The following is a 72,089-nucleotide window of genomic DNA, read 5'->3' as shown; positions in this document are numbered from 1 at the left end:
CAACTGCTTACAGCCTTGACAACTGCAAAACAAAGATGTTCTGTGCTGGCCTAAGCTTGCGAGAATGAGAGAAGGGCTGGAGCCAACCACATACTTTGGGACTATTCCAACTCTGTCAGAAAAACCTTTTTTTTTCTTTTATGGTAACAAATGGCACTAATGAGAACAATGAATTTCACTAATTAGGTTAAGAGGCTTAAACAAACAACCTAACTAGAACAATGCAAGATGGAGATGGGAATATAGATTATTGTAAGCTTATTGTCATTGTAGAATGATAATGGTTTAGTGGGCTATCTGGCATTACTATAATTAAATTCATCACAAGCTTCATTCCAGAGCTGCCTATTTCTCTATCTGCTGTTCAGATTTAGAAGCAAATAAGCTGTATGACAGAACTGGAAGAAAGTAAATCTGAGAGCTGCTAGGGGGTGAATTGACTGCACAGGAAGTAAATTCCTTGTTCAGTCAAAGAACAGCTGTAGTTTTTGCAGAAAGGGAGCTCAGTCCAGGAGTTCATGTCACTAAGCTTTTGGAGAACAGTGTTCAAATCCCTGCTCTGCTGCACATTTTGTGTATGATCTTGAACAATTCACTTGAACCTCAGTTTTCTCTGAGCTAAAAACTACAGTAAAAGACAGAAAAATTCTGTCTTTCAGGAGTGTTGTGTAGCTTATAACATGCTCAGATAAGAGATAATGAGTTAATTTAAGTGTCATATGCACCACTGTAATATTTTGCAAATTACGCTACTAATTTGCTTCGGCTGGCACCTGAAGGATGCTCAGTGGAAATCTTGCTTTTGCATGCAGGCTGGTGTTTTCAATGAGGAATCAGGAGTTTCTTTCTCTGTTAATACTCATTCAATGGTTCTTTACATGTGAAGTTGCTATACATTTTCCAAATTGGCCCATTTTTCGCTGTGTAGTAAGTCAGATCAAACATGTTTGCAAAGAGATTTCATTTTTAGAGCAGTTAGTAGCGAAAATAAGAGGGACATTTCCATTAAAGTGGGTACAACTTCATCATATTCTTCAGGACAAAGATTACCGTGATCATAAAAGTCAGTTTTGCTGATAAATTTCTTCAGGACCAAGTGAAGGAAGATGCTTTCAAGCTTCCACAGCAGCATGACAGGATGGATTAAGTGATGGATAAAAGCAAGAGTGGCATTGGACTGGAAATGTGCTCCTTGAAGACTATTGATTGTAATTTGTCTGTATTTAAGGTGAGAAAGCAGAAGGTATATCTCAAATATTAATTATTTTGCATTTATTAATCACCTCCAAGTGTCTTGAAAAGGGTTCAATTTACTAAAGCAAAAACAGTTTGGAGACCTTAATGGAGAGAAGGGGTTGGGCTTGAAATATAGGCTGATAATGGGTTTTGCTTTGATGTATATTTGCTACATAGCTAAGCCTTCCAGTGATTCACATGCAAGTCTCTAGATTGTTTATAAAAAAAGTCTGGTTAAATTAAGAAGTGAGGTAACAGGAAAAAAACCCACAATGATGTACATTATGTAGAAATACCTATGATGTAACTTAGAGGTAAAAAACAACAAACAAACAAACACCCCACAAAACCAAACCAAAACAACAAAAAAGAGGATGTGAGAAGCTAAAAATCTTGATGGAAATGCTGGCATGATAAAATGTAGTTTTTAAATACACATTGGAAGAAAATTATGTCTTAACATAGATACATCCTGATGTTGGCAACAAATCATCAAATTCTTATTAGGAGACATGGAGTAGTTAAAATTCATAAAACAACTGGCTTTCTAGAAACAAAATACAGATGAAATACTTCTACCATATAAGAACAGCAAATTTCTTTCTGGTTCGTCATGGTCTGAAGGAAATACAGAGCAACTGTAACTAAAATTAAACACAATCCAGTGGACACAGATGGTTTGCACACAAATTTCTCTAGGAAATCTTTAATGCTAATTTTTAACAAATTCTGGAATACCAAAAAAATTCCAGAAGACTGAAAGTGAGCTAACAGTATGCCAATTTTCCAAAAAGTCTGACAAGATGATTGGAGTAAGTATAGGTCAATTAGTCTGACATCTGTTCCAGAAAATAAAGCAGAAAAGCTGGGAAGGGAATCAGCTGAGGAATAATTAAAGGATAGAAATAAAATAAATTCCAGACAACATGGTTCTATGAAAAACAGATCATGTCAAAGAAATCTCACTTTATTCTTTGATGAAATGGCAAGCTTGTTTGAGTAATCTGATTTTTGTAAAATATTTGAATTTAGCAGCACAGAATGTTCTGATTTAAACATTGGCATCCTATACTATTAATAAAGCAAATGTTTTATGAATTAAGAACTGGTTAAGTGATAGATCTTAAAAAGAGATTGTCTCCAGGAAATTATCAACAGCTGAATATACTTATAATGGAGTTTCATGGGGATCAGTAGCGGACCTGATACCATTCAATGGCTTCACTGATTACTTTTGAAAGTAAATAATAAATAACTTACGATAACATTTGTAATTAAAAGGGGGGGTGGGGGAGGTTGGGGAAAGACTGTGGTAAAATAGTAAATAAGGATAAGGCAATGAGGCAGGATGATCTGGATCTCTTCGTAAACAGGACTCTGAAAAGGACCAAGGGATCAAAGTGAAGGAGCAGACTGATGTGAGGTCTCAGCATGGTAAAAGTGCTGATAATTAGCTCTAATTGCAGCCTGCCTACAAGTACAACTATGCTGTTCTCTGGATTCAGGCTCTTCAGAGTGCAATCAGCTCTGGTGCCTCTGTACTGCACTTCTCTTTCTCTTCTGCTGGTTAGTATAAACCGAGACAGCTCAGATGCCTTGGATGCCTCTGCCAGCAGGATGTAGTTTTGCCCTTGATCACAGTCATAGTACTTTCACAGGGAGAACGTAATGGGTATTAAATAACCCTTCAATCTAGGAGGAAGGAAGTAACAAAAACCGATGTCTGGAAGTTTAAGGAGTGCACGTTTGAGTTAAAATATATTGTAGTTAGTATATGCACATTACTGGAAGAAATTGTCAAGGGAACTTTCATTTTTAGTCATCTCTGTGCCTTTGGAAGGATATAGTTTTGTGAAAGGGAATGTCAATTGCTTTCCAGGACACCAAGGTTAAAAAGCACCATATAACTGTCTCATTATTGCTTTTAAGAACAGTGACCTGCTAGCAATTTTTGTTTACTGCTCAGAACTCACCAACAACAATTTTGGGCTGGAAAACCTTGAAATCTCATATTCATGGAAAGAAGAATGTAGTATGTACAGAAGAATTCGAAAGCAAAAGAAAGTTCATAATAGAAAGTACTAAGAAGTTGAATCTGAAACTCTGCACTCAGGCAATGAGCCTGCTGGTTGGAAAGAAGAAAGAAAAAAACCAATGTCCTGGTCTGGCCCACAGTTAATGCTTTTCAGATGACAGAAAGGGTATGACCTTGAGAGGTCATCCCCTATCTTAAGTCAAGATCAACTCCACTGAAAGCTGATTAAGAGAAAAATGAAATGCCAGCAATGTTAAGCTCACAGGTATAAAAAACGTCCTTGCTGCAACAACGTAAATGGCTTCTAATCCAACTGAACTCCCCTCTAACCCAGGCATCTCACAGAAATAATAGCAGCTTCTCATGCAACCTGTGAATGTGTGACCCTTCCAGAAGAATCCTTAAAATTCCCCAAATATGCTGCTTTCTCAGAGACTGTGGACTACAAAACCAGAAGGCACTGCAGCTAAATCTGTGTACTTGTAAACTAGTCTGAGTCAAGGATTAAAGAGTGTCCTGACCCTGATTCAGCACAGCTAGTGTGAAAGTGCTGAAGAAGGTTGTATTTCAAGAGCAGGAGAACAATGAGATCTGTTACAAGTGACTGAACTTCTCAGCATAGACAAAGCTCCTTATTTGGGAGTATGTTCTTTTAAATTCAGTTTTGTACGAAGATCCTGTAGCCAGTACACTAACCTGCCTATAACCCTTCTTCTGCCCACTTCAGGATGCCTGTTCCTGTAGAATCCCTTATCCTATTTGATGATGGTATACTTAAGGATCTTTAAAGTTTATTGATTTAGAAAACCACAGTAGCGTGCAGTTAAAGAATGATATTGAAATATTTTCTTGGTTAAATGACCTTAAAAATCCCACTTTTTTCAGGTTTTTTTTTTAGTTAATGTATGTTTGTGCTATATACATCTTCAGTACAATTTCATTTAGGGAATATTGCAGTAAATTGGGCTAACTAGGAGAGCCTGCCACAAGCAGTGTTCATTTTCCATTATGGATTATTTTGGGATGTAGACTAATGCTCTCCCATTAATGATTTTCAACGTTGAATACAAGAAATATTGGAAAAGATATCCTCCATCTTTCTAGATAACATAATGTAATAAAGAGTTCTGACACAGTTGCTTTGGAAAATATCTGAACAGTTACTTGTGTGAGACACTGATTTACACAATCTACTCAAATTATGTCTTACAAATCCCAGCCAGAGACCCTGAAAATGCACAGGCTGAAGAAATTTAGAATTTAGCCAAGAGTATACATGTTAGCTCATTTTAAATAAGCTAGACTTGACCTAAAAATAGTAATGCCACAGGCCCTTTCTGCTTCTACTCACTATCAGCCATAGTAGTGTCCATCAAGAATAATGTATTTGACTCCATGGGTTTGAATTTGCGAAGACTAAGAAACTGAAATTACATTTTTACGTTTTGTATTTATTATTGCACTGACATGAGGGATTGGGTGGGTAGAAGAAGTTGGGGTAGGGAGAGAGCAGGATCAGCCCATCAGTACAAGTGTAGATTAGCTCAAAGCAGCTGTGAAACCTCACCAGAAGTGTCTGGTCAGGTTAGTTTGCACTGGAGTTCAAACTCCCTGATTGTCTGGCCTTTGTCCTGAGCAAATGGAGCAGGTCTCCAAGCAGAGGTCCTGGCTTGCATACAAACACCAGCCACACGTCTGGTATAGGCAAGGTTGGCTCAGGCCCAGGCTTGATCTTGAACTGCTCCATCAAATGGTGCAGACATCAAGGTGCTTCATGGACACTTGGGCTTCTTGGGCCATGTGTGATACAGATACACAATGAAAAGATTGTGCCTGACCCAGTTTTAATGATCTTAAAAGACAAGTCTAAGGTGAAAGACAGGAGGTGGCAGAAACCAACAGATTCAGCACAAACAGTGAGATGTGTGGAATTGCCACAGGAACGCTGGATCATTTGTCCTTCCATTAATGGCTATTTATACACAAAGTGAGAATCTAGCTTTAACAGTTAACATACAGCATGCAAATCACTTTTCAAACTCAGCTCACATAGATGGTGTTGTTGTTTTGTCCCGAGACCAAGGGTGGTAGAGCAGCAGCTTGTGCCTCCATAGTGCTTTCTCTAATGGATGTCACAAACATCCCTTTGGGATAACGTCCACATCTCCTATCATTTGCTTTGCAGTGCCAACCGCACTAGTGGCACTCAACAAATGACTCTGTGTCAACAGGCTGGAAGCAGTTTGTACTGATCTATGGGCACTGCTTGCTGAGAAACGTTAAGAAGGTTATGTGTTTACTATCCAGATTCCTTAGCTGGATGATCAGGCGAATGGACAGCAGCTGAAATAGCCACTCCCCAGCAACCGTGGTGGATTACTTCTGCTCCTCTGTGGGCTCACCAGACTGTCTTCCCGAGGATAGTAAACACAGGAGGGGGAGATTAAATCGATAAAGACAGAGAAGAGGAATTTAAATAGTTTCTCTTAAGGGAGAGATGCGTTGCTTTTGCTCAAGGAAAGCAAAACCTAGAGCCTAATGTACCAAAAGAGGAATATGCAGAAGATCTCATGTAGAATATAGAAGCATTCTTCTAGACTTATGTTATATTAACACTTTCCCTTGTTACACTGTGTTACTTATGTGGAGATAAAATTACTTTTTGCTTTGAGAAAACTGTGTTGGCTCCTCAATGGAAAATCCTGAAGAGAATCCTTTAAGCTGATTCAGGACATGTTCAGTAAATGTATTTCTCAGTCCTCTGCAGTGTAAATTGGATTTACCACTCTACTTCTCTTCACAGAGGTTACCTGAAATATATTCCTTAATAAATCTGTTGGAACATGACTCATGTTTTACTATAAGCACAAGTTTCTATTGCTATAACTTTCTGAGGAGTTACTCTGGCAAAAACTTGCATATAGATGCAGTTACGTAAGTGCATAGTATCAGGTTATTCTCGTGTCTGTACTAGCAAACCTCTATACAGGCACTTCTCCATTGCCTTGAATTGTAGCCATGCTGTGCTGAATGCAACACTGCTATGCTGCCGTCTTTCTTGCCTGAGGCGAGAATTAACCCTGAATTTTTAAGTTGAACCATTAAAAGCCAAAGGTGTTAGAAGTGCAGAATGACAGCTTTTTCTCTATTCCTCCAACTGTCTGTATCGCACTTAGCTTTACAGAAGTCTTGGAACTTATTAGGTCCCTTTGGTGTAATGCTTGAGTAAAAAAAAAAGACTTCAGCTGTGAGTTTTCTTACATCTGCAGACTTCAACAATGTTGAAAACTTACTAAAAGTTATGTTGTTGATTCACTTACTATTTATTAAGCATAAATGTGAACACGGTAGAAGATCTTGTCATAAAATATTTGTATTTTCAGTGTAGGCTTAGGGCTTTGGTACTCAGACCTAACCATTGCGAAACCAAAAGACAACAGCCAGCTCAGGAGATGAAGGAGTGGACGTCAAGTAGGAGGCCATTGGCCAACAGAACATGAGAAAAGAATTAACACATTTTGAGAGGCAAGCTGCTGGCCCCTGGGGGATGATATCCAGTTCAGTGTTTCTGTCACTGCTCCAACTGGCTGACCTGCAGATTGGTTCCAGACCTGGGAACAGCTTGCCCAGTTATCAGCCCAGAAATGAATACTGAACACATGAAATAGAGAAGAAAGGAAGAAATGTGCTAATGAGGTTTTATATAGAATTTTGTGAGTGAAGCATAGAAATAATGAAATAATGCTTCAAATGTGGTAGGACCTGGGAGGGAAGAAAAAAACTTTTGGCTGAGTTTGAAAAGTGCTTAAGTTAAGAATTTAGAAAGTAGCAGTCATTAAATAAATAAATAATGAGGCCCACATAAAATTGTGGTCCAACAGATGAAAAATGCATAAACTTTCAAGACTTTTATCATCAAGGATGCTAAAATAAGTATAAGTAATTATTAAATATACTTGCTGGTTAATTGTTGGTCTGTTTGGATCTGTTTATTTGGGAAGTGCAGAGTCTCATTCAAAGTCTGAATAAGGTGGCATATCCACATGGGGACTATGCAAACCATGTACAGGCCTCAGTTTGCAGTTCTATAGTTGCATCAGTTCATGTTGTGCCTAAACAAATTAGTTCCTCATGGGGAATGTAATTAAACAGTGAATAGAGGTGGAGCATAAGCCCATGTATTGTGTGCTCAAAGACTGAGAGAAAAGATGTATAATCTTGCTTATTTCTACATGTAGTATGTAAATCTTTTTAGGTTATGTAAGAAAGTGTGGAAGCTCTTTTTTCCTCAGCTACCTGAGTCACTGAAAAATAAAATTTTGAGAAGTAAAATAATGCAGAAAGTTTCACTGCTATTTGGAGAAGTGAAGAACCCAGGAAAAAAGGGGAATGTAAACTAATGACTGAATAAACCTGAAAGGCAGAATATGGCAGGAATATGTGAAAGATAGAACATGCCACTTCTGTTGGGACAGGAAGGACTAGACACCAGTTTCATCAGTGAGTGGAGGGTGCTGCACTGGATGTCTCATCAATGTAGGCTGGCCACTGCTACATCTTCAGGGCTTCATCCAGTAGTAACGTGCAGCATTGACGTGCTCAGTAAATGGATCCTGGATGATCCTTTCCTCAGCTATTGGGGGTGACATTAATGTCTTCAAGTCTTCTTTTCTGTCACCCCAGTTTCTCCTGAAGTTATGATGGTATTTTTTTTCCTTAAGTGCTGCAGTCACCTCTGCCAGGGCCTGTTCTGGTACTCAGTGAGCCCTGGTTAGAGGACTGAGCATAAATCTGCTTTATCTCTGAGTAATGACGGAACAGGCCAAGCCATGTATCCCGGACAGCAGAGTAAGAAGGTGGATTGGATGTTTGGCACCTTATTCTCCTGTCCTCCCTGCATTTAGAGTAGACACCCAGCTTTAGAGAGAGAGAGACTCAGCTGGCTTTAGGCAGACTTTTCCCCCTAGGTTTCTGCAATACCACGACAGAAATGGGCAGGAACAAGAGGGAAATATGAAAAATGTGAGCACATCCAGAAACAAAGCAATTATTGCAGGATGCATAAAATATGAATGTGTACGCAAGGTAAAAGAACTCAAACACTTGCAGTGACAAAGGCTCTTTTGCAAAAATACTCTTCAATATTTAAATAACCATTTCTGGTAGCCCTTAGAGTAACAATACAATTTGATTGCTGGTTGCTCCCTACAATGTTAAGGGGCATCCAGAATAATTTTACTGTAATAAACAGAATCTGAAAAAAAAACAAACCAAGACTGCAAAAGCAGACTCTTTTCCTGAACTGCTTTGCCCTCTGGAATATTTTGATGGCATGACATACGATGTTTATTGTTTTACATGTCTTTAAAGCCTTCAGCTTCTCTCTCTGTCAACACATTACTCTTCAGCTTCATTGTGCTCTTCTCTCTTCTCTGGTGCCGTGGGAATGTAAAGTAAATGATTCTACTGTTCTCAGCTAGAAATTGGTTTTCATTATAATTTCAAGAGGGGCTTTGAAGTATCTACTTAGGCTCTCACAGCTAATAAGAGACAAGGCAGTTGCTATGCTACTTGTTGATTAAATGAAAAACAGACCTGATAACATGTGAAATCTTCCTAAGGGAGGTGTTTCTCTTATGGAGATACCGAGCATTTAAGACCTGAATTGCAAAGTTGTGTGTCTAAGGTTAAATGCCTAAATGGTCACTTAAAGTTCCCAAAGCAATAAGCTGGCTATCTGGAGCCAGAGTGTCAGTTGTGTAAATCATCATTAACACTAGTTAAGCATTTGGGCAATACGGACTTTGAGACCCAACTATCAGTTTTGTATTCCGATCATTAAAAGTCCTTAATTTTCAATTAAGAACTAAATAATAAAAAATGTATTTTTCTGGAGTGCAGTGTGACAGAAAATTCTAATGACACCCAGCAGAAGAGAAGATCCTCAGCTTTGCCAAAACTGGGGTTGTATAGTTAAGGCCAGAAATAACATGTAGTTTCATACCTATAAGTCACAGTCTGAAAATTAGTTTCTAGGGAATTTCTCTAAAACATAATTTATGTTTCTGAAATAGAATATAGACCTCTAAATTCAGGACAGCAGTCTAATCTAAAGCCCTGACTCAGTTTAGACATCAGAAGTCTCTGAAGAGTGTTGTATCCCTTAAGTCAGACTTAACACATTCTGAGTACGTGGCATTCAGACTAAAATGTGAAAGTCACAATTACTTCCACTGTGAAACACAACAAAAGGAGGTGATAGAGCAGTTTACTCATTAAATATTTTACGCAGGGAATAGGAGCTGTATAATTTAGATTTTCATGCTGAAAACTGCAACTCCCAGTTTTTCCCTTACCCTTGAAAACCATGAACTCTGCAGCAAAGAATGTAAGAGCCATGAGACCCGAGAAAGAACAGGTAAGAGAAAGCATAATTTGGTAGTCCAGTGATTTAAACACTGTACATAATTTCCTTTTATGTGTGTTTCTCTGTTTAAACTGAAATGCAAAAGCAATCCACAGCAGCAGAACAGAAAATGCTATTAAATCTTGTTTTACTTTCTGTATTTTTGGTCCCAGACTTGCTAGCTGGACTGTGCTTACCATATGAACTGCTTGAGGTGTAGTGAATGTACCAATAAGCTTATGATGATACTCTTAGAACAGAGGAGATCTGAGTTTAGCTCCCTTAAGCTAAGAAGGGCTTTCATCTGTTCCAGTTATTAGCAGCAAAACACCTGATTTTGTAGTTGCTCACAAATCAACAGAAATAGCAAGGATCAGCATTCTGGCTTAACTGAGGAGCAAATACCAACTGTACATATACATTGGATGGCAAAGCTCAAGAGAGGGGAAAATACACAATTTCAGATACATTTCTGTCTCCCGCTGGAAGAACAAGCCAGCCGCTGTTGATACTCTCATGTGTGTGAGAGGCTGATGTGTTTCCACCCCTACTCCAAAGACTCAAGATTTTAGGTGACACATTACTGTCTGTTGCAACATATGTCTTTCTTTGAATGGGGTTCTACACAGAAGTCTTCAAGTTATATTATCTGAACCACTTATTTAATGCATATGGTGTGTTAACTTTTCAGTGATTGCCTTAATAATATATACTAGGTGAAGAAGTAACAGCTCACTGTCAATGTTAGTAATTTTGAACTTTTTATGAATATACCAGTTTCTGAAAACAAAGATATTTACAATGTTAGAATAACATGAAGCTTATTCTATTAATTCACACTTTCTGGAGAAGAGGTGAAAGTCATGAGATTCTCCTAGGGCAGTAGTGTCCACAAGTATTTTCCATTTTACACCTTTATTTCACCTTTTCATTTTCTATTTTATATTATGATGTGAGTTGGTTTATTTTGCTCTTTTTGTTTGTTTGTTTGTTTCTTTGAATAGTTTCCATTCTTTAAAACATGCACATCCTTTAACAATTAGATACAGAGAAACAGATCAGTGATTTCAGGCTCATAAAAGGAGATTATGTGCAGGGATAATTTTTTGTTTATTGTTTCAGATTTTCTTTATTGCAGTTGGCAATTTGAACCAATTTTCACACTGAAAAAAGTGATCTTGTTTTTCCAAAACAAACAAAAATTCCAGTTGCATGGTAACCAGCTCCTATACTAAGCCCTAGAAATATCATATCCAAAGGGCCAGGACTTTGCCAAAGAATCGAAGTGCTTTTGACTACTTTATTCATATGATAATAACTGCAACAAGGATTTTTAACCACTACACTACATAAAACAATCCTATAGCCAGATTCTTTGCCATCACTGGAGTCAAGGGAGTTACACTGTTAGAGAAGGGGATTCCAGCTCCTCCCAAGCAGTTTGTCGTTGTGTGCCCTGCAGAGGGGAATTTACCTCCATCAGAGAGGGGAGGTCTCACCAGGCAACATGTTCTTCCTGTCAAAAAGGAGCTTTAAAAACACTGTGGACTTCAGATCCAAAGAGTGAGAGGGCATAAGAACTAGGGGTATGAGGGGAACCAGGAAGGCCTCTCAATGTTTGCCATCATTCTAATGTTACAGAGACAAAAGGCAGACACAGCTGCAAGATTTTCCTCTGGGAATTTCACATTAACCTGATAGCTTTAGAAGTTGTAGTTACTGTGGCTGAAGATATATTTCAAGAAGCTGGAAGGAAATCCTGAAACTGGTATAAATGCCTTGCTAAGGATCACTGTATGAGTAATTATGATCAGGAAGGTCTTCACTGCTCTCTTGAGTAAGGAGAAAATAAGGTCTCCAGAAAAATTTCTTCCTCACAGTTCAATTTATAATGCACTTTCTTGAAGAACAAGCTGACAAATTTTCTTATGCATAGCATGTGGTTTCTCCACAATCGTGGACTTGAGCAAAAGTGAGCTGATGTAAAGGCACTTGTTGAGGTATTCTTGGTTTTCTGCCTAATATTGAATGCACTCATACTGCTGCTTTCGTCTCAATGTTTCATCCAGTTATAGATTTTGATTCACTTCAATCCTAACATTTAATCCACAGACAATGGCTGGTAGGGTGCTGGGTTAACAAGAGTAGTGTCTATGGCAATATAGATATTGTGTGTTGAAATCAGTATTGTGTGTTCAACAGATGTAACTGGAAATACCTGCCATAATACTGTCCTGGTTTTGGCTGGGATGGAGTTAATTTTCTTTCTAGTAACACATAGTGGTTTGTTTTGGACTTAGTATGAGAAGAATGTTGATGATACACTGCTGTTCTGGTTGTTGCTGGATAGTAAAGGTCTCTTCAGCTTCCCATGCTCTGCCAGGTGCACAAGAAGCTGGGAGGAAGCAAATCCAGGACAGCTGACCCAAGCTGGCCAAAGGGGTATTCCTTACCATATAACATCATGGTCAGTATATAAACTGGAGTTGGCCAGGGGTGGGGAAAATACCATTGCCCAGGAACAAATAGACTATTGGTATGTGACTGGTGAGTAATTGCGTTGTGTATCACTTATTTTGTAAATTCTATTATTATTATTATTACTATTTTATCTTCCTTTGCTGTCTTATTAAGCTGTTATTATCTCAACCCACAAGCGTTTTTTTCCCTTTCCAATTCTCTCCTCCATCCCACTTTTGGAGGGGGAATGAGCAAGTGGCTGTGTGGTTCTGGTTGCCAGCTGGTGTTAAACCGTGACAAATATAAAATTTCAAATACAGTAAAGATCACCATCACTGATTAGTGTTCTCTTCCCACTTAAACATGAATTAGACTTTCACTGCCAAAGTTCTGAGATGGTTATGCTTCCAAAGTTTTTTCCTTTTGAACAATGGAGTCAAAGCATCATTTTCAGCTGTATTCTCAGCCTGAACACACACAATATTCAAGGGGTATGAACTCCAGAAGATAACTGTTAGTCTTTGGGAGGACTGGCAATTCAATATACTGACAGTGAGAAATGAGCTGTATTTCCCTCACGCATGTTGTTTTGCTCTCTACACACCCCCAGTTCTGTGAGCAACACTTGGTCCTCAGATTTGCCACAGTTCAGTCTGATGCAGCTGCTTTTTGCAAATAAACCCATGTGCTGTTTCTCATTGCTTCTCCATCTCTTCTTCCTTTGTCAAGTCCTCTAGTCACTGTATTTTTGACTCTGTGGATGTGACAGATGTGACATCTTCAGGTCTGTAGATTTATCTCTTGATTTATGTGTCCTCTATCTTGCTAACCACAAAAGCACCAACCTTTCCTAGTCCCAGGAATGCAGCTAGGCTTGGCCAATCTGCCTGGACCCAAATCTACACAGAACAAGGGTAATCCTCTCTTGCTCTGTGGTTGTCACTGAAGGATCTATCCTACATTTACTCTCCATGGTAGACTATCAGACTTCTAATTGTCCAGTTTCAACTGATATAGTAGTTTGACCTGAAAAATAAATACAGACTCCTTGATCTAGATATGGTACTCTTGGAATAGATCTGCTGCTGGAGCAAGACAAGATTCAAGAGAAGCAGATGGAGTCCAGTATACAGGATTTTCTGGTCCAAAGCCAGGAAGCTTGGTTAGTAAGTCAACAAAACAGACTTCTCCAGCTCCTAATTGGCTGACAACTTCAGGCCCTAAGTTCCCAGTTATACAGGAGCCACTACAACAGGAAAAGATCTACATTGGCTATAGCCTTCATAGTTGTTTTATTCTGACAAAAGTGGTTGAATTAATCTGTCTCTTTGCAGACAAAACATAGGTTACATGTGGCTTGTGGGCTGCAGAACCTCTGAATCAAACCACCCATCTGTCTCGATCTGAGCAGCGCCATCTTTATAAACAACCGGTGTGAAGTTCTGTGTTGCTTTCTCAAGATAATAGCAGACTTAAAGTCCAGAAGGCCTACAACCTTCTGTAGTGTCTCTGTCTTTAAACTTGGGTTGGAGATAAAACAACATATGTGATACTAGGCAAGAATATTCTGATTCACATTCTGTTCTGTGTCTGTACTCTCAATAATTTTGAGTGACCAACCTGTTGTAAAGGAGTCCTTTTCTAAGACTTACCTTACTTGAGCCTTTGCCTTTGACCATTTTGTTTCAGAATTATGGTCTGAGTTGAAACTCTCTTGAAAACAGCAGCCTGCAAGATATATTAGATAATATGCAGTTAAACACTTAGCAACCAGATGGCTAAATCTGTAGAAAATCTCCTGCAAAGTACATGCATCCAAACCAATACCCATGTAGCATTCATGTTGACAAAGGATTTGTGGGAATGCTGCCTTAGAAGACATGTATATGTGCACAGGGCACCAAGGTGGGAAAAACAACACTAAGGAAAGAAACACTAGTCACTCCTCAAAGAAGTGTTGAGAGCCTGACCCTCAAAACAAACAAACAAACCTTATCAAGAGTGATTTTTTGGGGTAAAGTGGTGGCTGAAAGAGACATGGAACTGCTCTAAGAGGAAGAAATCTCCTCTTGTTTGTTTCCTCCTGAATTCAGTTAAACAGGACTTTGTATAGGCATTGTAAATAAAAGAGATTGGAAAAACACCTGATTTTAGCACTCGTATTGCCTCAAAACTGGAACAAGCTTCGAGGCTTATTTGTTTTGCTAACCAGAAGGTCAGAGGAGGCACTGTAGAAAGTCCATTATGGATGAGAATTGAAAAGAGTCACAAAATCCTTGACTGTCAAACAGAAAAGAATATATCTGAATTCTCTCTTTGGAAAATTCTGGCACTGAGGAACAGAACAATGAAAGACCAAGAAAGACACTGGGGCAGTGGGAGAACAGGCAGAAAACATCTGCAGCTGTATATGAAATTATGTAGAAAATAAGAGGTGAGGTCGTGGTAGTCTAGAAGAGAAATTATGCCAAACAGACAATATGTCTGGGCAGCAGGGATGACGAGGAAGAGACTAATTTTTTAAATATTATAGAGAAAGAAACAGCAGGACATTAGGGTGGGAAAAGGGGTGAAAGAAATGAAAGGTGATGTGAAGGTTGAGAGCCTGAAAAGAGAAAGAAAATGTTTCAACCTCCAAACATCCAACCCTGATTATGCAGCTGTCAGCCCTGCCCCTTTAATTAAGTAATTGATTAATTAAAATAAAGCACTTAATCTCTCCATTTCCATATTATGCCTCCCACTAACCAGCACTGACTGTGGGGCCCTCATCAGAAAGCTCCTTCCTATTTGAATTCATGTTGGTTCCCAAACATATTACTTTGTAAATAGGAAATGACAACATTGGCTCCGTGCCCCAGTATCGTCGCAGCGCTGCCATATGTCAGTATCATGCTAAACATAGTAAGCAGAAGACCCAACAATATAATTATTGAGGACATCTGTCAGCAGCACAAGCTACATCTGGGATTAGTAGCTGTAATGCTAGAAAGACCTAGAAGAAGCAGAGAGGAAAGTCCTTTTGTGTTGGCATGGATTTTCAAGAATAGGAGCCAGATCCTCAGCTGATGTAAATTTAAGCTATGCAAAGAAGCTAATGAACTCAGCATCAGCTGATACTGGCTAAGAATCTGACACTGAAAACAAGGCCAACGTCATTAAGTATGAGATTCAATATTTTCTGTGTAAAGGTGGAAGGCCTCAAAACAATCTGTGTTTATAACAAGGAAGATCATTTATTAGTGGAAGCAGCAGGTAGAGACTGTCTTTTATCTCATATCTGAAGGATTGCGAATGAGTTCGGAAAGCTCCTGAAAATCATTAAAAATTCTCTTTAATGTTCTTTGTGCATCAGTTGTACAGTAGCGCAATTTTATATTTAAAATAAATGATAGGTAGAAAAAAGAATGTTTTGAGCACATTTAACGCTCACTAAAGATTCTTCACCCACAGCAGAGTTTATCTTGCAGTCAGCACAGGCAGACTGTCTAGTGAAACCAGTGACACATGCAGATTAGACCTATTTATTAATCTGAGGGCAAGCTCCTGTTGGGAAGCAAGTAGCTGTGTTAGTGAAATGCTGCATTTGAGTTAATATCCCCTGCAGAAATCATATAGCCATGTTTGTGCCATGCTGTGCTCATTCTAACATACCATAACTCTCAGCAAGACTTAATATTTCAAACACCAGGTTGCTCTAATATTGGTTATATGGCATCTGGGCTGGAGGTTATCCACATTTAAATACACGGCAGAAAGACTTCACTTCGTCTGCCCATATGCAAGCCCAGAGGATTTCCAGCCAGTTCACAGCCCTATCATTTAAGGACCAAGTATGTGATGAGGAGTTACATAGCCAAAGGGATTACACATAAGAAATGTCGACAAGCAGATTTTGAACAATAACAAGAAAGTTGCTTTCCAAAGAAAGTGCCTTGTGATGTATTAGATGAGAAATAAAGGAGAAGAAAGGTTAATCTCCTCTGATAAAAGCTTTTCCTGCATGTGTCACATAAAACTTTTAACTCATTTACACTGCAGATTAATGAACAAGGGCATCTGTACCTCTCAGTCAGGTTTGTAGTCAAGAGTAAATGAACTCATTCACTGGTCTCTCTCCCTACTTCTAAATTTTTTTGCTTTGAAAGATTTCTTTGAGGCCTAAATTCACAATCTATATGTAACTAAGGATACAGTAAATGCGGTAGATTACAGAATTCACAGAATGTAGATTTTTTTTCCCCTAAAACTAGGAAAAAACCTTCCTAATATCACTACAATGAGATTCTTGAAGGATGTAAGAGAGGTACACCTCTTAAACTCATTCATGCAGCTGGAAGTCCACTGAAACACTTGTGCTTGTGGGTGTATGTATGTGTGCTTATATATGAGCTATATGTTTAAACTCTTCCTGTAGTCCATAAAGCCTGTAGGTCTAGAGAGTGATTCAGCTGACCAAAGGGTCTACTTTAACTTTGATGCTTTGAATTGCCTTCCTGAGGTGTTTATTGCTCTCCCCTGACTGTAGAGGAAGCATATGGAGCCTAATGTTCTAACTGAATGCCTGTACACATTCCTGCTTCTCCCCAACAACATACACTTTCCAGGCTGGCAAATAAGCTATCTAATTAACTGAGGTTAAAATGACTGTTTATTATGATCAGACATGAAAAAATGAATGCGGGAGAAAAATAATCTCATACAAACTTGTGACTGCACCCAAACCATCAAAAATATTTTCATTTACATAACATGTAAAGAGCATTTTCTTTCCAGGATTCAGTGGTGCCTTTTCTAGACAGGAGGGAAAAGAGGCATGAGTACTGAAAGGAAGAGGGGTGGGAGAAATGAATGTACATCTGCAGTGCGTTGCTGCTGTTGGTGCTCTTCAGTGGGCTGAACACTGCTTGAACCTTGCATGAGTATAGTGGATGAAAGTACGTGATTAGCCATTGATTGCATGTACTCTTCTGTCAAAGGCAGGATCTGAATGAGCAGCTGTTTTGTTTAGTTCAGTTTTTTTAATAGAACATTTAAAAAGTCCTCTAAAATAATTTTAGGTCTCCAGCCTCGCATCAGTTCATCCTATCATCCCTTTCAAAGGAAAGAGGAGTTGAGAAAAAATTTCAGGTTGAAAAAATGACAAAAATCCCCAAATAAACAAACTGTCACATAATTTAGATAGCAAGGGAAAATTTCAAAAAAATTAAAATGGAATTTTTGTATTCTCTAATTTTCAGGATTTTTTTCCTTGGAAAACTGAGGATAGCCAGTTTTATTTTGGTAATAAAAGGCAACACTATACAAATGGCTCAAGCCAATGGCCTGGCCGTAAAAACACAAATTTGTCTGCATCAGTAGAACTATCCACCTCACTGACATTACTTACATTTGGAAAATCTGTGTGTTTAATGGTTTGCAGGATCTGTTTCCAAGTGGGGCTGAAGTGAGACTCCGATACACACCCTTAGCTTGGGGGTAGATTTCACTGTTAGTGTTGAGGGAAAACACCCAGCTCAGACAACTATTCTATTTCATTCTAGAAGTAAAATACAAGTTAAGAAACGCAGACATACAGAATGAATAACTTATTCTTGGCTGATTTCAGCTCTATAGTGAGTTTTGACAGTAGTGTTGAAAACAGTGCTTGGATGAAAAGGAACCTATAATGGAAATTATACAGGAACTTTAACACTACCAGCAGTGCCAGTAAGTGCTCTACCCATAGTGCTTGTAAGAATATCAGCCATATGGGGAACTATGCACCTATTGGACTTGTTCACCAAAAGATTACCTTGAAAATCTATGGCCTCAATTTCAGCAGTTTAACTAAGTTTAAATGATCTGTGAATTTTAGGGTAATGTATATTTAGCATGCACCTCTATAGGACTATCGGACCCATATAGCTTGCTTTATTTGCAATGCTATAGACCTTGTGACCACTCACTTAGGTGTAGCATATTGAATTTTTTAATGGGCTAATGCTTGTTCTTTCAAGAGAGTTCCTCTATATACAAAGCAATTACTTCAATCAGTGCTTGTTTAACTGACCTAACCAGAGCAGTCATGTAATCTTTAGGCCTTTTCATATCTTGCCAGCATTTTTATTAATGGAATAAGGTTGTTCCTGTCTTAAATATTCTTTTGCAAATGTTTTAGGCAGAATAAGAATGTGAATAACCTAGTGTTCAGCAATGAGTTTTTAACAGATTCTTATTCTTCTGTCTGATTTTTGATAAGGGAAATACAGTTGCCATCACATTAGTAATATAGCATTTGATTTTTGTTTAAGGCTAATATTGGGGTTGTTTCAGGGAGGTTTTGAGGGACATATAGAGGGTGGAGCCAGTTTTCTTTGTTCACATTTCCAAAGCACTCCCCAAAGCACTATTCTTATTTTTGTTTTGGGATCACGCTGCAAAGCCTGGTGGAATTTTCACTTCCATGTTAATTTCTCAATTCCTGCTATAATGTTTTGCTGCTTGGATTTCTTCCTCTCTTCCCCCTCATAAGGACACATGTATGCACACACATTTGCACAACTACATCAAGCAACAAAGAGCACTCAGATGCAAGCTTTTGTTAAACCCAGAGTGGTACATCCTAATTCATGCTTAAAGTCTCACATGCAACAGCTGCTTTTCAGCTACCAGTTTCACAAAGGCATCTCATGGCTCCTTATGGCAGTTCTTTCTCTACAGGATTAATTGAGTTTCACAGAACCCACGTGATAATGGCATTTACTAAAAATAAATTAATAGATAGCATCATTATTATATTTCTGTATTTGTAAAAAACAGGGACAGACTATCATTTTGGTCAAGCCTATTTAAAATCATAAAAATTTTTCTGACATCAAAGGAGCTACCTTCATGTCCAACTGCTATAAGCTAATAAAGTATTTGGCCAGACCATTTCGTATTGTATGAGAAACCTGCTATTTGTGATTAAGCTTGTAAAAACGAAGCAGTCACAACCCCTTTTCTACTGTGCATTCAGTAATCAGACTCACCCTTGCCACATCTAAGCCCCTGCCAGGGCACACTAGGACATGACTAACATCTATTATATTTTTGTTTATTCCTCTCCTTCCCAGTCAATAATGACATGCAGTGACCAATGGAGTATTTAGAATACACCTTATATACTTACACTACTAGTCAAGGTAAGGTCAAAGATGTGCAGACGGAGGTGGTGAGGTTTGTTGTAACTATTCATTCCCGTGGGAATTTGTTTCCCACTTTGGGTCAGCTGAGGGAACTCTGTCTCTTGCACTGACACACATACAAATGTTTTACCAAAGCAGCTGCTCTGGCTGGGAAAACTTTAATGTGGCAGTTTTATGTGTGCTTTCCTCTCAGGATGCTACCAGTGGGCTCACTTTGCCTCCTCAACACAAAATGAGGTCGTGTGTAATTTTGCACTTCCCACTTTTAAAGCAAACTTAAACCTTTCAAGTTATATCAAGGGAATGTCTTTAATACTGCACCATACTGAAAGCAGCCCCTCTGAAGTACTGTGGTTTCTTACCTCGTTAAGAGAGATTATATTCTCAGAAAGCACCACTTTGATTTACAATTACAATTACAATTTACAACAATTACAATTGTTGTAAAATAACCATCCAAAGGCATTAAATGCAGATGAACTTACGAATATTTCGTGTTGGGAAAACAGGGGGAAAGAAGGCAGACAATGCAGAAAAACTAAATACATGGGGGAAACTCGTTCCAATGGAAGAAACACATTGAAAAACAAGGTACATAAAAATAGAAAAACGTTCTACATTTGAAAAGCACATCAATTGTAATAAAAGCTCATAAAAAGTAGAACATAATTACAAGGTACAGAATTTGAACAAAAGAGATGCTTGGATGGTTAATGTGCTGGCTTTGCTCACTGCTAGTGTTGTTATTTCAAAGTGGTGTTGAACAGGGCTACAGTCAAGCCTAGGAGGAACATTACAAACTGTTAGAGTACTATCGGTGACACAGAACATTATTTGCCAGAAGTCTGGTCCCAGGGCCTGATTTTAAAAAGAGCATTTGCATATCTGTGAACACGCTTAATTTTTTTAGCAACACATTGCCTTTAAACTGGATTAATTATTGTAGTGTTTTACATTAAAAACTTGTGATCCGATTCTGCAATTAAAAAAATGGTATGTTGCTGCTTTAGGTACAGCAGATTCCTTTCATTTTCTTCTACAATGAAACACTTCAGTACAATGGGTTCTGAAAACAATTTTTAATGCTGACCCCTCTGCATTCTAGCTTCATTTGTGGAGGTACACAAGCAGCCATAGTAACAGCCTCAAACATAACTTTCAAAACACACTGCTTTTCTACTTCAAAAGAGATACATCCCCATTTCTTTCTTGTATGTCTTTTTTCAAGCCTTTTATTCTTCACAAAGAAATACAAAGCTGACCTGACAAAAACACTTTTCATGACAGAGTAATCAAAATTATCCTGCCTGAGTAAATCTGAGAGCTCTTTTCCTGGTAGTGCTACCTGGGAGCAGAAAGGCATAGATTTTGTTTGTGTCTCTTGGAAAATTGCGAACTAGTTTGTGAAAGAGGATAATTATATTTAGACCTACAGTCTTTATCAGCCCTCTGACCTTAAAGAGACAGATAGCTCTTACCTCAGATGGAAACTCATTGAATTCATTGAATGTACATAAGGGCTTTGAGGACTATAATTGTAATGGAGACCTAGATGCTCTCCTGCTTCACTCAAACCATCCCCACGCTTGCTACCCTGGAAGACAACATACTCCCTGGGTTTTGACACCCTTCAGGTGTCCATACTGCTTGAAGGGTCAGTGCTGGTAAGTATGCTGTGAACATATTTCCCAGAGTACTACCAAAAAGAAAGAAAAGCTGGTATAACTCCATTTTTTTTTCACTTATTCCTCTAGGATGAAGAACATGCTCTGTGATGTACATCTACAGTATTGCATTCCTGTTATTAGATAAGGCTATAAAAAGCAGTTCTTTAAAACTGCCTCTTTCCATCAGCCCACAGCTAAAGAAAGTGGAATTCAGCACAAGAGGGGCAGATAGGTGTTTCTGGTGGAATGTAAGTCATATAGGTCTTTATACTAAAAGAAACAAACTCAGACCAACCAAGTAAAATGCCCCTTGCCCAGGAAAACAGATCATATTTCTTTGCAGTACCTTCTCAGAATTTATCCTCTCATCCTGGTCTTGTGTTTGTCCAGATGATGCTCAGGTCACACAAACCTGTCTGGAGTGACATACCTGTGTTTTCTTTGTGTGGAAATGAAGGATGGGAAGAAAAAGCAATCACGTTTCAGCAAGGCAGAGGGACACACTTGAGCTGAGTATCAAACAGAAGTCTAGACAGATTCATTAGCTGTTTTTGTTGTTGTTGTTTGTTTGTTTTAAGATTCCCATATACTAAATGTTTGGTCTTTATAAAATATTCAGAATGTGTACGTATTAATAGCTTTCAAAAAGAATTCTCTGCTTCAGAGGCTGCTGTTCAGTTCTGAGGCTATTATTGTAATATGTGCAACATCCTCTCCTCTTTCTTTTATTGTTTAAAACATTCAAAAGACTAATTGGAAAAATAAATGTCTGAAAAATGTTTTAAACTGATTTGAAAGAGGGCTGAGAGTAATGCTATATGTACTTATTTATAAGAATTTAGTAAATGAAGGACTTGACTTTCAGATGGTGACTCTTTCACGTCCGTCATTGCCTTCTGTAAACTATCTTGCACCTTAGGAGGGACAGAAGTTCCTGGAGCTGGACTCACGCAGTCTGATGAGGGTCTCTGTGCCACACACGACGCTGCTGGAACCTTCTCTGCACAAACCAGATGACATCTCCATAGTAATGGGGAAAGCAGTGAAGCTGATCAGTAGAACTCAGGTCAACTCGTTTAACAATGTTGGCTTTAAATCCTGTATTTTTAAACCTGTTAAGTATTAAAAAAGGCTCTATGAAGACAAGTCTGAAAGATAATGCTTTGGAAAAGGGGGCAATAGTTCCAGAGATTTTGAGAGACATGAGTTTAAGTCTGGAATTTATACACATCCCTGGTATTTTCCCATCTCAATGGCACAGTAAAACTGCTTAAATAAAACAGAGTGGGGGAAATCAGTCACACCAGATGATTCATGTACGCTTCTCCCTCCACTCAACTCATATTTTAAACAACATCTCATTGAAGTTTATAATAAAATGCTTATATATTTTTCTTTATGGTATTGGTAAGCAATGGTCCCTTTGTCTACAGTCTGTCTCATAAATATAAAGTTAACTGTTATTTCAAGTTCTATTAGATCTAGGTATAGGAGACCTTTGTTAACCTAAGTAGTTTAAAATTCTTGTAGTTACAGCTAATTTTCTTAGAACCCTGCAGTTAAATTTACCTTGGCAAGTTCATAGATTGCTCTTTGCTAGGAGAAAACTTGTATGGAAAAAGACGTTTCATATCCACATAGCTGATGAATCTATCTGATAAAGCAATTGAATAATATGTTATCTTTAAAATATGTATATTTTTACTCTGAGTGATAGCAAAGTTTAGGTAGTTTTCACAACAAATCTCCTTAGGAAATTGGAACTGCAGAATCAAAATATTTTTTTGCTGTCATTTGTTCTATGTTATTTTCTTCTCTGAAAATGACTTGGATACCAAAATGCAACTGCCTTGATCTTTGTTCTGTTTTGAATATTCCAACTTAAAATCTATCACACCACAATCTCCGTGCTTTTTATTTGGGAAGGCTGATTTTTCCAACCCTTTTTATATTTTGTTAGAATCATGTAGAACTCTATGATTGTGGAAATTGTGTTATTGTAGAAATTCAAAGGATACAATATGAGATACTTCAACTAACACTCCACATACACATACAGAAAACAGCAAAAATAAAGGAGTATCAATTAAATCTGTGCCAGGCCCCAGATGAGAACTAGGAGCGATCATACCATAATTTTCTATATGGAGATTTTATTTTTATTCTGGTCTTACAATAAAATAGAAGGATCAATAGAAGAATTTCCCAGACGACTTTACACTGTAAAAGACAGTTAGAAACATGTGGACCTAGTATACCCTCTGAATCTCTAGTTTTTGAATGGTTTATTTACAGCTGAAACGCATGTTGGAAGCAGACCTGATTCAAAAATAGGATCTGAAAACAGTTGTAAACTTCTGACATGATGAGAAACCTCATTTGGAGACAGCCTTAACCAGATAGTACACAGGACATAGGGCACAGATGTGATGAGCCCACCTCATTGGGTACTTGCAACGTCTGTTGTACATTTGAGCCCGGCAAGCTCAACTTACTAAGACACAGCACACCGACCAGTGATCCACAGGGTGGCTGCATTTTGTGCTTCCCATAGCCCTGGCAGCCACCACCAGAACTCATGTGATGACCACCTCTGTGATTTCTGAGTGTCAACCATTATTTTGAGTGGTGCATCAAGTACTCAGCTTGAACAAATGTATTTCATCTAGCAGGAGTGGTAAGAGTTTAATGTACCAATAGTTCCAGCAAATCATGCTGTGGACTGATGTGTCCCAGTCTTGAGCTGGAGATGGCACTGACTATCAAGTGCTTTAACTTTCCTTCCTAGATTTCTTATATGTATAATTCCACAAAGACTTACTATATATCTCATTCTCAAGGAGTTTTTATTGATATCACCCTCTTGTAGTGCTTCAGTTTTATCTCCATCTAGATACAGAAATTGCTCCACACTTTTTTAATAGTTACATTATCTGGTTATTTGTGAACTATAGGACTGTCTACCACTATCCATAAACATATAATTGAATTAGCTTTTTGAGAAATTGGTTAATTGTTTCCATAGAACAAGCATTACTTTTTACAGTCAAATATAGTATGAATAGAAATTGTTCAAATATCAGTGACTAACTCAATCACCAGTTCATATTCTGGAAAAAATATTATCAAGTTTATATATATACTTATTTTTCAGTCAGTTCTTGTAGACCAGATATCACATTACTTTGTTACTCGCTACCTAGCCAGAGTATAAGTTTTTTGATTTTTTATCACTTTGCATGAGCAGATTCCTTTGGTCCCTCTGAGGTATATTAGAGGAGATTAGAACTGTGTGTGATAGTTATACATACTATTAGGCGTGAATCACTGAGGGGTACTGTTAATTCTTCTGTCAAAATATTCACAGCTTGAATGGAAGTACAGTTTGTATGAAGACGCAGCTCACCCACCTCAGTCCACTCTTTGCTGTATACTTTTGTGATTTCTCATTAGCTGACATGTCTGCCTTCTGCCACAAAAGGACTTACATTCCTCCCATCTGTTGTGAACCCAATTTAATTATTAGTCACTAATATGAACACAACAACAAATACTTTTACGCATGAAGGGTCTGCCCTTTCCCTCATTGTCAGAATTGTTGTGAGGTAATGTTTTCAAGTAAAATTTTCATAACAGATTAGTTCAAAAGATCTATCTTTGTCTACATCAGGTTTTTATTAATGTTAGGTTCTAGATCCAGTAAGATCAATCAGTAAGTCAAATGAAATTGTGTTTTTGTACAGATTTATCTGATTTTTTAAATCTGAATGTTTTCAAAATAGGACATTTCTTCAGAGTATTTATACAGCTGTAATTAAATTAGAGATTTTGCAATTATTCAGTATTGATACACTGCATACATCATAGCTCATCATTTATTAGAAGTGTCTGAACTACAAAAACAAATAGAAATGAGACATCATTAAAAATAATAATTATTACTAAACTAAAAGGAAATTAATTAAAACCCAACAATTAAGACATAATGGAAAAACAAAACAGAACATTTAAACGAAATTTAAAAGTATATGAACTCAAGAATCAATATATTTAGTGAAAAATAATCTCATTGAATTCTAATCTCTGTTAAGGGATTACCACTCCTAAGAATCAAGGAGAAGAATTTGAGCTGCGCAGAAAGAATTCTTCCAGTTCATTTGTAGTCTAGACAATTTACATGATAATGGTATTAAAAAATCTTTTTTCCATGTAATACCAGAAATTTTGAAATTATCAATGAAAATATTAAAAACATTTTTAAATTGTCCTTTTTTTTTTTTTCTTTTTTGTGAACAACTGGCTGAGGTTTTGTTAGTGGGATGGTGGCTGCAGTGGTGTTATCTCACAGAAGATGCCAGGAGCTGTCCCCGTGTCACAATATCAGCTGGCTCCAAGATGAACCCACTGCTGTTCAAAGTTCAGCCCATCAGTGATGTTGGTGCCACCTCTGTGCTAACATATTTAAGAAAAGGTAAGAAAGAAAGAAACAAAAAGAAAGAGTAATAAAAGCTTAACTGCAACTGTGGTGGGAGTGAGAATATGTGAGAGAAACAATTCTGCAGTCACCAAGGTCAGTGAAGAAGAAGGGGGAGGAGGTGCCTTGGGTGCTGGGGAAGAGATTCCCCTGCAGCCCTCAGAGAAGACCATGGTGAAGCAGCTTTCTCCCCTGCAGCCCAGAGCAGATATCCACACTGCATCCCATGGAGGACCCCATGTTGGAGCAAGTGAATGTGCTCAGAGGGAAGCTGAAGCCCATGAAGAGCCTGCACTAGAGCAAGCTCCTGGAAGAAACTTCAGTCCCCGGAGAGAAGCTGGTGCCAGAGCAGGTTTTCTGGCAGGACCTGTGGCCCATGGAGGACCCATGCTGGAACAGTCTGTTCCTGAAGGACTATATCCCATGGAAAGGACCCACGCTGGAGAAGTTCATAAAGAACTGCAGCCCATGAGAAGGACCCATGTTGGAGTAGGCAAAGAGCATGAGGAGGAAAGAGTGTCAGGGATGAAGCACTATGGACTGATCGCAAGCCCCACTCCCCATCCCCCTGCACTCCTTGGAGTGGGAAGGTAGAAAAGATAGGAGGGAAGTTGAGCCTGGGAAGAAGGGAGGGGTGGGGAAAAGGTGCTTTTAATTTTGTTCTTATTTATCACTGCCTAGATCTGTTTTCAATTGGCAATAAGTTGTATTAATTTCCTTAAGTCTATTTTGCCAATGATGGTAGTTGCTAAATGATTTACCTGTCCTTACCCCGACCCATGAGCTTTTCTATTATATTTTTTCTTCCTGTCCTGTTGAGGAGAGGGAGTGAGTGATAGAGCTTGGTGGGCATCTGGTAGCACCAAGGTGAACCTAACACACTATGTTCGAACAGTATTTTCTGAAAATAAGTTGCATAGTTGATTGGAGTGTTGTGCTTAATTTCACAGAATACATCCTTGTTTCTCTTCACTATTACTAAGGACTGTCCTTCAATCTTATTTCCTCAAACCATTCTTAATATACAGCAGGTCTACTGTGACACCCATTACTGATGGGACTGTCAGACATTGTCATTTAGACCCTGCACTTGACCAAACTTCATTCAGTGTGGGATGTCCTGTGTTAGCTCTCTTTATACAAGCACTCTTTTCTTTATGGAAAATTTCACCTAACATGGTCCAAACTTTGTCCATGCAAAAGTATTGTCTTGGCCTCATTCAACATTCTGGCAGCCCTTCCTCTGCAATGCCCATAATCCTGTGCTTTGTGGTCCCTGAGCTGCATCAGATGTCAGCGCTAGCAATGGTGTAGAGTATCATGCTGACATGTTGGAAATAAACTGAAAGAAGGAGGTAGGAGAACTCAATATAAAGATTAAAAATGGAGATTGGAGAATGTGGCTGGATATCAGTGGTTGAGGGAAAAGAGAAGCAGATCAGACGGAGAGACAGAACTAGTGCAAGGCTAACAATAGGAAGTAGCAAGACAGGTCTAGGAATGATGCCTGTTTTGGAGGAGTCTGCTAAAGGCTAAACAAGATGCCTGTGGCTGAAGGTTGTTATGGGAGGAAAACGATGCATCTGATTATTATTGTTTGGATGTTTGCACTGGCAACCAATTTAGCACTGGATCGAGAGTGTGCTTGGGAAAGAAATCTCCTGGTGGGCCCTGTTACTGTGTTCTGGTTGCCATGGTACCACATACATCATAGATTCCTTTCAGATTGATCTGGGAATGAACTACAGATCTTCAGTAACTGTACTTCTGCCTATGCACTGCTAAGACTTTTGACCCAGTAGGCTATATGTGGCTTTCAAGCCTAAGGAGCAAGGTGATTTGCATTCACGTTCTTAGATTTGGCTGGAACATACTTTGCTGTGCACTGCTTTAGCTAGGTTTCCTCTGGGAGAAAACTGGTTGGGCCATTTCAGCAAAAGACAGGAGAAATGAGCTGGCACATATGAGATGTAGATAAACATGGCACCAGATCTGGGAGTATTTGCCAGACCTGGGAGATAACTATCTGACAAATGCAGGTGCCTCCCAAAGCCAGGATGCAAAGAGGCCGGAAACTTGTCCTTGTTTATGCCTTAGGCTTCACCTCTCTATTCATTTATTGACAACTTGATCTTTCAATATTTTAAACTGCCTTTACTGGCAAGCTCAAAGATGGCAACAAAAAGATTTGTCATCCACTGAGAGTACACTGCTTTCCTGCCTCTGATCCAGAGTAGGGCAAAAACACACTAGTGGTGTCATTGCTGCTATGAAAAACCTACTCCACCTAGGACATCCCTAGATAAGTCTGTCAGAAAATAAGCCTTAATAGTAACTGATATACATTTTAACTGATTCTTGATCAAAACTTCAATTGAAAGAAACACTTCTATGATCAGCATTTCAGCAAATATCCTTTAAGGTCTATCTGATGTGATGCTGAGATTTGCAAACTCATCTCTCATTATTCTTTGAATGAGCGAAGACACTATTTAAAGGTATTTATAAAAGTCAAGGAAGAAGACAAGTAGGCAGGATATTAAAAAGCAGTGTGAAGCAGTGAAATAATCAGACTTCAATTGCCAATATTTGATCTTCTTTTGAGGCATTTGAAAATCCAATGAAATTCCTACATGCAATCAGTCAACATTCTCTGGAAAGCAAAAATGGAAAAGGCACCTCTTCTTTTTGAGAGTAAATGCTTTTCATCTGTATGAATTTCACATCTTCTTGTCTGAACTGATTTCTATATTTGACAACTGTTTGTTTTTTGGCTCTGAGGGGTTGTATTTTTGAAAGGAGAGAGGTATACAGCTTTGCAGTTCTATCTCTAACTGTAAGAATAGATTTCAACTACCTTAGTTATCACTCTGGCAAATCTATAATTCATCTGGAGAATTTCCCATGAGAATCATGACTGGATATTCTAATGCAGACCTTAAAATATCTATGTGTTGCACTATCTGGCCCTAATTTGTGGGTTTGTGTAAGAAAATGTTTTTAAAGATCACAAAGTACAACTATAATTACTCAGTTTAAATTTTTTAATCTTTAGTAGAAATCAATTTATTTAGGGTTAAACAGCTTTTTGGCACAATTGCAGTATTTCTGTAAGTGATGACATTGCATGTTGCAAACTGTGCCGTGCTGACACCAGCAAGTCCAAATGCCAGCCAATACTATACACAGTAGTAGCCGTGGGACAAGGATAGCAAATGAGCATGTATCTAATTAAAGTTCTCTGATAGGATTAATCAGTTGACATTTTGCCACATAAATCAATAGCTGGATTTTCATCCCACCAAAAAGCCTCCTTTTCGCTGAGGAAGCTATTCGCTCTTAGCTAGAAAGTCAATGTTTTAGGCAGATGATTGATTTGCCCTACATTTTATGCATTCAGATTCAAAATACAAACAACAGATGGCTTTCTCTACAGTCCTAAACCGAGATTTGATTGGTGTAATCCACTCAACACTGCTGGAATTCAAACTCTGTAAACTTACAATGACCTATGGATCTCTCCTCTACTCCATCTCAAATGTAGCTTGTCCAATTTAGCAGGTACAATATCAAGTGATTTAGATCTCCAAGAGGAGCATGGTAAGACAAAGACTATTCTGTCACTATTAATAGCTGCCGCAACATTAAAGCAATGGGCAAAGTAGCCTCACACTGGGCAGAACCTCATTAAGAGTGACCAGAAGAAACCAGGCCCTCTCCAGATTACAGCCTTCGTCAGACGGACCCTCCAATTAGAGCACGGTATTCAGAGCTGTTACTTGCTTGAATGGAAACTCTTGGGCTGGGCCTGAGAGGATTTGGCTTTTAATTAGGTAATTATAAATCCCTAATTATAGGCTGATAATCTTACCAATATCTCCTCTTAACTTTGGCGCCAACTAGACCAGATGACTTGGTCTTATCCTCATCCTCAAGGAGAATGAGATTTTTCTTCCAGAGATAAGAGTTGTCTGTAGATCATGAGTGATTTGGTGTAAAGATTACTAGTATTTCTTAAGCTGCTTAGACAAGGCATTAAGGTTCATTTTTTAAAATTGTAATTAGTGAACATATTATAACGTGCTTTCTGTAGCCGAATCTGAATCTATACAACAGGAATACTAAAATTTGTAATATCATTAGGATCCATGCATATTAACTTATATTAAACAACATGATTTTTTTCATGTAGAATTTCACAAAATTGAATTAAAAGCTGGTGTAAACAATGAAAATTGGACACTTTATATAAATAATTGAAATATCCTGCTGTTTCTTTAGTGAAAGCTGGCACTTGTAAAAGATAGCAGACTGTTGACCTTACTCAAGGAAACTGCTCACAGGATCAGTTTAGCTTCAGGAGTCAGTTAAATCCAGAACTTCATCAGAGAAAGTAAAAAAACCCACAACAAACAAAAGCAACAAGTTCACCCCAAAATGGAGTTTAAGGAATGTTAAATCTACTTAAGAATCAGAGTAAAATTCGGGGAATAATCATGGAAACAAAAGGGAGAGGCAAGACGGATTTTAAAAATTAATATTAAGGACTACTTCTTAGAAAAAGTGACCTAAACTAAAGAGAACTGACATTGAACAATTGGGCTAAATAACCCTAAAATTAATTTAAATGTTTATTTTGGGGTCACATGAACACTGGGTGTTCTTATAAAAACATGTTTGGTTTTGTTTGGTTTTGAAAAGCTTTTTTTTTTTTTTTTTGTCCTGTTCAGATTTATTTTTCAACCAATAGCTAAAAACCCCAAGATTTGACTTAGTGAATACTTTCTGATGCGAATCTGGCATTGCTTCTGCTGTAACATACAGTCGCCTTAGATGTATGCAAATTAATAGGATGCAGATCATATATGCCAAGGTCTCTGTGTCAATCTCTATGACTAATCTGAGGCCTTGACCAATTTCAGTATTAATACATCCCAGCTGATTATGTTTTTTCTCTCAAATACACTTCGAAAAAGTGCTTTCAAAAATACTAAGGAGCCTAATAAGCAACAGATTTTACAATCATGTCCAAATGAAAGCTGGAGGAGGGGACATAAACACCATAAAATGGATGTAAAGAAAAGACAAAGACAAGAGACAAGTGTAAATGCATGTAGAATTTACTTCCTCTAAACTGGCAGTGCACCCTGAAATCAGGAAAAGCATCTCCTGACAGCTATTACAGGTTTGCAATATTTTTTTAACTATGGGATGAAAATGCAGAGTTAAGGTCAGCAACCAAAGTAAAAAGTAATGCAGAACTAATTCTCATACACTGTGTGTGCTGTTTCATGTTATGACCTGTCTTTGGAAGTTCATCCAAATCACCAGGAAATAATTCAAATAAGGGGGTCAAATTTTTCTTTGCATCTCCTTTGGTATTCAATTTAATGTATGGGTATGAATTTGAAGACAGAGCCTAGTCATAAAAACTCCATTATATTTATGCGCGCATATATATAATTCTTATGAATACAGACAGAGAGCGATAAATGTCTCTGAAATAATTCACAGATTCCCAAAAAGAATTCATGATGGGAATAAGAATTTTTAAATGGTTAAGATTCCTTTTTATTTAGTCTTGAGTTGTGTTTCTGGGTGCCTGAATTCACCAAAACACACTATCCAAGTGTTGTATATTTCTGGCTTTTTAAAACTGTCTGTAGTGTTACAGACAAGAAGGCAAACAGAAGGTATCTTTCATCCCTGGAAGTGTGCACATCACAAGGTACACAAGAGGATACCACTTAAAAAAAATCTACATTATTCTTGTCATTTCTACTTTGTTTTCTACTTCTTGATGCACGATTTTAGATCAGCATTTTGTTCTGCTTAATTCTCAGAAAAACTCTAACATTAAATAATGACTGGACAGATACAGTCTACATGCCTCACTTTTTTGTAATTACACCCACTGACGTGAATGGTGTGACATATGATGAATTATTTTAGACCTTTCTCTATTTTCATTTTTTTTCCCTGAAAATGTAAATTACTTTTAAATAGGTGAACAAGATAATCAAGTGACAAAACTATTTAGTAACTCTTTTGATATCCATCCTGATACCCAGCTTATCGTAGCCAGGAAACTGGCCCATATTAGTAGTTTCAACATCTACAACAGTTCTCACCAAATTGCTGGATGTCTTATGTACAAGTTTGCTTCCTGATCATTTCAGAAGCTTGTTTTGTTTTGTTTTAATCAGCATTGGACACACTTTACTCTCTGGTTAACCTAGCTCTTACTAAGATGAAAAAGGCATTGTCCTCTCCTGGAAGAGTTATGTGATGAGGAAACCACTTCTGCAGCAGACAAGCTTGTGGTCGATTTTATCCTTGTATACAGAGCAAAGAAAAAGCTTTCTGTAAAGAAGAATTTAAAATAGGGCTTTTGTGAATCATCGTTTGCTGGACATGCCAGGGAAATCTAAATTAAGGAAGACATCCTTTCATGTAGTTAGGGAAAACCGCAGTTCATAATTCTGTCAGAAACACACAATGGCAAACTTTGTACTATTTAGATACTGAAAGCCAAACCAAATTATATTAGAAACTAGCTATATTTTATAATTCCCCATAAAGTGCTTTTTTATAAGAATTGGAGGGAAAATCTGAACTTCAGTAGAACTGATTAGGAATTTTTGACTACATGAATTTTCATTTGAAAATATTGATATTCAAAATCTAACTTTATAGAGAAGGGAAGGTTTGGAATGAACTACTTTTGGAAAGCCTCACAGTGTCAAAAAGAGATTTATTACAATTAGATGAAAACAGCAGAGATGAAGAGCCTGGCTGATGCCCCATTCCTGAAGCACAGGAAAACAGGCTTCCAGTCTAAAAAAATACATATGACATGAAACATGAACACAGATCTGCTATATTCCAGGTGAATGCCCTAATGAAAGGGCACATATTCAATGTCTTTCTTGCTCAGACAATGTTTCCCAACAGAATCACACAGCTGCTGCTCAACAGGCTGGTAGTGGGACACTCACCTGAAATGTGGGATGCTGAGAAATAGTTCCCTGCTCCAAGGAGGTCAGAAGAGTGACTTTCTTTCTGTTGTTCCATAGAAGGAGAGGGAGGTAACCTAATTAATCAAATCACTATCATTATTAACTATTATTGTAGCTGAAATTATTAACTATATCCAAGGCATCTCTAAACTGTAATACTGTGCATTACTAGCTTACATCTTCCCGCAAGAAACTGGTCTTTCACCATTCCTGCCACTTTGTTTGTTTGGGAAATTGCTTATTTCTTTGTTTATGCTGCGAAGCTTGAAATAGAAGAAAGAACATAGTTGTCTGAGGGAAAGATGTTTACCAAAAGTAGTCAAAAATAAAAAACCCAGATCTGAAGGATTACATCCCGAGAACTTATGTTTCATTTACACTCAGATCTGGAACCAAATTTTACAGAGGCTCCTGAAGTAATGCATATAAAACCCTCAAACATGAATTAAAAGCCCTCAAATTAGAAGTGTTTTCAATTTGAATCAATATTACCAATGCAATCATAAGTCTTAGAATTTTTTGAAACATAATAAAACCAGTAAATATAGTTAAGCTTTTTTTAACTATTAGTCTTCAAATTTACTGTTATTTTACTTACATTGGAACTTCACAGTCATCATCTGAATCAGAAACAGTAAGGACTGGCAGGACATGAAAAAACAAATGAATCCCATAATTATTAGATTTTGATGATTTGTTATAATTTTTTATTAACTTGTATCTTAACTCCAACCTTTATTATTGCTCTCTGAAATGGTATAAAAGTCTGAAAAACTTAGAAGTGTTATTAGTATTTTATTTGAAGGCAGGCAAAATTTGGACCAAATTGTATTTTCATTGGATAGTTGGGTTCATTTGTTCATTGTGACTAAAAATCTGAGAAGAAGCAAGCCTATATGGATGAGAAAAAAAGGAATCAGATATTTGCAATTTCATTATTCAGCTTTGAAAATACCGCACACCTAATTACTTTCCTCTGAACATTCTTGCTTGGCAAATGGAGTAAGTCTAAGACTGACTGTCTCCTACACTGAATGAGCCAAGTGTAAAAATAGTATTATTACATCCACCGTGGTATTAGGATATCAGAGAAAAAACTTTTGCAGAGAAAATTAATTGAACTGTTGATACTGAGAGGAAAAACTTTGAGCAGGACCTTTTTGAGTGCTCAAATAGAAGCAAGTTAAATACATGCTGAGAATAATAACTCTATTGTAAATTTAACTGTGGTAGTCAATTAGCCAATTAGAGAGAGAAGGGCAGTTGTTATCAGAGAGGAATATTAGCAGAAAGTAAGCGATAAAAGCTGTCAGCTCTTTGAGCTACAGATGGTGACATGAGAGCGCCTGCAGAACTACAATGCAGAGAACATTCAAATGTTCTTATGTGCCATGAAAATAGCATCTCTTTTTAGTCCATGATTTTTAGAGACATCACAAATTTTAATGTCAAAAGCTATCTTTTGTAGATGTTTTAATGCTAGGATGTTGAAGAAAGACTAATTATTTTGAAAAGGTTTTCTTTCACAGTCCTTCACTGATTGTCTTTGTGACCTCATTCTGATGCATAGCTGTAGTTTTGTAGATGATTTTAGATGTACTGGCTGAAGGATGTTGCATTCTGGTATTCACTGGTTTAAATCTGCTTGATTTAAATAGTTCTTTCAGTGCTGGGAGAATTTTTTCGGTGCCTGTAGACAGGTAATGGCAGGATTTGCTAATAGAAGCTAAGAAATGAACCTGAGAGATTGCAAGATAAGACTTTCATCATGCAGATTGAGTCTTTTACTAGGAAATTATGATTTTCCAAATTCTTTTAGGCATTATGGTAAGCATTGGATTTCTCTGTGGAAACACTCAACAGCCAAACCACAGAAGCTTACTTTAAATTCCACTGAAGTCAGTTCACAGCAGTGAATCAAGTCTCAAATTGGACCTAGATATAATCAGTGTAATTAAAAGTTGAATTCATAAGCAAGGGACACAACTTGACTTCATAACAAATAAAGGTCAGAGAAACCGAGATGAAGCAATAAAAAAGTCTATTCTCAATGCAGCAGTCTTATGTCCGCAGTTCTTTTCCTACTGATTTATATCATCCAGTTCCTGGGAAATCATTTGTTTCCTGCCAATTGAAGATCATTAACACTCTGAAAACAAAAACATTGTTTTCTGTAGATTCTTTTTAGCATGATATTAAGGCTCTTATTTTATGGGAATACATTTTGATGTGTTTCAATGTGGTGTTTTTTGCTTAACAGAGACAAATAATTAGTGATGTCACATAATAAAGAAATCATGGTAACACAGAAAAGAAGAGAGACAAGAATGAAAATCATCTGCTATAACTTCGGACAACTGTAGTAGGAGATGTCTATACCCAAGCTAACAACCTCCCCAAGCTCCTTTTATCATCAATGGAGAGGAAGTAGGTACTTTTGGTACTCTAAACAATTAGCTCAAATGTCAGCGCTTGCACTGTAAATGTTTACATTTATTCGGATGAATCCAACTCTCAATTACTATAACATGTGACCTTTAAGTTATGATGTCATGTTCTTAAGTCTGAGTTAATTTCTGTGGCTTCAAATCAGCAATATACTTAAGCAATGGCCTAATTTTAAGCACATGAATAGTCCTATTGAGTCAGTTGGATATTCACACATTAAAGATACACTTCAGCGCTTTGCCGAATCAAGGCCTACGTGAGTAATGTGCCACATGTATTTTTTCTTGCAATAATTCTGTTACATCACTTTCCCTTTAGGCAGTAATTTCACTGTACAGTGGAATTAATGTTTTCAGAAAGCTCTCTTAAATTTTTAAGATTTTGGCATTTTTAGAGCAGAAGCTAGTAAATTAGTAAGGCTTGTATTCTTTCCTATGCTTCATAATAGCCCTAAAATCTAATAAAATATAATTCAATGTTTGGCCACTGCATTAATTGAACACTAAAGCTGTTTCCATCTCTTAGTAAGGGTCCAAAACATAATTAGAGACATGCTAACTTTTTTCCCATGTTTCATGTAAAAAGGATGAGCTCAAATAGTAATATCAGTTACCAAAGTAGTAAAGATTTTTTGATCATTTAATAATTAGAAAGCTCAAGATATCTATCACTTATCTATATAATTTCTAATGCTTTAAAAGTACAGATGGCCCTAACAAGGTTTTGTAACTGTCCTTCATATACAATTTATACAATCTCATGGAAGAGAGTCTGAAACTGACACGTATTTTAAACTGTAGATTTTTTACATGGATCAGTCTCACAGTTAGCTGAAAGAAGATAGCTTGGTGATAGTGAACTGCAACCTGAAGTTGAAGAAATTGCGAAGAAGGAAATCTTGCCACTGAGGTGTTTCATACTGTTTTGTTCTCAGTGGAGATCTGAGCAGGAGATGATATTCTGGGCTCAGTAGAATACCTGGCCTATTGAATCAGGATGGAGGAGCACTGCCAAGAACAGGTTGTCCCAGCCCCACTGCTGCAAGGGAGGTGCAAGCTGCTCAGTTGGATGCAGATTAAATGCAAGCCTTAGATTTCTGACAAATTCCCAATATGGCCTTTGGTAGGGTAAAAGCCTGGCCTCTTCTCCATCAGGTAAGAAATACTGTTTTGCTTGTAGTTAACTTCCATATCAGTCAGCTACTCATTAGATTGACATCTTCCCAAACAGGCCTCACTGTAAACTATTTTTATACCAAGATATCCTGTAGCAGTCTTTATAAAAATAAATGGACTAGTGACATTAAGCTGAAAGGTAAGCAAAGGTGCTGAGTGTTAAACATATTAAGAGGGGGGGGGAAAATATGTTAATCATTTTATTAATGTTTTCTTTTCTGCAGAAATCCTTGAAAGTGCTTGTAATTCTTTGCAGCTGACAGGCTGCTGATTTTGCAGAAAGAAGAGCTTTTTGAGTCCCTTAACTCAAAGTCACAGTTGTGCCTTGTTTTGACTGTTGGAGAATTAGTTCAATAACCTCCCAAATAGTGAGTGCCTATGCTCTTACAATTTTGGCATGAAAAGGTCTGCATCTGAGAAAAGTTATAGTCAAACAAATGCTGCATTGAAACATAAGCTTAATGAGCTACACTGAAGTTGTATACGAGACTGTCAAAGTCATTTTGCTGCTATATGGGTTCTCACAATGCTGTTACTTCAGTTGTTTCAACAGGTTTAGTCTATACTTGAAGGATTCCCCCCTTTCACATGCACTAAGTGGCACTTGAGCATTCCCAGGCTCAAGGGAAGCAGCAGCCAGGGGTGAGGCTTTGGGTGTGTGACCTACTTTGTCCTTTGACCTTGCCTGTGAGAAAATCCATGAGGCCCAGTCCTCCACTGTCCACTTGATCTAGCACTAGTGCTGCCTTGAGGACTTTCATGGTGACACCTTTCCAAAACGCTGGTGGGGAAGCTCTCACTTTTAGGTACATCTCTGATGCATGTCTCCAAGCAGACTGGATATTCCCCGCTTTGTGTACATACCTACCAGCCACAGGCTCCTGGTACCAAAGTCCACCAACACATGTGTTGCAGACCAGCAGGTTTCTTAGTCAAGCCAGCCTGTTCTCATACCCTCGCTCACTGTTCAGTGGACATGGGACACCAGGTTGTCCTGGCCAACCCTGCTGCCTACACCACAACATGACACCTGCCAGGGTAAAGACAAGCTCTCCTCAGGGAAGAGATGTGTTTCAGATCACAAGTGGAAACAGAAGCACATTCCGTCTGCAATAATGAACAGAAAGTTATCCAGGGAGATCATTCCTACCAAACCCCTGAGGCTTTTTGGCTTTCCTAAACAGTGTGCTGAAGCATCTGTTGTTCCTGCTCTAATCAGCCACCAGGACAGAGCTTGACAGCTGACTCAGGTCTCACTAGCAGTTGGTTTCATGTGATCTACAAGTAACAAGAGCCATTCACTATTTTGCACAGCCGTACAGCTCTCCATCACTGAGTCTGCTCCCCTGCTCTGCTGCTTTTGTCCTCTCCCTTCCCTTTGCCCTCCAAGGCAGTGAGAGGTGTATTTTTGGCTCGAAAGTGAGGAACAGTGTTTATCTTTCCATTTGCACCAAGAGCCATTGCTTGGCAGAACAAACAGTTCCATCTAATATTCTCACAGTAAAAGTGAATTTATAAATTTAGGTTGCATTTTTAAATATTTTGGGTCTTGTTCTGATTTTCTTCACATTCATATTTTATTAAATACATCTCCGAATTTTGGCATGAGCATTTTTGCTGATGTGCTAGACAGGCTCCTGTGTGAAAGCACCTATGACATTTTTCACTGTCTAGCATTTTATACTGACAGAATCATTCTGGCAGGTATTTTTTTCTGTGGACCAACTGTTTCCAGAGACACTAAAAGAACAAACTCCAGGGTTTCAGGTTACAGAGGTCTAGAATAGCCCTATCGTATGAACAGACTTCGTACACTTCCTAGGTTGTCTGAAAATCAGTGGTCCTTAACATACTGCTCTTGAATGAAAAAGGCTAGATAAGTCTCAGCCTTCCTGGTGATAAAATAAACAAGCATCCAAAACTTAAAATTAAAAAAAAGTAGTGTCAAATCATGCTTACTGTCCAGTGTTAGCATGTTTTTCATATTTATCTGAGGACAATGTTAAACTTGGATAGTGAATTGTGTTAAGAAAACTTTTTAAAGGCTGGATGTAATTATAAGGTCAAGTAGTATTTAGGAAAATAAGGAATTTTATTTTATTTAATCCTCTAATTTTGGTAAACAGTGTTCAATAGTCAACCTTACAAATGTACTATGGTCTCACATGCATTTTTCTTGATTCTGTCCTCACTCTTGTTCTCTGAACATTATATTATTCTGTGAATCAGCTGTGGGTAGGCCCTACTATCAGAGACCATGGTCTGGACTTGATGGAATAAGAGATTAAATGAATGACAAGATTGAAACAGACTTGCATCGTCTTTGTGTTTTTGTTTTCCTAATTTTTCTAAGGTAGATTATTTTTATTTGTTCTGAATCAAGAATCATTATTTATTATTCAGTCTCAGATAAAATATATGCATTATACTAGGAAAAAATATTTTTAAAAAACCCCAACTTTTTCTACTTAAGTTATAATTACCTGGTCAGTCTTACATCCTACATTCACCATAATCTCTTTTACATTCCCAAATTTCAGAGAAATTACTGGGTTAATTCGGGTTACTCCCTTTATAAATTAAATCTGAGAGCAATGGAAGCAGTAAAGGAGTAAACAGGAATAAAATACAGATCAGACAGTTACAGCAATATATAGGAATTATGAAGGGTTTGCCAGAAATACCAATCTCATGTGGAGACAGGAAGAATTACCGCAGGGTACATATCCTCACACAGAGAAGAATGGAAGAAAGAGTTCTTATTTCTAGCAAAGAAAAGTGAAAGACAGTATATTTATTAAAAAAAAAAAATTAAAAATCTAATTTTAATCCAGGACTGAACAAAGAGATGATCGAAGCTGCTGGCAGCCCTGGGGTAGTGGCTGCATGGTTTTAAGGCCATGCCATCCTATCAGTACTGCACCTGTTTTAACCCCCAGGTCCCATGTTATCCCCACACAACCTCGTTGTGCTCTGTGGAATTCATGTTTATTTTTATGGCTAATGGGCACGGGTAAAAGCCAAACTCTGCTTCAGTTTATGTTGGCATCTCTCCACTTCGCAATGAGAACGCAAAATCACTAATAATCCTCCTGTGACTTTTCTGTAGTTCACTGGACTTTTGTGGTTGAGACCTTTTGTAACTGGCACTACGGGCTGAGAAAAAATTAGAAATTTTAGCTGCTTCTGGTAACTGAAGACAAAGGAATGAAGGTGGGATTTCCTTCTGGAAATCATCATACTCAGGGTGGTTAACCTTGACAGAAAACCACAACAAAAATGTGGATGTTAGTGGTATAAAAGACATGAGCTGGGAGATGAGGTTAGCTTGGAAAGTATCATTCCTTTGGGAGCAGATTTGGCTCAGTTTCTGTTAGTTAAAAACACTCTAAACATGGCGTTAATGACATTCAGAAATCAAACACCGACAACATGAATGTAAAACGCTCTCAACGTACAGTTAGGACCCTCTTAAAATTACATTAAGTACAGCATTGCCTCCCTAGTTACAGGATATTTTAGTGCTACATATTGTCTGTATTTAGTTATACCAAGTTCGAAGGGAGATATACAATGTATTTTGTGGTCTTTTTTGAACTCAAGCAGAGTGTAATGATGGCTGGAAATGGCATTCAAGATGTTCAGAAAAAGGCAATGCTATAACCACTGCAAAAACTTTAGGAAGTGTTCTGTTTCTCAAGTATAGACTGAATTTTAAATTTAGAAAGTGATCCTTGTTTTGTTAACTTTCCTTTGTTTTCAGTGAATTCAGGAAGCTTTGAATAAAGCTTCAGGAGGGAAATGTTGATTATTCCCTTAAATTGGAACAAATACAAGAAACAGATGAGAGGATCAGGAAAAATTTTAAAAATATACATATATATATATAAAATCTGTTGAAATTAAAAGGGATAAAAATGCCTTTCTAGTATCAACAACCGGTTTGGTTGGGAGCTGAACCTGAGTGTAGGATGCAACCATATCTATTTTGGATGGCAAGATTTAAATGTCCCAGATATCAAGATTGCAAGTGGCACCTCATTGTGCTAATACTTTGCCTGATATTTGTTTGCATAAGTTCCTTACAACTTCACCACCAGTTAGGTGCACAGTTATGTGGAATACTCTTGGTCACATATTCTTACACAGCCACAAAATGCAGACTCCTTGACAGATGGTTGTCCTATGGCTTGGAATGAGGAGAATACACAGACCATGTGGTTTATCAGTCTTCTCCTTTCTATATTAAACCTATTTACTATATTTTCCCTAATACTGTTTCATTTTAAGTATCTTTTCATCCCTCTTCTTCCATTTTTCACTCTATTCAATTGGTCTACCTTGTTTTTATAGCAAGGTAGTCAAATCTGGACTCCAGCTGGCGCTTCATGTGTGCAGGATAAAGAATAATTGCCTCCTTGGTGTTACTTGCCACAACTTGTTAATAGCATCACATTTTTCACCTGGATTTAGTTTGTGACCAACTCTAACCTCCTTCCTTAATATACATGTTTTTTACTAGCATGTTGTCTAGCTAGTTATTCCTGATTTTCTGTTTGCATGTTCAATTTCCTCTCTCAACTGTTGCCCTTTTTTTTTCCCCATTTCATCGTGTTGCTTTTGGACCATTTCTCCAATTTGTCAGGATCAGTTATAACAGTAACCGCAGCCTCCAACATGCTTTCAGCTCTGTGTGACTTACAGATGGCATGACTATTCTCTGTACTGTCATTCATGTATTTAATGAAAGTAAGGAGTAGAAGAGGGTGCTGCTGAAATGCGTTGCCAATTTGTGAGAGAAACGTTGGCAACTTCTCTTTGAGTATGTTTTTTCCAATCAGTCGTGCATTTATCATATAGTCATTTGTTCAAGACAATATTTCTGTTTTGGCTTAGGAGAATGTCATGCGAATCAATGTCAAAAAAACCTACTAAACTCAATGGGAATAAGTTACTGCTTTCAGTTTATCTAGCAGAAGGAGGTAAAAGGAGGTAAAAGAAAATGTTTTTACCTTCTCTTTGCTCTCTCCTTTTTTATTTTTTTCTCATTTGTGCCATTTTTCTGTTTCTTTTTCTCCTTCTCAGCCTCATAACCCTATGAGTTTGGTGAACTAGCTCATTTACTAAATGTAGAAGAAATGTAGTAAAGGAGAAAATGTGTGTTGTAACACAAAGTAGAACTTCCATAATGGACGGGAGGAGATGAATTCAGCAGATTTGCTGAAAAATAACATTGAATTCAGAGGCAAACTCTACTACCTTTAATCATACTACTCTGTACTTCAAATATTCCTGTTGATTTCAGGGAGATCGCTATCTTGGCATGTTTCACAAAAGCCTTGAGCAAACTGTAATGCAAAGAATCCTGAGTAAGTATCTTCTGCATTTGCCCAGAGAAGTGTGGCTGTGCAAATGTTTAAAGGGGAAGCAGACTAAGAAAAAAGACACTTTGTGTAAAAATGAGTGTTTCTTGGAATTTAGGAGTAATTGATTTTGATTTTTGTGTTATTGTATGGTACATTTACATTTCATCCGGTATATTATGTTCAGTACTGATTTACCTATCTCACAGAAGTTGTCCCATTTCTATCTTTTTTTCCCCAGTCCTATCTTTTTCTCCCAGTCCAAGAGCAAAAGGCAAGATGACATTCAGTGGAGAGTGTCAAATGTCCATCTGATGCAGAAGAAATGCTTTCTGCAGAATGCAAGATGATTCTGTGGAAATTGCTGCCACAGAAGATCACAGTGACCAAGGGGTTTGTGTTTGACATACAGATGATTGAGAGAAACCTGCAACAAATGAATATAGCAGTTTTGAAAAAACTATTTGATTTAATGTCTCAAGATTTGGGAAAAGGACTAGTGTGAGAATTAATGAAAATGGCAGACTAATGCTGACTACAAAGTTTTCAAAACATAGTTCTGGTTTAGAGGGACCTTGCCTGTGAGCTGGTATGACAATTCTTCAAGTCCCTATGTCAAGCACTATGGAGAAAATCATTAGCAAAGGCATAAACACCAATGTACAAAAATAGCAGTATAGAACCAAACAGGTTTGCGTGACTTAGGGTAAGCTAGACACCAGAGTCTCAGGGTCCAGATCCTAGTTTTGTTATTTCCTTGCAAATAGCAATGGTAGCCACTGGTGCAGTGCTGGAAGGCTTTGTGTGCAGTTGCAGTCCCAGCACCTCTGCCCAGCTGGACCAGGCAGCAGCTGCATAGGTTATTGGAGCAGCTGCTTGTCATTCTTGTACACAGGAATCCTGCTCCCCGTTTTCTCGGAGAAAAATTGTCAAGTAGTTCAAAACTGACCAGCAGGTCATCAGCTAAACTAGAGATACCATGGGATGATAAGCTTCCCTCATCCTCATAAATTTGCAAGAAGAAAAAGAGCAAGAAAGCAGCTCAATAAATCTAGACAGTCTATCATCTGAGGTTTTAGTGGTGTAACTAATATCAGATTATGGATTGGTCTTTATTGATAAATGAAATTGTTAATATTTCTGAGGTTATCAGTGTTTCAGATGTTGTTGAAAGGAAAAGGTCAAAGTAGGTGCAGAAATATTTTCCTACTTTTTGACCAGATGTATTTTAAAACAGATTCTTAAAAAGTCTTTTGCATATTTACACTGTGAATAAACCTTATTTTCTACATGGCAATAACAAAATGAACTCAAGGGAAATTACTCACATATGTCAAGAAGGTAATGTGCCCCTTCACTTTCAAAGGGTTGGCATCAGTGTGAATTATTGCTTACAGGTGTTAAGTAACAACTTTGATTTTTTTTTTTAATTGGCTGACTCACATTTCTTAGGAAGATAAAAAGCTACTGTAATAGAGCAGTTATTTAATTAAAAAGAACTAAGGATTTTTGCAGTAAAAAAATGGGTGTGGATAGGTGATATTTGCTGAATGCTCTTGGGACAAGACTGAAAATGTTTTACCAGGTATTCTCTTTATCTTTCATTTCCACCTTGCTATTTGTATCATGTGCTTGAATGTGTGTGTGCTTTTTTTTAATAAAGACTGTTACACTGGCTTTTTTAGTTGTTCAGTTAATGGAAATAGTGATATTTAGAAATCGTGTAGGCATTTTCTTATGATTTTAGGGCCTTCATGCAACACAGTCCTTCAGACTTACTGGTTTGAATTGTGTCCTAGGTACTTTGCTTTCTGCAAGTTCAATGAAACTGAAACTTCAGTCAAATGTAGACAAATAGACAAATTCCAAGAAGACTCTTGATGCTGTATTCTCAAAGCAATCATCAAAAAGTCCCAATTTAAATGACTTCCTTTTTCTCGAAGTCCACAATTTGGTAACACATTTGAAAGTGAAAAAGGCAAAAACTAATTCTGTGTTGTTTAAATACCAGTAATTTCCCATTTGCTTAATTGCTTTTCTTTATAGTGAAGTAAAGATAGATAAGAAAATCACTTTATTGAATTTCACATCTCCAAAATATATATTTGCAACAATGCCTGTGATTCTTTGCAAGAAACTTTATGATGGAAAACTGTAACAAATTCCTGGTTTTCTCTAGCCTTCTCTGAGACAATGTCCTTGTTCCCCCAGAAAAGTAACATATAAAATCCTGCTGCTGGTTTGCACTGCAATAAAGCACTCAGACACATAGTTTTATCAACTGCTAGTATGCCTTTAACAAATCACAATTAAATATTAACAGCCCGTGGAGCAGCATGGAGGGCTTTGCAATCCTTTGAAGGCATATTTGCCAATTAAACAAGGTCTGACATTAGAGTAAAGGTGGCAAGGATCCAAACCAGAGAAATGAAAGTCAACCACTTCAGTGGCATTCATTAGCTCAACAGACATTCTTTGTGTGGCCTGTTTCTTTACTACTGCCAAATCCACACCCTGTTCAGGAACTTACCCAGGCACAGATAAGCTTATTATGGAAATAACACTTTGTCACCCTTTACAACTTGCTTCTTGTTAAATTATCTTTTATCTTCTTTGTAGTATTTGTCACCTCTCCTTGGGTGCCCCTTGTGTGGTCAAATGGTATTGTGTTTGATTTAGAATAATCAGGTTCCAAAGGTTAATTGAAGTTAACGGGGCAATATTTTAAAGATTCCCTCTTCTGTATCATCACACAAGAGTGGTGACAGAGGGACATTTGTGCATATACATCATGGTTTTTTTGACAATGTGTGAATGTTCAGGTGCTTGTTTGGGTCATTTGGTAATAGGCGGTGATAATGATGAGAAGGAAAATTCGGATGGGAACTCTCTGGCATGGTATTCCCAAATTTGTGTTGCAAGCCCTGTGATGAAACAGTAGAAATGTTTAGTGCTGCCTCTGCTCACTGAGAAGGTGAGAGGGAAAGAAGGAGCCTTTCCACTATTCCTTTTTTGCTAGCTGAGAGAAAGGCCAGAAAACACTGGTGTTAGATGCTGAGCACCCTGGAGTAAGAGGCTGTGCCAGCCTAAAATGTCCTTCCCCCACAAAACCTGCAGACTGCACACAAGCTTGTGTCCCCTTGCTTCACCCTGCAGCTAGAGCTATCTCACTAAAGGGCTCTTCTTCAAAGACTTAGTCTATGTAATATGTGTGCATGGAAAAACATCCTCACAAACAAAGTGATTTCTGCTTTTGTGCCTTGAAGAAATAAAGATGTAGCAATAAAGACTGGAACTCAGTCTCTTCAGAAATAATTCAAAGCATTAAAGGTACCATCCCTAGTGGGAGAAACCAAGGATTGGGCTGCCATGGCAAGGAATGGGAGGAGGGATGGTGTTAGGATGGAGAAAGAAAGGAGGAGAACTGGGCTTGTTGCTCCAAGCAGAAGATACAGAAGCAGCCCATTTAAGACTTTCTTCTGAAGTGGTGCTGCTGGTGTGGCAATAGATAGTTTTGAACAAACCCTGACCTCAGCTTTCGCAGACACCAAGAGACCCGGCCTGTGTCCGTGGCTGGCAAAGCAGGCACCAGGGCTGTGGCTGGTTTTCTACACCCATATGTGTATTTTGGCTGTGCATATCCCTGCCTGTTCTTGAGAACTGCATTTCAGTACAGAGTTGTGCAACCTTGCTGTGCTACACATACATTTTTGATGACATTTTCAGTTCTGCAGTTAAATACTTCTTCTTTTTTCTGGGCTGAAACACTGCATTTCATTTCACTCATCCTCCCACACAGACACAGGGAAACAAGATATTCATCAGTAGTAACTACAAAAGACTACAGAGCCAAGTGAAGAGAGAAAAGTAATTTCTTGGGCAGATACTTGCTTAAATGACCATCATATTTTGAATGGTCCTTTGTATTTGTCATATTTAAGCAAATGCCCTAGACTGTGTTATTATGACATGTATCTCTTGGTTCCCAGGATTTATGATATAAAACCTTACTGGCACAGAAATATTGAGATTATTTTTCTATATTCTGTATTTATTCATGCATCTATATCATACATATTCACTGTAGTCACACAAACTGCATTTTCCATAGACACATACAAATGTAGCTTTCACTGAAGCAAGAAAGAACAGAAGTATTTCAGAGTGTATCGGTCTGCTTAGGCCTCATAGGAAACACTGAAATATGTGTCTTTCAGCAATATTACTGCTCACATCTCACATATGACTTGAGTTTCTCTTTCACTGCTTTTAAAAAAAAGGCCCTGTACAGCATTCCATACACTGGAAAATTTCTTACCTGAAGTCGTAGGACTATCCTCCTGCTTGAGACAGATATGAGACAAGGAATTAAAAAGAAAAAAAAAGCTTTATTTGTGAACATCAGAAAGAAAACATCTTTTTCCTTGCTCCAGTAAAGCAGGCTTCCCGCGAAGTTGCCAAACCAATGCCTCAGCGGGTGTCTATCTGCCTTGAAGTTGCTGGCACTGTGCAGATTTGCAATAGCAAGGAGGTTTGCTTCTAATCTGCTGATTTTGACATCACCCTCACTGCTGATTTAATGAGTCCAGTGTCATAAATAGGATTACAGACCCCAGAGGTCTAATTCTCAGCTCCTGAATACACTGAAGAGTAACAGTAACTATGGTAAATAATTACCTCAAATCAAATTGAAATTACAGCTTTAAATTCTGAATGCCAGAAATGTTTGTTCAGTGATCTGTATGGCGTGAATCACTTGTCTTTATCTAGCTCCCAAAGGAGAAAGATGGAACCCAACAAACAAATATCAACATCACAAATAGCACCTTTGCGGACACAATATGGAAGGTGGCACTGAAAGCAGCTGCAACAGCTGAAACGAGTGGTTTTGCAGTAGGAACATGGCTGAGCTGTGGCTGTTCTGTTCCCTCAATAGCTTGCTTTTTTTTTTCTCTTTTGAACTTGGATACAATCAGGATCTGATTCTCAAAGTACAGACGTACCATGCAGTTCTTACAAAGTGTGATGGGAATTAAATAAATGTTTCAGGAAGCTTATCTTCATCAGGAGAGTTTGGGCTTGCTCTGTGCTTGCTTTATAACTCTAGATTTCAGATGCTACCTGATTACCAGGATGCCCACATGGGATATTTGGTGATCTGCATAATTATGATAAATATTCCACTCTTATGTCACTATTTGCAGGTAGATTTTAAATTGTGGTTTGTAAAGGAGGATATTTTATGGAAGAGGAGAGCCAGTGAAGTCATTCGCTAATAACCCGAGGAGGTCAGCAGAAGACCAAAGGGTGGGACTTAGGCCACCTGTGTCTAATCTGTGATCTTCAATCACATTGTCTCTTACAATCATCAGCCAATTTTTAGCTGTTGCGAGTTGGGCTGACATTAGTGAATGTGATCTGCTTGAGCATACACACGTGCAAGTTGTTTAGGGTGTTTTCTAGTGTTCATCAGTAACGCTACGTAAATGACATTTCTGGATGTTATTAGCTCTGTGTATCCCCAGATACTAATGTGTATACGTAAAATAGATGCAGCTATATATTTTAGCACACACAAACATGCAGTCATAAGGGCATAAAAACACTTCCTCTCTCACACAGATACGCAAACACTTTTACTGCTTGTGGCAGATAAAAATAAATATGCCACAGGGAGGTTTTTTAGATAAGTGTGTATTGTGCTTGCCTTATCAACTTGATGAATTCGATTATAATTTGTGCAATACTATAGAACTGTTTTCTAAATGAGATTTAATACCATAAAGATGCCTATATATAGATTCTATGTAAGACCAGTTTCCTATGCAGAACAGCAGACTTAAACCGAAGAAGGCAGGAAGCAATCAAGCAGGAGAGGGGAAAAAATGCATGGTTAAGCAAAAGACTTGAAAAATTAGGCAGTAAAGGAAAGAGCAAATTGAAAGCTGCTTAGAATTACTGTCGCTCTAATGTGTGTTCTGCTTATTTACATAAGGTCTATGTGATTATCTTCTCTACTGTTCAGTAAGAATAGTCCTTACTGTAGTATCTGCTGCAACACATGGTACTTTTGTTATCTCGGATATGCAGCCCTCTTATTAAAGAAACACACTAACCAATACGTAACGTGAACTTTTGACCATTCATAATGTTTGGAGACGAAGAATTTATTCAACCACTAGCAGATGCAAAGGGCCAAGTTTGTATTCCCAAGTGTGCAGATTGGTCTGTTTTCATTTTAGGCTTTGCAAAATTTTTGTTTGTTCTTTTTTTGTTGCTGTTTGTTTGTTTGAAAATACAGATTCTCCATTCTGGACGTTATTTTAATGAAGTTCCAAGACCAAATGTTGCACTCTATTACTTGCTAAACCAAGACCTTTTCAGGAAAATGCTGGAGACTCTCTTCTGGGCCTTAAATTCCCTCCAAGATTCTTTACTTACTATGCATGCCTAAATCTCTGTCTTAAATGTTGTCCAAATATCAGCCTTCAACATTCATTTGCTAAGGAAGAAGTTTTCTACTTTGCTCTCATTCTGTTGTACTGGTAGATGGAATTTATATCTGCTTGTTCCTGTCTACCAGGCCACGTGTGTGTTTTTCGGAAATCCCATTTATATAGTATCTGGTATTTCACTCACCTATAGAAAATCCAGCTCCATACTCTAACTTCTAATCCTGAGAGCAATAGCTCTTTGGTGACCCATCTATCATTTTACCCATGGCAAGCTCTGCCCAGTGCTGTAGACAGAAGAGAACAGGAGTCAGAGTCTCAAAAGCAGTGGTCTGACACAGCACTGGGTCAGTTCTGGGTCAAATAACAATTTATTTGTAGTTCCACTGAACTGTTTTTTATATCTTTGTTATACTGAAGCTGTTAAGTCCTTGCTGGTCCTTTACAACAGTATCAATTTGATTTCAGGTAAATGGCTTCACCAGAAGGTAAAGGAAAATATCTTTCAAATGTTAGGTTCTTCCTAATTCATTCATTCAAAGTCTTACCACAGATAGGAATGTGTAGTTTGGTATGACTTATATAAGCACTTATAAATAAAATATGGATTTTTGACTGGTAAGGAGGCTTCATAGTTTTCGGTTTTCAATTGATCTTTCAATTGATTTTTTTTGGATTTTTGTAAAAATAACAAAGCTGGAAAGCAATTTCTTCATAGTCCAACAAATAAAATTAGGCTATTCTATTCGGCAAGACAACTCTTAGAAAGAAGGAGGGGGCTTCTTAGTAGTGATTCACCCTTTTATTGTCTCCCTCTGCTCCCTTTTTAATCACCATTCACATCAGGGTACTTTAAATACCATTTTACTTTAGATACTTCAAATCTTGGTGTGTCTGGACCTATAGGGAGGAATCAGTGAAATGATATTTTTTCCTAATAATTTAACCAGCTAAATGCCAAATAAAGCACATAAATTGAGATTAAAAGAAGAAAATGTGAGCAATTGCTCCAGAGCTAAACTTTTAGGTCGAACTAATTTTGCAGTCACCAAAGTAAAGGGTATATGAAATTGCTCCAAGACCAGAAACTAGTGAAAAACAACAAGAAAACACTTTCCTGATTAGGATTTTTGTGAGGTTTTGTGCTTTTAAATATTCACACGTTCTCTAAAGAGCTCAAGATGTTCCCATTAAAAATCAAATTATTGACATAATTAGCAGATATTTCCTTTCATAGAATCTCACTTTAAAATGTGACCTAAAAAGGTGCAGGTGTTTATTATTTTTTTCCTAATCAACATCTGATTAAACACTGGTTATTGTGTTAAGGCACTGGTTCCCAAGGCAGGGGTCTACCTGACCATCTAGTCCATATCATAATCGTTATCCTTCCTTCAAGCTTTCCTTGTGTAATGACACCTACATATACAATTTTGCTTTGAAAAGTACAATTATTCAGCCATAGTGTGTGTACATTCAGTGACTACCAACTTCTACTCGTAGAAGGGAGAATGAATGTGTGCACTTCTATATCTGTTAAAAAAACACATACATTTTTTCGTGGAGAACAGAGAACAGGAGGCATCATGTGCTTCTAGGTGGGGACTCAGTTATAAATTCATACAGAGAAAGTAATGCTCTGTCTTTCAAAGCATTTGTGCTTTATTTTCTCAAAATGGTCTTTTAATTCATTTAAGTTTTGCATAGTTATCACTTGAAAATTATAGAAGTTGTGGCTCATGACCCATAAGGGAATAAATAAAAGACTCCAGCACATCCTGTGGTGGCAGAAGACTCTAAAGCTGTTTTAAGGATTTCTTCTTGGCAAAGCAATTCGTATGGATATTAAAAAAAAAAAAAAAAAAAAAAAAAAAAAGAAAAAGAAGCTAGTCTTAAACCATCTTAAGACCTTCAAGCTACATCAGATGAAGGAATTTTGAATTCAGCAGTGACAGAAAATTATTATTAGTCTATCTGTCCTTCCATCATCAATAAGAGCAATTTGTACTGTCTCTCAGATAGCTGTATGTGAGAGAACAACATTTCACAATTTAATGATTTCTTCTCATTTCTTTTCCTTCCCAGAATGACAGAACCACGCTGGTGAAATGATACCGAGGCACTAGAAATTAGTCAGCCCATTGTTTGACTATGAGGTTGGAAAAAACAGAGCATGGTATTGTTCAGTAGTTAGGTGCAGGAAATATTTTATCAACTGTGCAAGGAAAAAGGAAATATTTTTACCAGGAAAGATAATAGAGTAAATTTTATCACATATATGACAAAGCAATAGTGGGGTAACTCTGGGAGATGTGAAGCATTGCAAAACTGCACAAGAGTAAGTGCTAAAAAGCTGCAATTGAGAGCTTTCGGCTCTCAGTTATGAGTTAGAGTAACTGTTTACTATTTAACCAGCCTGTACCAGGGCTAGTCTTTAGCCCATGTGTATGGCCACACATGTATTACTAAACTGTCTTTCCCTCCTGGTAGCCATCTTCATGCTCTTTGTTGTGGGCTAAACATGCACATCTCCTCTGGTATCAAACAGAATAGGAAAGTTAACCAAACTAATTGCTCAATCAGCTAACAGTGGCCATATACCACTACCTGAGAAATCAAGAAAAAAAGGTAATATTCCTTCAATCCTGTCTATGTCTGAACAGGCAAATTTTCCTATGTTGAATCGAATTAAGTCTTAACCTCCCACCAGAAACTTGGGTGTCGTGAGAACTGCACAGAGAATTATGGGATCAACACCACTGGACAGTGAGTTGGCCACAAGCCTCCAGCTTTTGTTCCTGCTTGATGAAAACATTCTTGGCAAATGTTTTTGCTTTAGTTCATCTTTCTCTGGTCCAAGAATTCCAGGTCAAGATGCACAATATGAATGCTCCCAGCCTTTTCTCTTAATTGTGGTCAAAAAACAACAAAAAAAGAGCCAGAGTCCTATCCTGTTATTCCTGGCTGGAGTGCACTGTTGACCAGCCAGCTTTGAACACTTTGATTTCTTCAGAAAAATGTATCAAACTTCTCAATGTGTGCACTCTAAAGTTTTGGGTTTTGCTGGTTTGCTTTTTTTTTTTTTAAGTAGTAGTAGTAGTAGTAGTAATAGTAGTAGTAGTAGTAGTACTCTTTTCAGTGGAGGCTATTTAAGCAGAAATGGCAGTCCGGCCAACAGTGTTTTCTTACATTTCTCTGACTGGCCTGGTTCTAAGTAACGTGAGCAAAGGTGACTCTGGATTGACGTTGAGAAGGGTTTGTTTTTCTTCAAAACTTTCTTTCCAGCCCACAGTGTAAAAAGTGCCCTGTTCTGTTCCTTCTTTGCCTCAGTTTACTTCAACTATAAAATGGTAGTGATAATTTCTGTTGTAAAACAGTTACATCTGTGGATGGAAAGCATTACAGAAGAGCTAATTATTGTTATGCTTAAACATTCCAGCATTGTGATTAAGTGATTTTTTATGCTTTGATAATTATATTTCACTAGGGGAGAGTGGGCAACCATCCATCAAACTTCCTGGCTCTGACTGAAATTCTAAGCTGACAGAAATTTTGTGGTACAGTCATTGATAACCGTGGTTATGAATAGCTCTGAAACAAAGCTGTGAAAGAATTCACAGCCTCTTTAGATTGACATTATTTATAGCACACCCCAGGATGAGGTAGATTTCAGTCACGTATAGCTTGTTTAAAAGCAGAGTAAATTTTTATCAGTCTCATGAATGCTAACAGATGAAAGACTGTGTTCAAATCTTTAGGCCTTATACAGAAGATAGCATAGAAAGAGCTAATTGGTGCTGCTGGCATTTGGTGTCGAAGTTAACATGAAATTATTTATTGTTTTGTACAGATGGATTTGATTTGTAGTTTGGAAGTTTCACAAGGCTTCTGTAGTACATAGAGGAAAATAGAAGGAGTAGAATAAATAGAAAGTGCAATAGGTACATAGCATGGTTTTAGAAATATATCTACTTTAGACAGCTTCACTTTAAGTGCAACTTCTGAAGTCCTTATTTGGCACTCCTTCTTACTAAATCAATGTTGAGCAAAGGCCACATGATTTACTGATAATTAGGTAAGAGTAGTTTGTTCAAGGCTTATATGGAACAGAGCCTCATTTTACAATTTCTTCTTTTAATGCCACTGGGATTTTTGAAAAGTGAAGATCTCAGTAAAACAGGAGCTACAAAATGTTGGCCAATGAGTAGTCGTATCTTGGTCTGACCACGATATAGCTAAATTAGACACTGTGTCCTCGTACCCCAACTTCGATCCATGCACATGTACATTGTTGTCCCTTACTGTGGCAGGACGATGTTATAGCTTCCATCTCATCCAGAAAGCCCTTTTGTTGACCTTGCTTGTATTGTGGCAGAATAACACCTTTGAAAGTCTCTTTGGCAGAAAGTAGGATACACTTTGTTTACAAGGAGGACAGATGCAAAAACCAGATCAACCACTGATGACAGCAGCAGTCAAATGAGGTATTGCATGTTGGTGTGAAGGAGACCAATAAAAGAAAGACAAAACACTGTTCTTGCAAACCAGTGCCATTACAATGTGGAGAAAAGCTGATTTCAGTATGACTAAATTCACGGTGAAGGAGTGTTGATATAGAATACATTGCATAACCTTCTACAAATGTACAGAATTGTAGCTTTCTATGCAATAAATGATGCATGACTCATGCCTGGACTTAGCACTGTGTTGTTGATGTCTAAAAATAGGATTCACCATCCCTAGCACACAGAATGGAATGGAGTCTCAGCCAGCAAACAGAAAATGCCTGAGAGGAAAAAGCTTTGTCTATTTACCTGCCCTCCCCACCTTGCCCACCGGCAGCTTTGTGGTAGGTACTTATGTGAAATGAGGACTCAGAGCCAAAAGCAGGTTCCAGGCACCAGTTTCATACCTTTCCATAGAAATGACTGGCTCACTTTCTTTCAATCACTCTTTCACCATCTTTCAATCTTATTCTTTCCAAACTAATCTAATGGTTAAAACATTTACCATCTCACCCCGAAGCAATCAGAGCTGCACCTCCTGCTCCCCTCCCCAACAGGTGATGGATCAGTGCTGGAGTGAGGGAAGCTGTGTTTGCTACTTCTCCTGCATCTGGGTCACTTTGCATCATGGGGCAGAAAGCCCAAAGGTGGGAGCTGCCTCTATGAGGCTGCAGATAGAGGACAAGATCTGAGCAAAATCAAAAGCCCAGGGCTTCCTTCTTTATTAGGAATGACCTGTCCACAACCTTTAGCCTCACTTGTGTATTGATGCCCTGTCTGGTTCATGTGGGCTATTAATATGGGCAGCATGTAACTCTTAAGCGTTAACTTTGGTGAACTAAGATATGTTATTACTATCCTTTATGTGTGAGCATTTCTTATTCTATACTTCTAACTTTAACAAGAGTTGAGGGATTCACATTGGGAGAAGAATTAAACTTTTTCCAATGAATGACATCAATGCAGCCCTTGGCACATTTTCACAAATTGCATTTCTGTGCTACACAGTAGTACTGAATGGAGAAAAAAGGGAAAACTTTACTTCTGGAGTTCAGCTGGCTCCGCTCAAGACTCCTTGGAAATGAGTCGGACAATCCATCTCAAGAAAGAGTGCATGAAATAATAACTGCTATAGGCAGTGAAGTTATAAAAGTTATTTATTTCTCTCATAATAACCTTAGTTGATTGGGGGGGAGAAAGGAAAAAAAGAAAAAAAAGAAAGAAAAAACCACAACCCTATACAATAAAAGGCTCACATTGTGCATTGCTGTAGTTTCATTTAACATCTAGACATCCATATGAATTCACTGTTTTGCTGGGAGGGTTGAAATACCCTGAGCTAATTATAGGACAATAATTTCCAACTTACAAGGGTTAAATTGAAAGCACTGCTAATGAGATACTACTCCTGGCTATTAAATGGAAAGAAGAAGGGTCTATTTAATTATAAAGTTGGTAAAAAACCCATAATCATCTTGTTATGTAACAGCTCTCATCTGGATTATTATTTTTGTGCACATTTATAAACACTGCCTGGCACATTATTGAATTGTTTAACATTTATGTGAATGTAGTCAGTCCACAGAATAACAATATTGACATCATGGGTTAGGCTTCTTTTCATTTCTCTGTCGAGGGTTAGGATTGCGGGGTGACAATCAAACCCTGGCAGATGTATTGTTAACCTCCTCTCCCCCCCACTTCCCCCTTTTGCCCCTCCCTCTCCCCCCTTCCCACTCAGGACAGGCGATCGGGAGGGAAAGAAGGACAGAGAGAAGAGAGTTGGAAAAGTTAAAGATGTTTTACTAATGCTACTAATAAGAATAGAGAAAATAATACAAAATATACAAAACCAATCTTGTAAGTCTCAGCAACTGCAGAGCCAGCACCCAAAGTCCTGGATTAGACTCTGTAGCCAACCGGAGCTGGATTCAGTCTCTCACTAGGCCTCAGTTCGCAGGGACGACCAGCAAGGTCCTCTCCTAATGTCAGCCATGAGGAAAAAGGGAAAAGGCAAAGGGGAAAAGGGCCGAGATCCTCGTGATCTCCCACTTTTATATGAAGTATTCACGTGAATGGAATGTTATACACCGTTGGTCAGTCTCTCGATCACCAGTTTCTCGTTACCCCTCTCGCGAGATGTCCATCCGTGCTTATCAATAAGTTTGCATTCCATTGCTAGGTTTAACCAAAACATGTGTCGGGTTCTCCAGGAAAATGCAGCTAATATGAAGGCTTTAGCTGACAGGCAAAAATTCACTAAAAGAGAAACTTGTTTTTAACAAAACCAGGACATTCCACCCCTTATAATATGACATTCACTGAATACTTAAACCTTATCAATACAATCTATCAATACAATCTAATTAATCACTACTACTATATATATATATTTATATGTACATATATACACAGGAGTAATTAATCAGTGGACCATCCTTTGAAAAGTTCATTAAGTTCATTTTGTCACAACAGTCTCCCAGGGCAGGGAAAATGGTACAAGTGCATCTCATGACCCCTGTTTGTGGGTTAAGGACACCAACTTCGAAGAAGGTGTCGGGCGCCACTCGAAAAAGCCAGCGCTGGTTTCATCACCATTGTCTTGATCTGAAAGACACTTATTAAACATTGTTAGTGTGGCAATTCACATCATACAGTTCAGCATTGCATATTTTCACCTAAAATCAAATCCCCTTGAGGTACACACCGAACTTCTCCATCCTTAAGCATCACCCACCAGGTGCTGCCAGGTCCCTGGGCAAAAACAATCCCACGAATAGGTTTGCCTTTGCCTGAGGCAGGAGTAACCCAGACTGCCTTTCCTAACATATTTTTCATGTGTACTACAGGGACTTTATCTCCTTCTACAGTCCGTAGAATTTCTGATTGGGCAGGCCCGGCTCGATTGGTTGATCCCCTGGTGTTGACCAACCAAGTGGCTTTTGCTAAATGTGAATCCCAGTTTTTAAAGGTTCCACCACCAAGTGCCTTTAGTGTAGTTTTTAACAAACCATTGTACCTTTCAATTTTCCCAGAGGCTGGTGCATGATATGGAATATGATATACCCACTCAATACCATGTTCTTTGGCCCAATTGTCTATAATACTGTTCTTGAAATGAGTACCATTGTCTGATTCAATTCTTTCTGGCGTACCGTGCCGCCAGAGGACTTGCTTCTCAAGGCCCAAGATAGTATTTCGGGCTGTAGCATGAGGTACGGCATATGTTTCCAACCATCCAGTGGTTGCTTCCACCATTGTAAGTACATAGCGCTTACCTTGACGTGTTTGTGGAAGTGTAATATAATCAATCTGCCAAGCTTCTCCATACTTATACTTTAACCATCGCCCCCCATACCATACAGGTTTTAACCGTTTCGCTTGTTTGATTTCGGCGCAAGTTTCACATTCATGAATAACCTGTGAAATAGTGTCCATAGTTAAATCCACCCCTCGATCACGAGCCCATTTGTATGTTGCATCTCTACCTTGATGCCCTGAAGCATCATGGGCCCACCGAGCTAGGAAAAGTTCACCTTTATGTTGCCAGTCCAAGTCCACCTCAGCTACTTTAATCTTAGCAGCTTGATCCGCTTGTTGGTTGTTTAGATGTTCCTCGGTGGCTCGACTTTTAGGCACATGAGCATCTACATGACGAACTTTCACAGGCAGGCTCTCTAGCCGAGCAGCAATGTCTTGCCACAGTGTGGCAGCCCAAATGGGTTTACCTCTGCGCTGCCAGTTGCTTTTCTTCCATTGCTGTAGCCACCCCCACAAGGCATTTGCTACCATCCATGAGTCAGTATAGAGGTAAAGTATTGGCCACTTCTCTCGTTCAGCAATGTCCAAAGCCAGCTGGATGGCTTTCACTTCTGCAAACTGACTGGATTCACCTTGTCCTTCAGTGGCTTCTGTAACTTGTCGTGTGGGACTCCACACAGCAGCTTTCCACCTTCGATGTTTTCCTACAAGACGACAGGATCCATCTGTGAACAGTGCATACTGCTTATCAGTCTCTGAAAGCGTATTATATGGTGGTGCTTCTTCAGCACGTTTTACTTCCTCCTCATCTGGAGACATCCCAAAGTCTTTGCTTTCTGGCCAGTCTGTAATAACTTCTAATATCCCTGGACGGTTGGGACTTCCAATTCGAGCTCGTTGCGTGATCAGTGCAATCCATTTACTCCATGTAACTTCGGTTGCATGATGTGGAGAGGGAACCGTCCCTTTGAACATCCAGCTCAGCACCGGCAGTCGAGGTGCCAGGAGGAGCTGTGCTTCAGTGCCGATCACTTCTGAAGCAGCTCGAACTCCTTCATATGCTGCTAGTATCTCCTTTTCAGTTGGAGTATAGTTGGCCTCAGATCCTTTGTATCCTCGACTCCAAAAACCTAAGGGTCGACCTCGGGTTTCTCCTGGTGCTTTCTGCCAGAGGCTCCAGGTAAGTCCATTATCTCCGGCTGCGGTGTAGAGCACATTTTTAACATCTAGTCCAGTTCGGACTGGTCCAAGGGCCACCGCATGAGTTATCTCACGCTTAATTTGTTCAAAGGCTTGTCGTTGTTCAGGACCCCACTCAAATTGGTTCTTTTTACGAGTCACTCGATAGAGAGGGCTCACAATGTAGCTGTAGTCAGGAATATGCATTCTCCAAAAACCTACAACGCCCAAGAAAGTCTGTGTCTCCTTTTTATTAGTAGGTGGAGACATTGCTGCAATTTTGTTGATCACATCCATTGGGATCTGACGACGGCCATCTTGCCATTTTATTCCTAAAAACTGGATCTCTCGTGCAGGTCCCTTGACCTTACTTCGTTTTATGGCAAAACCAGCATCCAAAAGAATATGAATTATTCTCTCACCTTTCTCGAAGACTTCTTTCGCTGTGTCGCCCCATACGATGATGTCATCAATATATTGCAAGTGTTCTGGAGCTTCACCTTGCTCCAGCGTGGTCTGGATCAGTCCATGGCAGATGGTAGGACTGTGTTTCCACCCCTGGGGCAAGCGATTCCATGTGTACTGGATACCCCTCCAGGTGAAAGCAAACTGCGGCCTGCACTCTGCTGCTACAGGAATAGAGAAAAATGCATTAGCAATGTCAATTGTAGCATACCACTTGGCTGCCTTTGACTCCAGTTCAAATTGCAGTTCTAGCATGTCAGGCACAGCAGCACTCAGTGGTGGTGTAACTTCATTCAGGCCACGATAGTCTACAGTTAGTCTCCACTCGTCACTAGACTTACGCACTGGCCAGATTGGGCTGTTAAAAGGTGAGCGAGTCTTACTGATCACACCCTGGCTTTCCAATTGACGGATCAGCTTCTGGATAGGAATCAAAGAGTCTCGATTGGTGCGATATTGCCGGCGATGCACCGTCGTGGTAGCAGTTGGCACCTGCTGATCGTCAACCCTCAGCAGTCCTACAACAGAAGGGTCATCTGAAAGACCAGGCAAATCAGACAGCTGTTCAATTTTCTCAGTGTCCACAGCTGCTATACCAAATGCCCACCTATACCCTTTTGGGTCCTTAAAATACCCTCTCCTGAGGTAGTCTATACCAAGGATGCACGGAGCATCTGGACCAGTCACAATGGGATGCTTTTGCCAGTTTTTTCCAGTTAGGCTCATTTCAGCCTCTACAACAGTCAGTTCCTGGGATCCCCCAGTCACTCCAACAATATTGATGGATTGCGTTCCTTTATAATTAGAAGGAATTATTGTGCACTGAGCACCAGTGTCCACTAAAGCTTTGTACTCCTGGGGTTGTGTTGTACCAGGCCATAATATTTGTACAGTCCAATAGACTCTGTTATCCCTTTCCTCCACCTGGTTGGAGGCAGGGCACCTCTAATTCCTGTTTTGCACAGTCTCTGGGTGTGAATTAGAGGTTCCTTCAAGAGCATCAGAATCTCTTCTGCTCCTTTTGTAAACTGGAGCAGCCACCTTCCTAGGAGTTTTTCCTTTTATCTCACGTACTCGTTCTTGAAGTTCTGAGGTAGGCCTTCCATGCCACTTATTCATGTTTTCTCCCTGCTCATGTAGGAAGAACCACAGTGAACCTCTTTTTGTGGGCTGCCTCTGCCCTCTCTCTCGAGTTTGGAAACGCCTTCTCCTAACAGCTGAAACATAGGTTTGTGCAGGTCGTGAACGGTACGAGTCTTCTCTGAGCTCTTTGATTTCTTGCAACAGCTTTTCAAACCGGTCATCAGATTTTTCACACAGTTTCTCCACAGCGGAGACACAAGCCCGTAGAGAACCAGCAAGGCTGTCCTCAAAGTACCGGAGCTGCTCAATCACTTCATTAATTTCTTGTATACCTCTAGCCGACCAGACCATCCCTGCCAATGACTTAGCATATGCAGGTGGTGCACTTTGTACAAATCTGCGCCACATAGATTTTGTACAATTGATTCTATCTGGGTCTGTCCCCTCTTGGCTGTTTGGTCCTAGATAGATGATCTCTCGCACAGCTAATTCTCTCAGGAACTGGATACCTCTCTCCATAGTATTCCATTTCCCTAACTTGGATATACAATCTTCCTTGTAGGGAAATCTGACTTTCATAGCTGCCAGGAGTCGGGTCCAGAGAGTAGTGGCATTAGACTCTCTTGAAATTGCCCTATCAATGGTGGAATCTTTTGACAGAGATCCCAGCTGCCTGGCTTCACCACCTTCTAATTCAATTGTTTCTGCCCCATTGTCCCAGCATCGCAGCAGCCAGGTTAAAATATTCTCGCCTTCACGACGACTAAAGTCTTTTCGCAGATCTCTCAGCTCACCTGGAGAAAAGGACCGAGTGGTGGTCACTTCATCTCCACCCTGTCCTGATGATGATGCCTCTTGGGTTGATGTTGGCCCTGTGCCATCACCTGCTGCACGGGTAGTCTTTCTAGTGACTTTCTTACAACCAGCAACTGATGCTGATATGGGTTCACCATCATCTGATTCATTTCCAGAGTCTGAATGACTGTCACAGTGATTGCTGTGGTTACAGCAGCAACAGTGCCCAGTGTGTGAAGGCGGGGGGGCTGCCTTGTTAGCCTTTGAGGCTGGAGAGGTAACGTTATCTGCAGCGACCTTGGCAGAGGAGCTCTGCGGAGGAGCTGTAGCTTCAGCCTGTGAAGCTGCGGTTGGGGGGGCCGTGGCTGCAGCAGCAGCTTTGGCTGTTTTGCCTTTTCTCGAGCGGCTAGGAGTGCTTTTTGCTAAAGCTTCTGAAGACGCACTGCAAATCTCAGGACTAAGAAGAGACGCAAACCTCCTATTGAACCTCATTTCTCTTAACAGTAACACAAACTGACACACATTCAGCAAACCAGATAACACCATCACAGTTCTATCAAAGCTCCAAGGGTATTCAAAGTTCTCTAACACATTTGCAAACTGTCCCAGCGAAATCACAAAAGTATTGTTAGTCAGCCTTTCTAAAGATTCGCTTGACCAATTAGCAAATATAGAGCCATTCTGCTCTTTAATCTCTCCTGGAGGTTTTTCAAGGTAAAGCAGAAGCGAGTAGAAATTCATTAGTGGCTGCAGTATAATGAAATAAACCAATGCCATACCACACAGAATCATCATGACTGCTGTCCAGTTTCTTGTTGTTATATAATGAATACTTCGATTCAGAAAGAAACACCAACACAGATATGGGATCAGCGAGCACAATGTAGAAAATAACTGATACAACTTTTGCCATAACATCTTTAAATCAATGTAATTCACTTTGCCTTAATACCACTAAATAATATCCGAAGCAAACAGACGCGCGAGTATCACAACTCTATGAGCTGGCACCGTGCCAAGAAAATTGAAAGGTACGTCAGAGCAGTAGAAAAGCCAAAAATCTCCAAATTTACCCCTTTCTCTCGCCCCACGTTGGGCGCCAATTATCTGTCGAGGGTTAGGATTGCGGGGTGACAATCAAACCCTGGCAGATGTATTGTTAACCTCCTCTCCCCCCCACTTCCCCCTTTTGCCCCTCCCTCTCCCCCCTTCCCACTCAGGACAGGCGATCGGGAGGGAAAGAAGGACAGAGAGAAGAGAGTTGGAAAAGTTAAAGATGTTTTACTAATGCTACTAATAAGAATAGAGAAAATAATACAAAATATACAAAACCAATCTTGTAAGTCTCAGCAACTGCAGAGCCAGCACCCAAAGTCCTGGATTAGACTCTGTAGCCAACCGGAGCTGGATTCAGTCTCTCACTAGGCCTCAGTTCGCAGGGACGACCAGCAAGGTCCTCTCCTAATGTCAGCCATGAGGAAAAAGGGAAAAGGCAAAGGGGAAAAGGGCCGAGATCCTCGTGATCTCCCACTTTTATATGAAGTATTCACGTGAATGGAATGTTATACACCGTTGGTCAGTCTCTCGATCACCAGTTTCTCGTTACCCCTCTCGCGAGATGTCCATCCGTGCTTATCAATAAGTTTGCATTCCATTGCTAGGTTTAACCAAAACATGTGTCGGGTTCTCCAGGAAAATGCAGCTAATATGAAGGCTTTAGCTGACAGGCAAAAATTCACTAAAAGAGAAACTTGTTTTTAACAAAACCAGGACATTCACGAAGAACATTTCATATCTATTAGACATATTTTGTCCTTTACCAGAAATATAAAATAACAAAATGTGAAGGAGGTGGAAAATACATGAGGAACTATTAATCTTGTTTGCCAATACCTTTGCATGTTTTCATTTCACTTTAAAGACTTATGAAGTGTACTGCAACTAGTAATTCTCAGCAACCTATGAAGTGAACTATAAAGCAAATTATGTTTTTTCTGCATTGTCAGTAACAAAAAGATTTATAATACAGGTTGCTCTTCCAGAATGACTTATTCAGTAAAACTCACATTTCTAAAAAAAATGAGATCTGAACAATTTTGAGAGCAAATTATTTAAAATATGTCAAGAATTTCTTAGATGTCACTTACTAGAAAGCTTTTAGTCTTCTTTTTCACAGTAGCCATATGACTTTTCTTTATTCTTTACCTTCTTTCAGCTGGCAAGAGCTGCTGGGAGTTCTCAGGTGGCACTGGCTGTGCCCATTGCAAGGCTATCATGCACGGAGAGGTCAGCTGTGACTGAGACCAGGCAACTGAGATGAGCCATGGAAGCGAAGAAGGTGGGGGAAGGTGATCTCCGTATTTGGCTGTTATGCAGGTACCACATGGTTCAAGGAGAGACACAAGTAACTCAAATGTTTCAGTGCACACCACTGACCCACTGTGTAGGGTCTCTGGCAGATTGCTGGGGACTTCTTACTGTGGCTGTCAGAAGATAAGTTGAATATGTTTAAGCCTGTGGGTTCAAGGACTAGTTTGTGAAGTTGATTGCATGCCTAATAGAGGCCTTTCTTGAACTTCTTGCACACAATGAACTTCTGAGAGGCAACCAAAGCTTTTGACTGGAGGGAAGCTGTACAAATCTTCCTGTAGATCAAAGACAGAGTGAAGTATTTATATTATGCCTGTACTGGGGCACTATATATCACTTCAAGAGGGTGAAGTATCTTAACTCTTTACTTTCTGGATTTAGAAACTGAGGTTTTACTACACTAGATGTCCTGAAATGTCACAAGTAATTACCAGCTGTCATTAGCTCCCTGTTAACAGCTCTGTCATAGAATTTCCTTGACTTTATAACAGAAAGAGAATGTAAATATAGAAAGTAATTGTTTGTACTTATCTCATGGGCTTACGATTAGAACCACTATTCTGACAAGGTATAACTGGAAGACACTATTCATCTTATTGGAGTGGAAGAGAGATAAGGGCCATGATTTCATTTTTGTAGTTGTATAAAAGTTTTATAAACTTTTTATATTTGTTATATTAATTCCATATTCCTTTGAATTTTGCATTCCGACAATTCACTTCAGGTTTGACTTTCTCCCTATGGCTTTTTGTGTATATCACTGGCTTTAAAAAATCTTCCCAATGAGACAGATATGTTTCTGTGAAGATATGTATTTTAAGGTTAAAAAAAAAAAAATTCATTACAAAATCACAAACAGTGATACATACAAAGGGAATTCTGGGACCACTGAGTCGATTTCCATGCTACTGCAGGCAAACATCTTAGGAATAACCTTTTTCCTAAATCAATTTAGTGTCATTCTGTATGTAGCTCAGCTTTTTTGTTCCCACTACTGTCATTGGAAAACTTCTCTAGAATCTCACTTATTTCTGGGTGAATTAAATTTTAATCATATCTAGTTGTTCTCATGCCACACTGTTTTTCCCAACCTGACACTGAATTGCTCGCTATATTAACAGAAAGCTTTGTCATTTTCTCGCAGCCTTTCAGCCTTCATTCTGACAGAATAACAGCAAACACCACCAAATGGGAAAGAATTTACTGTGTCATTTTGTGAAGAAGCACAAGTATTCACCCATCTTAGCTGATTTAACTTAGAATAGCATTTACATTTTTCATAGGAACAGCTTGTTGGTGATGTAATCCTTTTGTTAATAAATGTATGTCTGAGTCTTTCTCCCCAGTCATTTCCAGTTGATGAATATCTGGTTTGTAACAGAGATGCTTTTTATTGGTCCCTAAGATCAGTTGTAGCCTGGACTATTGAATTTAGTCAATTACTCTGGTCCTTGACACCATTCTGCTATTCATCCTCTCCATTATTAATCATTAACTCACCCACTTCTTGGACACTGAACCCTTTGATGATGCTTTTTTCAGCACCACCCATTGCCATCTCTCTCTTTTAAGGAATTATGTGTCCTATTTTATAATCCCTTATTGTTGTCTTTTTTATTTTAATCCTCTACATGATATTTTAGAAAACTGCTTACAGGAGAGAAAATGTACATTTTTTTAAAATCCACTGTTTCATTACAGAAAACTGTTAGAACAGTATGGCATAGGCAAACCTTAACAAATCTGTGTTGCACTTGGTATGATATTTCCATTTATCTTTAACTACAAACCTGTCCAAACCCTGTTCAGGTTTGATCTTGTAGCTGTGAACACAACTTTCCTCTACTGAAGTATTAAGTGTTAACTTGATGTTCTCCAGTAATCTCTGCTTATTCTTCAATATCTTCTGTGATTTGGTAAAGACCAGGTTTAAGATCTTATTTAGTCCTTCATACTTGAGACAGGAGTTCTTCATACATTTTGCAGCTTTAATAGTGAGAATTCTGAAGTTTACACTACGTTGAAGCCTATGAGCTCATTAGTGCAACTGACTTTATTCACCAGCTAACTTAATATGTCCTTTTGAAATTGAGAACCCTATTTATAACTCTGGCTCATTAGTATCTTTCCATTTCATTTAAATGAATCAGACAATGATTGAATAATCTCCTACAATTTTCTGTGAATATCTCTGAACTTCAAGAACTTTCAAAAAAATAAACCTAAAATAATCTTCCTGTTGCCTTTGTGTTTATTTGATTGCTTTTTCTGTAAAGGAAAGGGCACAGAAACAGTTGGGTCCTATCATTATTAATACAATTTGTCTTCCTTGCTATAGCTGGAAAGAGAAGTCATTCATGCTACAATGCCAAATAGTATTTAATGACTTTATACATTATTCAAGTTTATCATTAGGTTTAGAGGCACAGAACTTGTGCTACAGCTCTCTCCACGAATGATGCTGACACAGGCAGACTTTAGTGTCTTCTCTGTACATGGTTATATTCATATTTCATTAGTCTTCTTTAAAGTCAATGTAAGAATGTGAATATATTGATCTAACAATTCTTGCTTTAGTCACAGTTTTCCTGAGCAACACACACCCTTAAATTCCTCTGTTTCAGTCATGTTTCCAATTTAACAGTGTCTTTCTTGTCCTATAATATGTGCTGTCAATTCTTTTTCAGTATTTCAAGTTTCTCCACTGGATTCTACAAACATTTTTATTATTTACTACTGATCACACCAGTTTCTCAAGCAGATGAGATGTATTTTGCTAATTATATTGCCTCAGATGACTACTTTTCAAGCATTATTAATAGTGGTTTCTGTTTTTTTTGTTTTTTTTTTTTTCCTGATTGATATTGTCCTCTACTTTCTGGCATTTCTGTATATAAAGTCATGACATTGACCAGCTCCATTGGATAAGTTACTGGAAAACTCATTAAGAGGTAGTTTTTAGTCTGTTTGGAAATCATAAAGATAATGCATATGGCAGGGAGACTGTAAGAAGCTGTTTTTCCTAATTTAAAGAAAGCCAAGCCCACTGCAAAGCCTGAAGCTGCACAAATATGTGACAAGGGCCCCGATGTGGTGTGCTGGTTTAACTGAAAATGAGTTAATTTTCTTCATGCAGTTAAAAAGTTTTCTTTTTCATATCTAGCACAGTCATTATTTGGACTTGGTTTGAGAACAAGAAGACAACACCCCGGGACAAAGTTAATGTTTTTAATTGCTCTGGTCTGAGAGCCAAGGACCTTCTGAGCTCTGCCCATAGGTGTGAAGCATTGAAAAAGGGAGCCATGGACGGGCCAGAGCTTGACTGACGTCCAGACTGATCAATAAGAATATTCCATCCCATTATCATTATGCTTCATATTCAGGGAGAGTCGAGATCTTCCAGTCTCTCTCTCTCTCTCACCTTCTTCTTCACTTTTTTGGTTGGAGCCAAGTGAGTTCTGTTCTGGATGTTTAATTAGGCCTTTTGCCCTTTTGCAAAGGCCTCTGGGCCTTTTCTACCTTTTTTCCTTTTTCTCTCTTTGGGATCGGTTGTTCGGGACCAGGTACTGCTTCCTGAGACTGGCTGCTCAGTGTGGATTGAATTTGTGAGAAATTGCATTGAGTATCTTTTATTTTATATTCTATTTCTATTTTATAAATATATTTATTAGTAGTGTATTAGTATTTTGCCATTTTATTAAACTGTGTTTATCTCAGTCCAAGTTTCCCCCTTCCCTTTTGGTCCTCTCCCTATTTGGGGGTAAGAGGGAAGGGGTGTGAGCGAGCGGCTATCATGGTTGTATTGCAAGCTCAGGTTAAACCACGACATGTGGGCTGAACAGAGCCCTTGTTCCTGGTCTACAAGTTGTGGAGGATACCTGGGTGGGACCAGCTGCATGGGGGAAGAGTGGTGCCAGATTCCGACCCTGAAGAGAGGGACTTCTCCATTGCAGTCTTAAGGACCTGAGCACGCGCTTCCTGCTCAGCAGTGCTTGGTGGCCCTAGGAGATCAGAGAATCTGGACATACAAGGTACCTCATCTAAATGGCTGCTGGCTGCATACTGTACTTCAGCACACATGTTTTAAAATGCTACACAGAGAGCAATGTTAGAGAAGAAAAATGGCATTAAATACTAGAGCCACAATCTGCCACTGCAGTCAGTCCAATGCCCAGAGTATGAGCAGATATATTAACTTTTTCCTCTGCTTCACTCAGTGGTAAAGTACAAGTAGCTACTATGGCAACATCACATAGTACATTTGTTATCTCTGAACGAGAATGTGTTGAAGGAAGTAGCAGATCAGTATGCCATGTGTGCTTGCATTTTCTGGAATGTTTTCAAGGGAAAACATCTGTTCAGATATTTTTCCTCGGATTATGGCTTTAGTTAGAAAAAAATGAAGAGGAAAGGATGTATTATTCTCTATATATACACTCTTTTCTCCTATAAAATTGCATTTTTTTTCTAAGAAAGTGTATCTCTTGTATCCTATACTATGCTGTTTTCCCTGAGTTGACCCTATTATTTGGATCTTTAGAAGTTTCTTTAAGTGAGTAAAAAGTTAGATATTCCTTTGCATGCTTATGTAGGGATATTGTGGGTAGGCGGAAATGGAAGGTATGGCTGGGAGGTTAGCCAAAATCTTTCTGTACTAACTGGAAGCATTATTTTAAGATGTGAGGAGTTTTTATATACCTACTCATAACATTTCATAGAAAAGATGATCTGAGGTTAAAGTATTGACCTAGAATTCAATAAATATGTATTCCATTCTTGGCATGACTACTCAGTTGTCATTTGTGACACTAGGCATGTTCTTTAATATTTGTATGGTTCAGACCATCCCCATATGATATCTACATTCTTGTGTTTGCATGGTAAACTCTGGATTCCTTTCACTTGGCTTCAGACATCTGCAGTATAGACATCTACATCTGAACAAGCTGTCTAGACTTCCTCTGCAGTCAACGGAAAAATGTAGAGACTTAGGGTGCCATTCATCTGGACAATTTTAGACATCTAGGTTAGACTAAGAAAAATTACACCCTAAAAGTGCCTTTTTCTTTACACTAATCAGGTCACAAGCAGAAATTCAGATTGTGTATATCTAAATTTGGACAGATGCTCTTTGTGAAGTGTACTATCTGTTTATGTGTATTAGTAAGGTATCATCAGTGATGTGCCCCTTTGTTGCTGCTGTGGTTTCTGTGTGGTACTTGAACACAATCTACAATCAAAAAGTAAACTGTAGGAGGCCCCAGTGTTCTTTCTTTTTTAGAGACCAAGGCAAATTTCAATCAAACAGGCACACAGATGAAAAAACTGGTTGAGAGAAAGAAAAAAAAAGTTGGCTAGAATCCCAAGCATAAACTTTTTTAAAATACTAAAACCCAATCTTTTAATAATCTCAATGTTTTTAGAAATCATTGTTTGAAATAGTATCTCTAGTACTGGTTAAATACTTTAAAAGAAAAACAAAACAAAACAAAGGGCAAACCCAAAAACAACAAAAAAACCCCACAAAAATCCAACAAAAGACCCCAAACAACAAAACAAACAACAACAACAAGAAAAAGGCAAAAAAACCCAAACAAACTATTTTGTTTACTAGGTTCTTAAAACCTGAAATGTCTTCATCTGTGAAAGGTTTTCAGTTCCATGCCAGGATTTCTAGCTGAATCACGATGTTCAATTAATTTCTCCTTTCATGGGTATGTACTGCTATCTGAGATGCCCTGGTGTCCAAGATTCCCTGATGGGGCAGGCAGCAGGTACAATGAGACCTATGAGAACTTGTGTCCATCTGGGAGAGCACCTGGAAACCAGGTGAAACACACTGGACATTTAAAATGGGATGCTTAAGTATGCACAGCTGAGCTGGGCACACAGAGAAGGGGCAGTCACAGTTCCTACATTATACATTGCCTTTTAGATGCTTCAGTAATTAGTCTCTCTAAAAGCCAGGCACATACTGTCAGAATATTACGCAGAAGAGAAAGCTAGGTCAGAGGTTCTGAATTGCCTTATCTAGGTTTTATCTCTTCCAAGTGACTGTAGCAAGTTAAAAGGGCAAGAACTGGAAATCCTGCACTTTGAACGACCGAAGTTAGGATATGACTCATCTTGTGTTTTCACTCAAGTGAATGGGAAGAGGTGCTTCTAGTATGAAATACAAAGACTACATAGGCAGAGGAAGATGTCTTACTAGGGAAGTTCATTTATTCTTCTTTCTGTGCTTAAGATTAAGGAGACATCATTCCATACCTATGTTAGTAAGAAACCTCTCACAAATAAAAACACAACCAATAAGTAAGGGAATTGAATCCAAGGTGAATCTGAGACAACCTTAGGACAAACTGTATCAATTTCTTTCAAGTTTTTAAGCAAAATATAAGATCCAAATGCAAAATTCAAAAGTCCATGAAATATCAACAATTATACATTAAGCATTTACTTGCACAGTTTCGGCACAAACATCTGGTAAAAAAAGGCAAATTTTGTGAAGACAACAGTACACAATTTTCTGGAGCTTCAAGTTTCACTGAAGATGTGCATCTCAGGTTAATTACATCCATGTCACCACTCTAATAGGTTTGATGTCTTTAACTGAAGGCACTGAAATAGAATTAGTGAACAAAACCAAAAGTATAATTTAAATTCCAAGCCTTTAACTTTAGTCACAGTTGTTTAGAGAGTGCACCTTCATGGTAGCTCCATTGACTTGAAAGGTATTGTAATGCAAAGAATCTATGAAGAAGCCAAAGACATTGTCTTCTAAAATACAGAGGGTCAGTTTAATAGTAGCTAGGACAAGAAACAATGAAATAAACCTGAAATAATAAGTAATAGAAATATAAAGAAAAACCTTTTTAAGGAGGAAAAAATACACCAGAGGAGCAAGAAAAAGTAGACTAGCTCTGCTTCTTAGAGCATTTAAGAGGTCATGAGACAAGAAAACTCAAGACTTTTCATTACTGTATGAACTGAATGAATCTGAAAATGCAGGCTTACTGTTCCAAAAAGATGGAAGTTAAAGAGATTTTAACTGTTGCTACTAGGATGGTCCACTGCCCTCACGACAGTAGGTGCTGCTCTGGCTTCTTCCTTTGGGACAGTAGCAGCTGAGTTTGTCTTTTCATGTTCTGGCACAGGAAAAGCTGGAAATGGGACTGTGGCTGTTTTGCCACTGTCGATAACCCACTTCCTTAACTGACTGCCTGCTTTGCCTCTGCACAGAGCCGGTCCTGGTGGGAGGGTTTGGTTTAGTTTCAGTACAGGAAATACTTCAAAAGTCCCTTGTTAGTCTTTCTGCCTTTGATGTCAATCTCAAAATTCCTACCTTTCCTGAGGACTGTCGTGTGCTGCTGCACACTAAAAGTTTAGCTTTCTCTCAGCCTGTGAATATCTGCAGGATCAGATCTTTTCCTGGTAAATGTTAAAAGAGGAGTTTCTCCAAAATCATTTTACATTTTTGCATACTGTGGATTGAAAGCAGGAAAGATTTGCTGATGGCAACCAGGTTTGGGCTGAAAGATGCTGTGTTATGTTCTGCGATACTTTTGGATTGGATTGACATATAAAGATTCAATGCAAACTGAAGCTTCATGTCAGACAGAGACACTGTGGGTCAGGTGAAAATTGAGATGGAGCCTAGGCAGAACCAGCATGAACTGCCTGAAAAAATTGAGAGCTTATCTCTGTAACTCATCCATATTCAGTTCTATAGATGTACTGTATAGCTTATAAAAGACTTCTTTTATGGGATAATATAAAAATATCTCTGACAACAGATAGACTTGGAGCCAGTGAAATCTAATTATATTTTACATTTCTAACAATATGTAAATTTGTTATGATGAAGGAAGGATTTTGGAACCATGTACAGTGTTTGTATCAAGTCTATAATTTGAATAGCAATGTGAAAAATTATCAGGTTTGAATAAAAGCTAGTATTATGATTGTTTTCTTCCCTGAGAAATTCACCTTCCTAAACTGATGTTGGTTCAACATATGCCTGTAATTCCCATTCATGCATTGTTGTGGGGCTCTTGGAAATGAAGCAGTATTACATTATTAGCGTTAAAAGTTGGAGTGTCCATTTCTGGGGAAGTAATATTGTGTATATGGCATATTTAATCTCTATTAGTTTAAATAGGATAAGTGTCCAACACTGGAAAACAATGTCAGAATATAAGAAATAACCCAATGGGTCAGATCAGCAGTCCTTCTACCTGAGTATTCTGCTTCTGACACTGCCAATGTGAGATGCTTTCTTCAGAGTGCATATGAGCCTAGTCACATTCTGTAGTCCATCTCCCATCAAAATTCACTTATAAGGGATGGAGAAAACACATCTGTGCTTGCTATCATCAGCATTGATTTATGAATCTCTTGTCCATGAATTTACCTAATCTACTTTGAACCTGCTGAAACTGTCCTCTCCCACAATGTCCTATGCCCATAAGCTTGAGAAATTTAATTAGCTATTGCATGGAGAAATACTTTCCGGATAGCAGTTCTACATGCCATGAGGACTTTGCAGAAGTTTAGTATATCCCTTCCAACCTTTTTCTCTTGAAAGAGAAGTGTTCTAACCTTTCTAATGTTTTCTTGTAATATAGCTTTGCCATCACCTATTTACACTTCTCTGTACTCTTTTGAACTCCATTATGTCATTCTTGAGATAATAAAACCACAGGCAACACTGAAGAAGTAGGTGCACCAAAGTTTTTATATATACAAAAAATGGCAGCATCTGCATGATGTCTTTCCAATGATATCTGATGTCTTGCTGGCTATTTTTAACTGCAGCCAAACAGACTTGTGGGATCCTCCTGTTGTTTCTTGTCAATAACAGGATATTAAACTATGCAAAAGATCTTAATTTCATCTTCAGACTTGGAGATGTTGCTGTTCACTGCCATTTTCAGGTCACTGGTGAAGAAGTCTAATAAAATAGGTTCTAAAACTGATCTCTAAGAGAACACTCTTTTCCATCCTGAATAGCAACCATTAAGCCTTACACCTTGCTTCCTATCCTTTAGCTCACTTTCAGTACTGAAAAGTACTCCACTGTCATGGCAAATGAACTTTCTAATTAGTTTTAAGTTTCTTTAACAGTTTTTTTTTGTTAAAACTGTTTTGAAATTTCATTGACACCCTCATAGACACGTTCATTCACTGGTTTCATGCTCTAAAAAGCTTCAAATCTAAAGAAATGCACAACTGTATCTGTTACCTTAAGAACCTGAAACACAGTGCTCCTTTTGAAAATTTCCTACTTGCTCCTTTGTGACGCAGTTGGGCCCATTTAATTACAGTAAGCTCTTCAAGGTGGAGCCAGGCTTTGTGCTCTCTGCTCCTACGGAACCAAAGTTCCAGCTCACAGTTGGGACTCTTCGGAACATCAGTAGTACCACAATAATCTAAATTTCATGTTAGGCTTTTTGTCAGTTGATCTCAAGTATTCATCATTTCCCTTCCCAGGGAAGGAAAACTACAGACAGCAAGCACTCAAGTGGAAGAAGCAGGACTTGAATCCAGGTCACTCAAATCCTAGCTGTGCTACACTGGACTCTCTCCTAAGCCCAGGGATCCTAAATGCAAAGGTGCATTAGCATTTTGACCACACATCCTCTCTTTCATTTAGTGGTGAGCTGAGTTAAATTCCTGCACCTGGAAATGCTCAAATTCTGTGAAAATTCAAGTTTATATGTATTTCAGAATTATTTTTTTTTCAGTTTAAGGCCATTCTGTATCTTAAAATACCTTTTTTTTTTTTTTTACTTAACAAGTTCTTCGTCCTCCAGCTTCCTGTTTACTTGGCAAGCCCTCCCTCCCCCAAAACTGAGCCAGCTTTTGACTGCTTCACACCTAATCAGCATTCCTTTATTAAAAAGCTATTAATTAGCTTCTCAGTGACCCAATCTACTGACTATTGTGATGATTGTAAGACTTTTAGAGCTTTCCCCCCCCACTTTGTTGACCGACCATTGGACTTAGAAACAGCACCACAAGGAATGCAGGCTCATCTTTGTTTCAACATACTTAAGGTGCTTTTATCTGTAAGTTTGCCTTGAAGAAAATCCTGTTCAAATTGTATTAAGCCCCAGATAAACCTTTCTTTCAGATTATGGTTTCCAACTGAACTCCTGTGCACTGAAGAGAGGGCACCGAATTCTTGATTGTTTCAAGAAAACCTCTCTGAGTAATCCCTTGAGCTTGCCTACAGGGCTTGGATTTCCTAATGGATGCTTTGATGACAGGAGATAAGAGCCAAAGGTACCTTTATTCTCTAAGAAATTGTTCCAAACAAACAACCTCGATGATTAAAGCTAATAGAAATACCTGCAAGATTGATAGCTTGCAAAGCACTGCTGAGTGAATGAATAACTTCCCCTTTAGTCCCAAAAGCTAATATTTGTTCACATTTGCTGCCTTTTAAGAAAGTGCAACGTTTTTTGTATGCAGAGTGTTGATCAGGAACAAACAGACACCATTCAGCTATTATTTGAATTTTAAACA

At 38.5% G+C, this 72,089-nt stretch overlaps 1 long non-coding RNA gene across 1 annotated transcript; it reads left to right on the top strand.

Annotated features, from left to right (window-relative positions):
* Positions 1-25,284: 25,284 nt before the first annotated feature.
* On the top strand, positions 25,285-34,887 carry LOC139827774 (uncharacterized). Its single transcript, XR_011738711.1, has 3 exons — positions 25,285-25,444; positions 32,402-32,535; positions 34,727-34,887. It is a non-coding gene; the product is annotated as an uncharacterized lncRNA (long non-coding RNA).
* The last annotated feature ends 37,202 nt before the right edge of the window (positions 34,888-72,089 follow it).

This window comes from Patagioenas fasciata, chromosome 3 (genome assembly GCF_037038585.1).
Source record: "Patagioenas fasciata isolate bPatFas1 chromosome 3, bPatFas1.hap1, whole genome shotgun sequence".
Lineage (NCBI taxonomy): Eukaryota > Metazoa > Chordata > Aves > Columbiformes > Columbidae > Patagioenas > Patagioenas fasciata.
Note: the sequence above shows the minus strand (reverse complement) of the source record. Positions and strands in the feature narration are given on the sequence as shown.